At 35.0% G+C, this 60948-nt stretch overlaps 6 protein-coding genes and 1 pseudogene across 8 annotated transcripts; 4 read left to right on the top strand and 3 right to left on the bottom strand.

Annotated features, from left to right (window-relative positions):
- The window catches only part of LOC132190979 (subtilisin-like protease SBT3), a 7173-nt pseudogene extending 7093 nt beyond the window's left edge, over nt 1–80 (top strand).
- Nucleotides 81–5190: 5110 nt separating this feature from the next.
- On the bottom strand, nt 5191–6129 carry LOC132190981 (uncharacterized). Its single transcript, XM_059606004.1, has one exon. The coding sequence runs from the start codon at nt 6127–6129 to the stop codon at nt 5191–5193; it is 939 nt and encodes a 312-aa protein (XP_059461987.1).
- Nucleotides 6130–11277: 5148 nt separating this feature from the next.
- Nucleotides 11278–12035, bottom strand: LOC132190317 (RING-H2 finger protein ATL56-like). The gene has a single exon (XM_059605269.1). It carries the CDS (start codon nt 11948–11950, stop codon nt 11414–11416), a length of 537 nt encoding a protein of 178 aa, XP_059461252.1. The 5' UTR covers nt 11951–12035; the 3' UTR covers nt 11278–11413.
- A 2491-nt stretch (nt 12036–14526) lies between these two features.
- LOC132191127 (putative EG45-like domain containing protein 1) lies at nt 14527–15659 on the top strand. The gene is made up of 2 exons (XM_059606144.1): nt 14527–14626; nt 15388–15659. The coding sequence occupies exons 1-2, from the start codon at nt 14527–14529 to the stop codon at nt 15657–15659; spliced, it is 372 nt and encodes a 123-aa protein (XP_059462127.1).
- Nucleotides 15660–31977: 16318 nt separating this feature from the next.
- On the top strand, nt 31978–33341 carry LOC132191141 (putative EG45-like domain containing protein 1). Its single transcript, XM_059606159.1, has 2 exons — nt 31978–32077; nt 33070–33341. Exons 1-2 carry the CDS (start codon nt 31978–31980, stop codon nt 33339–33341), a joined length of 372 nt encoding a protein of 123 aa, XP_059462142.1.
- A 4326-nt stretch (nt 33342–37667) lies between these two features.
- On the bottom strand, nt 37668–39608 carry LOC132190446 (RING-H2 finger protein ATL13). The gene has a single exon (XM_059605436.1). The coding sequence runs from the start codon at nt 39363–39365 to the stop codon at nt 37890–37892; it is 1476 nt and encodes a 491-aa protein (XP_059461419.1). The 5' UTR covers nt 39366–39608; the 3' UTR covers nt 37668–37889.
- A 13202-nt stretch (nt 39609–52810) lies between these two features.
- LOC132189625 (probable E3 ubiquitin-protein ligase XBOS32) lies at nt 52811–60744 on the top strand. 3 transcript variants are annotated; one of them, XM_059604373.1, is made up of 11 exons: nt 52811–52988; nt 53061–54078; nt 54241–54300; nt 54511–54582; nt 54682–54857; nt 54947–55107; nt 55973–56031; nt 56113–56159; nt 58175–58315; nt 59099–59190; nt 59969–60744. In XM_059604373.1, the coding sequence occupies exons 2-11, from the start codon at nt 53884–53886 to the stop codon at nt 60481–60483; spliced, it is 1518 nt and encodes a 505-aa protein (XP_059460356.1). In that variant the 5' UTR covers nt 52811–52988; nt 53061–53883; the 3' UTR covers nt 60484–60744. The 3 variants fall into 3 exon arrangements, with proteins under 3 accessions (XP_059460356.1, XP_059460358.1, XP_059460355.1); XM_059604375.1 differs by having other exon boundaries at nt 52811–52982; XM_059604372.1 differs by having other exon boundaries at nt 52811–54078.
- Nucleotides 60745–60948: the final 204 nt, after the last annotated feature.

The raw sequence follows: 60948 nt of genomic DNA on the forward strand, positions 1-60948 counted from the left end.
GTCAGCTAATATGGGCTGAAGAAAATAGAAAACATCTCGTGAGGAGCCTCATCGTCGTGATTCTTGAGGGTTTCTTTTGAGTATATGGGCCACTTCTAGGATTTCAATCCCTATATGTGTTCTGTTCTTTTTGTGTCTTTTTGTTTTTATTGTCTCTAGCCATTTGTTTTGTTGTTTTTTTCTGTTTTGGTTTATGCGTCATGTTATTTGGTAAGGAAAAAAAGAAAAGAAAAGTATATTGGATGTTGTCTTCTAATGCATTTGAAAAATAATTACAGTGACCATGATGAGTTGATTGAACAAAAACCATCTTGATGGGCCCAAAAAGCGCATGAACTAAATATTGAACTCCTTTATATATAGTTTTTGCCCCCATAATTTAATGCTGAATATTAATTGTAAGTTTTCAATTTTCAGTTAACTTTAAAATAGAGATCATATAATTAAGGGCTACATTGACATTTTCTCAATAAAATTAACATACCGTAGTTCATATGTATAACATTAACTTGTTAGTGTTAAATTATCAGTTGTCCATAAAACTTAAGTTAATAAGAAATAATGAATTTAATCATTCAATTAATATTGTAACATTCCTCTTACTTATGGAACAGGATCCTCTCCCGTCCATTTTGAACTGAAGAATATTCAGTTAATGGTTAGGATCTCTCTATAAAGATCCTAAGGCCATAAATGGGACACTTGTCTCATTAATAAAAAATAATAAAATAATATATAAATTTTAAAAATAATTATAAAAGAAAATAATAAAAAACCAAGGGGTGGGCGGCCACCAATGGGGAGATGGCGGGACCACCCAGTTGGGGCTGGGGGCCAACCCCGACCACCCATCTGGGGGTGGTCTGAGGGCAAATCTTTTTTTTAATCGTTTGGCCCTTGAGGGGTGGCTTCAACCACCCACAGACCCGGCCCGTCGGGTGGCGAAGCCACCCGGTCTTGATAAGTGTTCGTGGCGAGGCCCGAGCAAAAAAAATAAAAAAAAATAAAATTTATTTGGCCTTGAGGGTGGTCCGGTAGAAGGCCAAACTATTTTTTTTAATTTTATTTTATTTTAGATTTGACCCCTTGGGGTTGGCCGGACCACCCTAAGTGCCATGGGGTGACCGACCACCCAGACCGGCGTTTAGGGTGCGAAGCCACCTAACCTAAATGGGGGTGAAGTGCATCCACCCTCAATGGAGTCTGGCCACCCACCTAGTTTTTCCCATTATTTTTCCTTTTTTTTAATATATATATATATATATATATATATATATATATATATATATAATTTTATTATTTTTTTAATTAATGTCATCTATCTCCTTAGGATCTCTATAGATAGATCTTCACCATTAAGATATTCTCCACTCCATGTTGGACTGGAGAGGATTATGTTCCCTTACTTATTGACTCAAACTCTCCTTTAATAATTGATCGGGCCCAACACCCGAAATGAGGATAAACTAGATACTCAAGTTTGAACTCATGACATACAAGTTAAATCGACAATTATTTTAAAAGCTTAAGTCAATAAAAATTATGAATTTAATTATTTGATTAATATTCTAACAAGAACACAAAGACACTTAAGAGAGACTAGTGTTAAAGGAATCAATGACCCGTGGAAGAAGATAGAAATATCGCAACCTACTCTAAATTGTAAAATATATATGGACTATAATACCAAAAAAAAGAAGAAAAATGCGAAGAACTTGTATGCAAAATCATTTAAAGCTTGATAGAAAGGGTGAGATTGAATTGTCTAATATTGTATAACATCCTATTGTGGTTAGAGTGATGCTAAGATGTGCCAAATAAGGTAAGGTGTCTAAAACAACGTAAGATGACGTGGGTTAAACAAGGTGACACCCAACATTGAAAAATGCTAGAACTGAAAAATAAGAGATTTATAGCTACAAAATTAGAATAATATTTAGTGGTTGGATAAATTATTTTAAGGAAAAGTCTACATACCCCCTCAAACTATCACCCAATTGACAATGTCCCTCCAAACTTTCAATTGTGACGATGTCCCCTCCTAAACTACCAAAAATTGTCAATGTTCCTCAATGATGAAATTACCCTTTGTAAAATAAAAACAAAAATACGAAAACTTCTAGAAAAAACCTAAAATTAACAAACAAAAAAAAAATCCGAACAGTGGCCAAATTTAAAAATAATAAAGCATTTTCCTTTTTATAAGAAAAAAAATTAAAAAGTTTCGATAAAAATTGATTTTTTTTTAAAAAATTTTAAAATAAAAGTTTCCATTTAAAAAAAAATATAAAATTTTCGTTTTAAAAAAAAATTTTAAAAAATTAATAAACATTTCTGTTTAAAAAAAAAATTAAAAATTCTTGTTTTAAAAAAATTTCGTTTTTCAAAAAAATATATAAAAAAAATTTATTAATTTTTTTTTAATTACAAATTTTCGTTTTTTAAAAAAATCATTTTTTTTTTAATTTATAGGGGTATTGTTGTCTTATTGAGAAATTTATAGGGGCATTTTTGTCTTATTGCTAGTCTTGAGGAGACATTGATAATGTTTTAATAATTTTTTTTTTTTTTTAGGGATGAACATTGTCAATTGGGTGGTAGTTTGAGGGGAGTATATGAACTTTACCCATTATTTTAATTAAAATTAAAGAAAGTGTTCGTTATTTAGTTTAAGGTTAGTGGCTAGTATTTAGAATTAGTAATAAATAATATTTTGGGGGAATTAGAAGTTTAATAAAACAAAAATGTGATAAATAATAGTTTGGAGTAAGTTTATAAATTATTATAAGTGTTAGATTACTAAGCTTTTAATTGGAAGAACCTCAAGAGTTGTAGACGGGATGAAACTCAGTGATCGGCGCCGTGCAGATAACACTGACGAGAACCTCTGTGCTGGACAACCTGAACCAAGCGAGGAATTGCAGGTTACAACTCGCTGTATTGCCATAATGGGATATGGAGGAACGTTGATTTTGGAAACTAACCTCATAACCGTTTTTGGTAGGCTGTTATAAATCATTTACTTTATCTTTTGTGTTTTGTTTTGTTTTGTTTTTTTTTTTTAAGCTTCATCTAGGTTGCGGAGCTAAAAAAAAAAAATTTACCAGCACCACCCAGCCTGGACCGCACTACAACCACCTAGGTCGAACCACGCCACCACCACTTAGGCTAAACCCTACCACCACCCGGACTTTGAGAAAACCCACCAAAACCGTCAGGCAAGGTTGGAGCCCCACCGCCACTACCTAGGCCGAGCGCCAGAGAACGCCACCTAGGCTAAACTCCATGCCGGAAAGAAAATGTCCCCCAACTTGAACCCCATGCCGGAGAAAACCCATATATCTATAAAAAATAAAATTCGCGGTGGAGCAAAGTCGTAACCATGTAGGAGTAGCACTGGGGTGGGTTTTTTTTCAGGCATGCGGTTCAAGTTAGGCGGCGCTCAGCCTGGGCGGTGGGCATGGGGTCCCATCTGGTGGTTTTGTACATGATTATTTTCATATTTTTTGGCTTTAGATTTGGTATGATGAGGTATTTTGTGTTTTTTTTTTTTTTTTCTTAAGTGGTTCCAAACTTAGGTGTCTAAACACAAAATAGTAAGGGTGTCAATGCGAGCGGTTAAAAACTGCTCGCTAACCGCTTAACCGTATTAACCGCTAACTGCCTAACCGCTATTACCGCCTAGTGGTTAGCGGTTATTGGGTTTACTAACCGTAACCGCTAACCGCTAACCGCTTTTTTATATAATATATTTTTATAATTTTAATTATAAAAATATTTATACATATAACATAATCACTTGATCATTAAATCACAATTTTTTAAAAAAAATAATTAAATCACAATTTGAGTCTTAATATATTATCACTATAATTTATATGATTATATTATATAATCATTTGATCATTAAATCACAATTTTTTTAAAAAATAATTAAATCACAATTTGAGTATTAATATATTATCACTGTAATTTATATGATTATATCACATGATCAATTGACCATTAAATCATTTGATTATATAATAACAAATTATACATATATAATATGACATAACTCATAAGTATACAAATTCATGCTAATACAACAATTAAATATCTAGAGACTTATTTTCAATGTATGTTATAAACATATAAGTCTATATATTTTCTAAGTCTATATAAGTCTACATATGCATATGAATAATATAAATGTATAATATCAATACTTAATCATATGATTCAATGACAATTCAAATACTTTATTCAAGGTTTCAAGTGAATCATATTATTAATGTACAATGATGATATGATTCGTATAATATCAAATTAAGTAATTGACATTGGATTAGACAATGACCAATTAATGTGTTACTTATAAACACAATTTAAGTATTAATGTATTATCATTATATGTTGTGACAGTTGTCTAAATTCTAAACTTTTTTTTATATGTTGTGTTGAATATATTTTTTTTTATATGTTGTTTTTAAATTTTTTTTTTAAAAAAAAGTTAACCGATTATGATTTAATATTTAAGGAAATTTTTTTAAAATACAAGTAAATGTAAATTTTGGGTCAAATATTTTTGATTTTTCAATATGAGCTCTTTTTATAACAATTGGGCCCAAGAAGACACTAAAAAAAAAAAAAAAAAAAGATAAAAAAGAAGCCCAAAAAGGCCCGAAAGCCTTAAAGAAAGCCCAAATACGCCTAAAAAGCTAAAAAAAAAGCCTAATTTTAAAAAAGCGGTTAGCACACGATTATCTATTTCATTAACCACTAACCGGCGGTTAGCGGTTGCGGTTAATGAAATCTACTAACCGCTAAGGTGATTACGATTAGCGGTTATTGCTAATAACCGTTAACCATAACCGCCTTGACACCCTTACAAAATAGTGAGTTAATGCCACAATCCCATAAAAGTTATTTTTCTTTTTTAAATGATTACCATTATAAGCTATTTAAAATGCCTCATGTCAGAATCTGAGTGAAGAGCTGCTTAAAAACAAAAGCCAGCTTTGTAGCCCACAGAATCCAGTTTCCGTAGAACTATGCAAACTAGGCCCATAATACATTAAAATATCAAACCCCAAAGAAAATAACGAAAATGTCATTGCAAGCAACAAAATGCTCCATTGGCTTAAAAAGAATTGAAAAAAGTAACTTCACCACCTGCCCAAAACAAATTAAAAATAAAAAATTACATGTCTAAACTGTTACGCTCTCATCTTCACCCCTACCTACGTGTCGCTTTCTACACTCGCAGTAAAAAACTGTGGTAACAATGTAACTCCAAAGCACAACTATCCCATACAAAAAGATTAACCCCACTTTATCTTTAAACCCCGTCGCTACCATCATCACCGTCGATGTCGTTGACTCTAAAGGCGAATCCAGACCGTCCATCATCCTCTGCAGATCTCTCGAGATCACGCCCGATACCAACACGAACAAACCCGACAGCGCCCACCCGGACAATCTCCTGCCCGCCATTATTTCCGACCCGACACGAATGGCATCCCAGCCGAGCCTCTCCTCCACGATCGACACCACGAGACCGAGGCTCAGAACCGCCATCAAGTAAATCTCGAAACACGACCCGATTACAAGCACCAGAAACTCGGACCCTGGCGATCCGGTTAGAGGGGCTAACACGCGCGGGACCGGGGCGTACAAGAGCGAGAGGGCGTAGATGAGGATGGTGGTGACGAAGGGCCGCTTCCATGTCAGCTTGACGGCGGTGAACGCCGTGAGGAGGGTGGGGCGGGCCGCGTGGCAGGAGGAGGCGGTGGAGTTGACGGCGGTGACGGCGGCGAGGAGGGAGAGGAAATAGGAGGGGAGGAAGAAGAGGACCTTGAGTTTGAGGAGGGAGAGGGCGTGGGCGCGTGAGTCCTTCCAGACGTGGCGGGCCTCGAAGCGCGTGGAGGAGAGGTGGGCGACGGCTTCCAGGTGGAGGACGTGGGACTTGAAGGGGAGTGAGGAATGGGAGAGGGAGACGAGGAGGAAGGAGAGGGGGAGTGTGGTGAGGGCAAATAGGGAAAGGAAAAGTAGTTTGTTTCTGAGGAAAATTTTGAGGGAAATAAGGAGGGTGGAGAGAGGGGGAGAACAGGTGGGGGGTTGGGAGAGAAGATCGTCCCTTTCGGACATTGTTCTCTTTTCTCGGCTCTCTCCGTGGTGGTTGGGTCAATGGGCATTCAAGGGTTTACCCAAATGCCTCCCTCCATCGGAGCTTTCTTTTGCTGAAAATGTATTATAACCCAACTACGGCTGAGAGTGCTAGAGAGACAGGGAGGTCTGGTGACAGCCAAGAGACTCAAATGTTTCCTAAAAGGATAAATAATAATATTAAGAAATGTCGTTTAGTTTTCCAAAATGTAGATTTAATTACATATTTAGTGTTGTTTACAGAGAGTAGAGTAGATAAAATACGAGAAAATATCATCAGATTACAATGCATGCTTAGATCCAAAATGAGAGCTTATAAAATGACTCAAGATTCAAGGCAGACGACATTTAACGAATGAATGAAGTTTTCAAACACTCCTTCACTTTTTGATAGGTTATTGTATTGGAAAATTTGAATGACACAACTATTCAACCAACCCAAATCTCACAAACGGGTAAAGCAAATTCGTAGGCAAAACTCTAAGCAGCTAGGATGTAGGGGCAACAATATCTGCTCCGCTCGCATGTTAAGTTTGAATTGTGTCAATGCATGTGTATAAGATTATATAGGTTGACTTTAACCTGACTTATTTAATTAAACAAATCAAAACTCTTCAACTATAACTCTATAATTTTATATTGAATTTGTGTCAGATTTATGGGTCATGTCAACAACTGCCAGCCATTATATTCGGTTCAGGTCATGTTGAGGCATTGATATAAAATTATATAGGTCAACTTTAATCTGACTCATTTAATTAAAAAGGTCAAACTCTTCAACCTGAAGCCTTTAATTTTATGTCGAATTCGCAAATCGTATAAAAAATTAGTAATCCTACTTAAAAGTGCTACTACGTATAGAAGAAGAATTTTTTATTTTGAGCTATTTAGTGAGCATGGAAGGAGCAAGGTTAAAAGAAAATAATAATAATAATAATAATAATAAAGCTAGATTATTCGAGGGGCTGTCACTTTTATGAAGAGTTAGCTTTTTGGTTATTAGCCTTTTTTTAAAAAACAATTTTCTTAGGCCTCGGTTTTAAAAAGGAAAATATGAAAAATTAGTAGATTGGCCTTTTAGTCTACGTTTCCAAAGAGGACAAGTTCTTCATATAGCCTCTTATTCAAAGGCTATATGAACAAAGAGGGTCAACATTTTAGCAGTTGGGGGTCCATTTCATATGAATGTACTACTTTATAGCTTTTTTTTTTTTTTTTTTTTTATTTTCTTTAAAAAAATGTAAGGGTTGCCATGGACAACCAAATGGTCACTATTCAAAATTGTCCTTCAATTGACACATTCCTGCCATGTGTCACTCATGAAGCGATTAGTACATAAATTAGTGTGACCTTTGGCATGACTAAAGCAAAGCAATCATATTGCCATTAGTCACGTTGGTTCTCGAGATTAAGTATCATGACATATCACCCTTCAATGTTTCGTAAGATCATGCATTTATGATATAATCTCTTCAAAGCCAAGCTGCTATCACTTTGAAGCACGAGCACCCAATTTGTCGCTTCTGAAGATCAACCGACAAGCTTTGAAAGAACAATAGGCTCGAAATACTCGTTTCAAATTCTAATGAATTGATTGACACACCAATTATCCAAGAGAATTAAGGGCTCCTGAAGAGCTTGGATACTGGCAGGCCCTAGAAAAGCCTACTAACGAGCCCAAAGCTCTCATTTCAAATTTTCATGGACACAAAAATCATTGAGAGGCTATTAGAGAACTTAAAAATTGACGAGGCTTGAGAGAGTCCATCCACAAAAAAGCCTAGCCAACCTCTAAAGGTACGAAGAATCACATGTCTTTAAGGACCCAACAATGAAATAGTTTGACAGCCCACAAGCCCAACCAACTACTAGGATCCAAGTGCACCTTCACCAATAATGTGTCACCAAAGCAACCGATTCTACCCTCCTGCCAACTCAACTAACTATACGCCCACCATGATGCCCCTCCTAAGAGATTGAGGAAAAGAATCTCCACGTTAGGTAACAATATTTTGGCAGGGGACCCTCAAACTCTAAGAGGACGTTAGCCTATATAAAGAGGCTAGGTGAACCTCTCAAGTATGCAATTTGACCCTTGGCTAAATTCTCCCAAAATACCCTTTTACCGTTCTCTAGCTAACTTGGGCTTGAGAGTGGTTTCACTTAATCCCACCGGTGAGCCCCTCTACCCCTTTCCCTTTCTTGCAAAACACTTCTCTAGAAGGTAGCCATGAAGTCATTGTAGATCCTTTTGCCAACAGCAGTATCCTAAAGAGTAAAGACCAAGTAATCTCTTGGAGCTTGGTGTGTTGCTTCTTTGTGCAATGATGGCCGCTCTTGACATCCGGAACGAATCTTGATTTCCTTTCACTGACTCGTTTGTGTGCCCCGCTGATATCACTCTGGTTGCCGACCTTTTTCATCCCCAATCCAAAAGCTGGAATGACAATCTGGTCTGTTCTCTGTTCGACCCTGCCTTTGCTGAGGGTATTGTTACCTTAACATTTATCTCACTACCCCTAATCTACCCATCTCATCTTGCAGACCACTTTCTCAATCAACACGGCAGTCTTAATTCAATAAAATTTTATTGAATCCAGGATCAGCTCAAGCTCTTGTTTTGGAAGATTGCTTGGTGCATCCTTCCCTAGTAAATACCCTTCTTGTGTCTCCCTAAAAATGATGTAACTTTAAAAATTACCATTGAATCAAAATTCAATAGTAATTTATCACAAAGCCACATCATTTTTTAGGGCCACAAGTTCCACCTTGGTCTCCATCACCTCCTGGGTTCCACAAAATTAATTTTGATACAGCTATTGTCGCAACGATCTGTTGGGACTCTGTGCAGATATGATGCAGACATGCACAACGCTAACCGTCCATGCTACCAAAGCTCAAACATTCCACAAGCACAAAAACTTGACCGGTTCAGCATAAGCCATCATCTTCGACCTTAGAAAGAGTATCAATATTTTCACTCAGAAAATAGAAATCAGCATTCTTAAAAGATAAGGAGCCATTTAATGCAAATAAAACATTTTCTCAATTTCTACAATCCTTGGACAACCAAATCTTTCCAGCTTGAAAAATATCGAACATAAAGAAAGAAAATATTGTCCAGTATTTGTTCTTGTGCCAGAAGACAGTTTAAAAACAAGTACCACTGGTCGTCTGTGATTCAATGGAATAAAAAATTCAGCCAGTTAAGAGAAGCAATTAGAAAAGAGAAATCAAAAGATACCATCAACAAATACAAAGATCACACAGAGCTTAGTAATCCTTAATAAACTGGACTTGGTCCATCAATCTGGTCCTAATTCAACCCATTTACATATCTAAAACAACTACCATACATTCTATCCACACTAATGATCCAATATTCCTGCATTATAGAGCAACAAATGTTATGGCATTTCAAATCATTAGCAGTCTAGGAAAAGAAACTATCTAGGAACAGTACATTCTCTCTACTTAATGACACTGCATAATAACCAAAATTCCCACATCCAATATAGTTGGCTATTGTCTCATAACTTACCAAAAACAAACACAGAGTTCAGTATGTATTACTTATATACTGAATTCTTGAGAAAATACCAGAGTTCAGTATCCCATCAAAGAATCTGTGGACTTAATCAAATGAAAGCATTACAAAGAAAAACATGCTTAAACTACATATTCACAGATTCAATAAAATTCCAATGGCACGGAAAAATCACAAACTTTATCCACGTTTCAAATTGGCAGTCGAGAAAGAAAGTTTGGCAAGTTAATCTCTTCAGCCAGAGTTCCTAATCCTCACAAACTCCATGAACACATATATTCACTACTAACACCATATAAAGCCAGAAAACTACCAGGATAAATATTGGTTACTAGAATATCCTTAACTAAGCTCTTATCACATACACAACAAAAGAACAACATTGCAATTCAAATATATATTAGCTTTTGCAGACTAGTGTTTCTTTCAATCAATAGCAGGAGTAATGCACTATGCTTCTGTAGAAGAACGTTTTGCAAAGTTTATTTAGAAGAATAACTCATCATGCACAACGCTACTCCAAAAAAGGATCCCTACACTACACTGGACTAGCTTTATCTCATGGACAATGATATTGACTGTTTGTTAGCCATTCTTATTAAAAACCAGACTTACACTTGCAGAGATAAGTAAGTCAAATATATAAATACATGGATCAAAATTGCAATAACCTAAACTATAGGCTTTCAAAGTTTCTATTTTGGACAGTAAACTTCTCAAGTTAAGTTTCCTACTTCTGAGCAAATTACCCTCAGTCAAACCCATTACCCTGCCCAATGTGCCCATCTATTTTTGTCAACCTTAGTCATCGTACTTTAATTGGAACACACCAATCATTTCCCCAGAAATGCTCAAGGAAAGACCTATGATGCTTGCACCTGGTTCACAGAAAACATGTAAGAACACCTTGAAGCCAATATCCGTAATCAAGCCAAGTAATTAATGTAACCGATCGACAAAGAACTTATTCTCCTTCTTTATTCTTTCCCTCAGCAAAATCTCATATATAAATGTAATTCCTATATAAATACTATGCAAAGCTTAAACATGTTTGATTAAACTTTGCCTTCCCTTTTCTTTTGTTTTCTTTAATAGTGAACCGAATATAAACGTAAAATGCCTCAATGTGGAAACAACAGTTTCAAAAAAGAACAAAAAAAATTCAGAGAAACAGACACTGGCAGTCATCAAACCAATTGCCCTCCGTTTGAATCCTCGTGACACGACGGAATAGAAAGAAAAATTGCAAACTTGCCCAAGAAAGGCACCCGATTTCTTAAGCCATACAAAACTTTCTTTTCACCTATTCTTTTCCTTGTGCTTTCCTAGATCCAAATACAGCTTTAAAGGCTCCAACGTGCAGCACCCAAGTTTTCCCCATGCATTCTACATGACAAAGGACTTGAGGAACATATGGCAAAAAGGAGTTCTTTCACCCTAATAGAGCTTTATAGCTTAACTTGGTGCTAAACAACGACAATCTAGTGATAAGAACTTAACTTTCTAATCTCAATTTGCATTTTCTCAGCAACCAAAGAAAACCCATCATAGGAAAAATTAAAAGAATCGAGCACAAAAGCAAATAAAAATCAAAACAAACATATCAACAAATTATATCTGAAACTATACATTAAGCGGAGGAAAAAAAAAAAAGCGAAAAAGAAATCACATTTGGTACAAAATCTCTTAAGTTTCCAGAACTTATAATAATTACAAGCCCTACCAAACCCCCCACGACTGCTTATCCTCGTCCTCCATACCCAACATCAAACCCTTAGTTGCCGCATTTAATCGAACACGAGCCCGGCAAATCGGGCAGGCGGCGACCTTGAGGAGCCACGAGTCCACGCACCTCTTGTGGAAGACGTGACCGCACGCGGCGAGCTGCCTGCAGCACTGGCCGTCCCTGAAGGCGTCGAGGCAGACCACGCATTCGTCTCCTTCTAGGGCGCCGTACTTCCGGACGTCCTTCTTCAATCTGAAGTGGGGGAGCGCGTTAAGGTCCTTGGGGGGGAGCCCAGAAGATGGGGTGGTGGAGGGAAGAGAAGAGCGGCGGTGGTTCTGGCGGTGGGAGGAGAGGGAGAGGTGGAGGAGGAGCAAGGCGGCGGAGGCGAGCCCTAGGAAGAGGAAGAAGAGGGAGGTGAGGAGGATCATGATGATGGCCTTCAGGAGGAGCGACAGGACCTTTGGATTCGCTTTTAATGGTGGTGGTACCACCGCCGGCGTTTGGTTGTTGTAGTCGTGATGAGGAGGCATTGAGATTCTCGGACGGTTAGAGATCAGAGAAAAATTAAGGAGAAAAAACAGGGGGCTGTCTGTGATATTTGTGAGAGAAGAGAGAGAGAAAGCATAGAGATGTGGACCAGATAGGAAAATATCTATCTCTTTAGACGCTATCGTCACCTTGATTTTTTCTGACCACTTCTTAATTACAGAATTTTGCTAATCAAAGCTTTAAAATGGAGTAATACTATTTAATGGGTTTTTTTTTTTTTTTTTTTTATTATAAAGAAATAGAGGGATTATTATTGATAGCAAATCAACACTAAGCACAACCTTCTATAGAGGTAATATCCGAGATAATTTCTAAAATACGATCAAAAATTTTCTCAATAGAACCTTTTTTCATGGTGAGAGATTACTATTTAATGATTATGATTTAAAGTTTAGGTACTTAATTAATGATGTATATAAATTTGATATTAATATGTTTTTAGAAATATTTAAATCATATATACGGTTAAATACATTAAATTTATATCTACAATAAAATGAACGTAATTGTATATCTTAAAAACGTGATGTCGTTTGAGAATTTGAATTTTGAAGAATGTAAATAATTAGAAATTCGATAGAATTTTTGGGTTTGGTTTATTTAAGGTATTTTGTAAAAATTATTGATTCTTTTCGAAAATATTCTTATATCTTTTCTGTTTTTTTTTTTAAAAAAAAGAAAAAAGAAAAGAAAGGAAAACTCTCCATTTTATAGGTAGAGCTAGATTTTGAATGGTTTGTATAACCATGAGGAAATTCACCTTTGAAGATTACATCAATAAATGTTTACGTTAAAAATTAGCTTGAAATAAATAATTCAACATATCATTCCTACTTAGCAACCACGTCAAATTTAGGAGGACTTTAAAAAGATTCTAGTTTTCCTTATAATATTACTTTTTGAGTAAAAAAAAGACAATCATGCTATATCTAGGAATTAATGACTTTGACCACCACTTTCAACAATATCTCATTTATGTAAAATGACAAAATTGCCCCCTTAAAAGTAACTAAATGGATCCCCTCCATTTCATTTGAAATGGAAGAGGTTCCGTTTCCCTCATTTTTAGCCTCTTCCACACCTGGTCTTTTATATACTTTTTTTTTTTATAAAAAAAAAAAAAAAAAAAAAAAAAATTGACATGTCCACACAAAAAAGGGAGAGGGATTCGAATTAGTGACCTCTGCTTCAAAAGGCATGATCCTCAATCGATTGAACTACCCCTTGAGAACATGTCTTTTGTACTCTTGAATGCCTTTGATTTTGATTTACCAACTAAAGCTAACAGTTCCAAATACTTACCATATCTTTGCCTTGTCGAGATACCAAAAATTTTGAATATTCGATCTCTATCCTCCCAATTTGTACTTTTGTTAAAAATCATTGAGGTTTTTGCTCTATTAAGTTTTTGTCAGGAACGGAGGAAGGTGGGGACTGGCTGGGGCCAGGGCCTCCCAAATGACAATTTTTTTTTTTTTTTTAAGGTAAAAACAATTTTTTTATGGTTAATTTTTTTTTTTTTTTTTGCTAATGGGCCCCTGCCCATTAAATTTTTTTCAGCCATGGCCCCTGCCCATTCTCAAGGCTGGCTCCGTCCCTGGTTTCTGTCCTGACGCATTTTCATACATCTTCAGCAACCCCCTAAGGACGAAGGATAGAGAGTCTGCCTCATTGTAATATATTTGCGTTGAAAAAAAAAAAAAAAAAAAAAAACTATGTAACTAACTATCATCAACGGAAGAAAAAAATGTGATCAAGTCTGGCCCCTTTTTGGAAGTAGGGACACCCATTGATTTTCATTTCCTATCTGCATGCTCAAGAAGAGAGCCCAAAGCTAGCTCATTGCCCACTAGTCCGCCATTTACAATAACAACATTGGGCACAATTCATAATAAGGCAAATCCATCTATAAGCAAACTCTATCATTCTCTTCAAATCCTCTAGAAAATCTCGCTCCACCCTATCGTAAGCTTTACTCATATTCTAGTTTACATAGAGTGAAGTGTCTCATATTTTCTCTTACATGTGATCATTAACATGTAAGATCATAGAACTTTATATATGTGCAATATGTGCATGGGTCATGTTGAACCTAGGTCTAGTTTGCCATATAAAACCTTGTCCAAAGACTAACGGTCAAAACAGTTAAAGAATTAAAACCCATGAAATTGTTAATGACTAACGGAGACAAACGGAAGAGTCTACTTTTCCATTATAACTCATGAAGATAGTTGAATTTCAAGTCATAAAATTTGATAATGATCCAACGGTAAAAAAAATGTAAAGCTCGTGAATGTCTATAACAAATAGTAAGAAAGTTTTGAAGATTAGAAACCATAAAAATAGTATGACCATTAGTTAAAAAATAGAAGTATGTTGGTAACATCACAACAATTTTTCTAAAGCTAAATTAGTATGACCACCACTTATGATTTTTAAACATGTTATATATATAGGAGTTGCATATCACAAGTTCTATCAATATATTAACAGTAATATTCTAAAAGAAAGAGTAGAAATTAAGTAGTAGTTTTTGGTGCCACAAGATAGTGCGCTCATGGAGATGCATAGCTTCATTTTGGTAGGCATCATTGCAAGCTTTCTCTCGGCAGCTTCAGCAGTCCCTGGAATTGCCACCTTCTACACAAGCTATGTTCGTAAGTATTTTTAAATAGATTTGGTTAAGTTGCCCTACAAAACATTATACGAGATTTATATACGTCATAATATAGTGATAAAGAAATGCATGTGTACATGTATTTAGCGAATTATCTAGTGTTTTTTTTTGGTAATTACCATATAATGGAGGAGGGGACATTGCAAAAAATTGTTTGGATTGTTTAGTTGATCAATAGTTGTTTTATTGGTTTACCATTTTCTTATATGTCCATATAAGATGAGGAGAGCAGATTCGAACTAGTGACTTCTATTTTATAAGGCATAGTTTCCAGCCGATTGGACTATCATTTTGGGACTTTATTGGTTTACTATTGTAGTGTGGGTAAAATCATATCTTTTTAACCATTGTTCATGTTAGATTATGTTTATCTCTTTTACGTTGTTATTTGGGTAGGATTAAGTTTATCTCTTTTAGGAGTCTTCTTGACCTCGACAGCAAGTTAGGTTGTTGAGTCATGAGTTAGACCGATGTAAGTCCTATTCATGTGGGTTTCATTGTATTACGTTCTTTAAATATTGTATTACTATGTAATAAAATAAATCAGTCAAAAAATTATTCAACCCTTGTGTTTGTAAGTGTTAAGAGCACATCTAATTGCTCATACAACAATAAATCAATATTGTAAGATAATTATAAAATAAAAATATAATTTAAAACCTTTTCCTTACTCAAATATGTAGAACATACGATTATTGCCACGCTAACCCAATTGTCATTATCATGTGTCTTTTTTGCCAGCTTCTGCGTGCTACGGCAACCAGTATAATGGGGTGATGATCGCGGCAGCCGGAGACGCCATATGGAATGGTGGGGCTGCATGTGGCAAATTTTACACCGTTAGATGCACGGGAGCCCGGAACGCAGTACCGCATCCTTGCAAGGGTGGCAGCGTGACTGTGAAGATTGTGGATCACTGTCCCGGATGCCCATCAACCCTCGATTTGTCACGAGAAGCGTTTTCCAAGATTGCTGATCCTGTGGCTGGAATTATCAACATTGATTATCGTTGATGTGCCTAACTTTCACTCTAGTGCTACCATAGCACAAAAGTGTGTACTTTTTTGCTATTCTATTAATGAAAATAAAATAAAAGCAGTGGTTTGACAATGAATAAAAGAAATTGAAGGGACTTTTGGATTATTTTTAGTTATACAAAATACGTTTTTTTTTTTAAATTAAAAAAGGTTATTGTTAGCTGAATCTATGCAATGCTAAATATAATTCAAAAAACATTTTTTTGACATTTGGCTCGTAAAAGGTCGTCAAACATTTCTTATATTTTTATGTAATTTGAGGGAAGATAAAGATAAACGATGAAGATGAGCCGCAAAGAAAGAAAGGAAGTGTGTAAAAATAAACGGCTTTCAAGGGCAAGATTGAGATTTAGTATAATTGTTTATTCGGATTGCTTGTAATTTGGACATACAATTGTGAGAGGACCCAAATTATGAGTTCCACTAATTATCGGGTCTACCTACTTGGGGAAAATGTCCGGACAACCTAGATCTGTTAGGGCAAGTAAGAGCATGTTTGAGATTGTATTTGAGAAATAAAACTTCTAAATCAAAAAGACGTGTTTTGGCAAAAGTTTTTATTTTTAAGTTTTTGCCAAAAGTGCGTGTTGACTTCTTTTTTTTTTTTTTGACCCTTAAAAGCGCTTTCAATTTTTTTTACCAAACAAGTACTATTTTCTTCAAGCAAAGTTTATGGGTGTTAAACACATTTTCAGATCCCTTAAACGCACACTCAAACATGCCCTAAGTCTCATAAGAAGTTTTTCCATAATTGACAATTTAGAAGTACAGGAGAGCGGCAAAAAATGATTTACACAAATGAAAGACGTAAATTACTTTACAACTCGTTAAAGTTATTTTTCTTAGTCAATGAAAAATATTTTAGGTATGACTAATATTTTAGGGTTAATTATACTTTACCCCCTCAAAGTTTGAGCCGATTTTCAATTCGATCTCCAAAGTTTTAATTTTTACAATGCACCCCACCAAAGTTTAAACTTTTTTCAATTCAACCTATCCGTTAGTTACAGTCGTCTTCTCTGATGAAAATGTGATCACGTGACCCGCACATGATCACTTATGCTTATTCCTTCCCAAAATGCCCCTAGTGGAGAAGCCACACGTGTGCAGCCTAAGATGCAGTTTATTGAGACTTATTATCTTCATAGGTGGAGAGACTCAAAGCCGTAGTCCCGTGTTACAGGATCGCCGGCCTATTGCCGTTGCTAGCCGACCGTTGCTTCAACAATATGAAGAATAATGGTGGGAGTTAATTAAAAGCTGTTTGCTTATAGCGATTTTGAGAGAGTTGATAAGTAATTGTGAATTGTGATGGTCTTTTGGCAGTCTCTGCATGTTTCAGATACCAAGACGATGGTATCTTTGTAGATATGGCAAGCAATGCCATATGGAACAAAAGTGAAGTATGTGGGAAACAGATTATGTTGAAATGCTTTGGGTGTTTGAGAATATGTAAGTGGGATTGTCCCACATTACTTAAAGTGTGAAGAGGGTATGGTCATTGACTCATTGGCGTATAAATAAGATTTTTATATAATTCTCAAATTAATTAAGAAAATATGAACGTATTAAGGCTTTAATGTGTAGATGTAAGTTATAAGCCGAACCAACTTAATCTTTATGATTATTTCCGTTATTTCTTATTATTCCGTTTTATATTATGTGTTCTTACGTTGGGGCTACAGACCTTGTGCCAAATCTGTGTAACTGATCTTCAAGCCTTTTCTGCTACAATCGTTGATTGTGCCAAATCTATGTAAATGGATGCTCCCTTGAATATTTTGGAGGTCCATGTTGTCTTATTTATAATATACGATTATAGTGTTGGTCTTACATTATAAACGACAAGTGCTCATACATGGGAACTAGTTATGACCGTATATACATATGAAAAGAACGGATATATGTACATATGAATAGATATTGTGATGCGCATTGTGCAATATATGGAAGGAGCCATTAGGTAGAGCTCACAAGGAAATAAGTTCCATATAGCCGTTGGAGGAGAATCTCCTTATAGCTATTGGAGAAGAGTAACACCTTGAACATTATACAGTTGTCGTGGGATCCCGTGATTGGTGTTGTGTGTCTGGACCAGGAGTTGGTATCATAGACTCATAGTGTACTTGCTTACAGCCCCCCGCAAGCTGATGGGGGAGCTAAGCACCATAAGCTTGTCACGGAGAAAAAGGAAACGAGAGGAGGTGAGACCTTTGGTGAAGATATCAGCGAGTTGGTCATGAGTGGACAAGTAGCGCACTGAGATATCTTTATTGAGAACTTTCTTGCGGATAAAATGGTAATCCACTTCAATATGCTTTGTCTGGGCATGATAAACGGGATTGGAGGCAAGAGCTAAGGCACCGAGATTGTCACACCATATTTTAGGAACAGTTGGAAAGGGAACATGGAGTTCCTTAAAGAGCATACGGCGCCAATAAAGTTCGGCAGTGAGCATGGCCAAAGCTCTATATTCGGCTTCAGTAGAGGAACGAGACACGACAAGTTGCTTCTTTGCACACCAAGAGATCAAACACGAGCCAAAGAAAACACCAAACCGGTTGTGGATCAGCAATCATCTTGGTTACCAGCCCAATCAGAGTCACAAAAAGCAGCTAAACAATGTGGGCCTTTTGAAAAACGAAGCCCATGATTGGGCGTACCCTTCAGATAGCAAAGGACCTGCTTTGCAACTGTCCAATGTAGAGTGGTCGGGAAGTGTAAATGTTGACAGAGTTGATTAACAAAGTAGGCGATGTCAAGTTGAGTAAGAGTACAGTATTGTAAGGCACCGACTACCTGATGATAGATGCTGGGGTCGGGTAGGGGGTCGCCAGCTGAGGAAGAAAGTTGTGAGCCTGACACACATGGAGCTGAGTAAGGCTTTGCTCAAACCATTCCAATTTTGTGAAGGAGATCTGTGATGTACTTGGTCTGTCGTAGATGGATCTGAGTGGGAGTGCGAGCAGCCTTAATACCCAAGAAAAACGTTAAGTCACCAAGGTCCTTTAGAGGAAATTCTTGCTGTAGAGCATGGATGAGGGATGAAATGGCAGCCTTGTTATTTCCTGTGACTAAGATATCATCAACATAAACAAGTAACAAAGTTACAACATTATGTGAGTGAAAAATAAAAAGCGAGGAATCAACCAAGGAGCCCACAAAACCAAGATGCTGCAAAGAAAGAGATAGTCTATTGAACCATGCCCGAGGTGTTTGCTTAAGGCCATATAAAGCCTTATGGAGTTTACAAATAAGGTAGGGTGATGGGGATCCACAAATCCTGGAGGTTGCTCCATAAAGACATCTTCATTGAGAGTACCATGCAAAAAGCCATTTAAGACATCGAGTTGCTTGATGTTCCAGTCAAATTGAACAGCAAGAGTGAGTACAAGTCAGATAGTAGTTGGTTTAATCACTGGACTAAATGTCTCAGTGTAGTCAATGCCACTTCTCTAATCAAATCCTTTAGCCACAAGACGGGCTTTAAATCTGCCAATAGTGCTATCGGGGTTTCTTTTAATTTTATAAACCCATTTATTGCGGATCAGGTTTTGGTGTAGAGGTTTTGGACATAAAGTCCAAGTGCCATTTTTTATAAGGGCCTCATACTCTTGCTGCATAGCCAAACGCCATTCAGGTGCTAAGTTGGCTTGGTTGAAACGGGTGGGCTCATCTCAAGAAAGACAACACTCAAGGCTTTGAGAGGATGTTTGGTACAATAATGAAGGGTATAATCGGGGAAGGTCTTGGGTTTAATGGAGCTTGTGCGGGACCTAGTAGTCATGGGATGTAGGGGTTGAATTGAAGTAGGAGGAGGTATAAATGGTTGGGAGGGAGGTGTCTGATGTGGGGGTGGAATGTGAGTGGACGAGAGGTGGTATGGGATGGGGTCAACTGATGGGGAGCTTGAGGAAAAAGGATATGATGGGGACCTAGTAGGTGTGGATTGGTGTATAGGAGTAATTGTGGCAGGTGGATTGGGTGGGGACCTAGTAGGTGAATTTGGAGGATTTTGGGGAGATGATGTTTCGGGTTGGTGGATGGGAATATGTGTGTCTGAGTGTGGTGAGGTGTTGAAATTTAAATTAAAGTCAAGGAGAGAGATCAGAGAAGGTACCTAGGTCGGAGCAATCCTGGAAGGAGACGGAGAAGTTGGTCGTGTATCCTTGGCTGAAAAAAATCCTTCATCAAACACAACATGTAATGACACATACACTCTTTTTGAAATAGGATCAAGGCACCTATAACCACGTTGGTTGGAGCTGTAGCCAAGAAAGATGCACATTTTGCTACGAAAGCTAAGTTTATGCGTGGAATATGGTCTTAGCAAGGGATAACAAGCACACCCAAATACTCGTAAAATGGAATAATTAGGTTCCTTTTGAAACAATTTAAAATATGGAGACATGTGTTTAAGGATGGATGATGGTAACCGATTAATTAAATAAATGGCAGTTTGAAAAGCATCTATCCAAAAATGAGTATTTAGGTGGGCTTGTGCTAAAAGAGAAAGACCAACTTGCATAATATGCATATGCTTGCATTCTAAAATACCATTTTGTTCAGGAGTGTGTGGACATGTCACCCTATGATAAATACCATGTGTGGTTAAAAAAGATGTAAATTGACGTGACATGTATTCACCACCCCCATCACTTTGAAATTGTTTGATTGTGCATGAAAATAAATTCTCAACAAGATTTTTAAATTGACCAAAATAATTAAAGACATCTGATTTCTGATGGAGAGGGTACATCCAACTAAATCGTGAATAATTATCAATAAAAATGACATAATATCGATAACCATTAGTGGATATAATTGGTGAGGACCATACATCAGAGTAAATGAGTTGAAGGGGTGAAATAGACTCACGGGTAGACTCAGCAAAAGGTAATTTCTTGCCTTTTCCTAATTGACATGAAAAGCAAATGTGAGTTTTAGCTAAAGTGCTAGAAATAGGGAGACTTTGAGATGTGACTAGGCGATGAGCAATAGGATCAGCCGGATGTCCAAGACGCGAGTACCACACATCAAATGTGGCATTTATTCCTAGAAAAGCGGTGAGACCACGACATTTATTCAATGCGGTTCTTTTCAATTAGATTGGATGCAAACCAGCTTCACTTGGTCCTTCCAAGAGTGTTGCTCCCGTTAGAATGTCCTTAATAAAATAAGAAGACCCAGCTAGTATGAAATAACAATAATTATCAATGCAAAAACGATTAATTGATAATTGGCTGAGACTTTTGGGCAATGTAAAATATTTTTCAAGACAATATTTGAAAAAGGAGTTTGAAAAGTGGATGAACCTATGTTTTGGATTTGCAATCCATTACCCTTACCTACTGCCACAGTTTCATCATCTTGGAAAGGTTGTTGGATAGAAAGATTTTCAAGCTCAGAGGTAATGTGAGCATTAGCCCCACTATCTGCGAACCAAGGTTGCTCATCTTGATAAATATTGGACTGTGCCACCATAGCAGTTAATTGTGAAGGTGGATGCCTGCCTTGATAGGCATAGTCTATCCTATGGTAACAATCCCAGGCACGATGATTGGATTTGCCACAAATTTGACAAGGTGACCTTGGAGAAGTAACATGGAAAAATTGTCGTTGGCTGGAAAATTGTTGTGGAGGTTTAATCTGCTACTGTGAAAATGGTGCTGCTGGTTCAAGACTTGTGAATGAGGGAAATTGATGGACTGCTACATATTTGAAGGATAGTGTCGTTGTGGATATCTTGGTCCATGAAATTGACTTTGAAAATTCCCTCTTGGAGGTTTTGGGCGGTATTGGGTGAACTTTGGGGCCCACCATATTTCTTTTTCCCATGGGATGAGATTGCTAGTTGTTTTTGAGTGAAGAAAGCAAACTTGCTAGCGTCGAATGTTATGGCTGAATTTTGATTTTCAATCAAAATTTCATGGGTCAACAACTCAGCCTGAAAATCTTCAAAAGTTAAGCTTTTATCCCTTGTAGCAAGGGAATGAAATGCGACAAAAGTATTATATGAAGAATTTAAACCATTAAGAATAAAAGAAATAAGATCCTCATCATCAATTTTATTTCCTATGATTGCCAATTGATCAGCCAAGGATTTGGCTGCACGAAGATATTCTGTGCAAGTTCGTGCACCCTGCTGCAAAGTTTGAAGTTCTCACTTCAGCTGGTTACCTCTTGATCGAGATTTAGAAGCAAAGTTGTTGGCAAGATGAGTCCACACTTGGCACGCAGTGGCCAACCCATAGATTGTTGCCAACATGTTTTCTGCCAAGGTGGTGTTGATCAAACTGAGAATAAATTGATCCTTCTTTTCCCACAGAGCATGAGCTGGGTTGGCAATTTTCTTTTCCTTGTTTGTTGGGTCAGTGACAAAGGGAGGGGGTGATAGTTCTGAGCCATCAATTATTCCCATTAACTCATGGAATTTGAGCAAAGGAACAATTTGAGAAAGCCAACTCATATAATTGTTGGGACCTTCCACTTTGACTTGAACCATATGCATAATATTTGGTAGTGTAAAACTAGGAGCACTAGTGGAAGCCATAAAAAATAAATAAATAAATAAATTTGCGTGAGCTTAATATGGCTCTGATACTATGAAAAATAAATGGATGCTCCCTTTAATATTTTGGAGGTCCATGTTGTCTTATTTATAATATACGATTACAATGTTGGTCTTACATTATACATGACAAGTGCTCATATATGAGAACTAGTTATGATCGTATATACATATGAAAAGAATGGATATCTATACATATGAATAGATATTGTGATACGCGTTGTGCAATATATGGAAGGAGCCGATAGGTAGAGCTCACAAGGAAATAAGTTCCATATATATAGCCGTTGGAGGAGAATCTCCTTATAGCTGTTGGAGAAGAGTAACACCTTGAACATTATACAGTTGTCGTGGGATCCCGTGATTGGTGTTGTGTGTCTGGACCATGAGCTGGAATCATAGTGTACTTGCTTACACAACCATCAATCTTTCTCGAGGGGCTTTCTTTATAATTGCCGATCCAAATACTGGGGAAATCAAGATCCATTATTAGATTATGGTTATTGTTGGGTATTTTGGGAGACTTTGGCGAAACAACATGTGTCATATCAGTTTTACTCTTAAGCACTAATATTGCTCTTTGATTTCAAATCACCTATTATGGGTCACATTGCTTGCATTCTTCGGGCTCATTTTCTTCTTGTGCAGTGTAATATGTAAGTTATATGCCCAAAACAATAGTAAAGACAGCTCAGAATCATCACCAATGGGCTATTCGTTTAGTAGTCTCAAGAAAATCTTCTTGAGATTGCGCACATACTAAGACATGGGTTTAATTCTCCGTGAAGAATAACTAACAAAAATCCAATTAATATTAGTTACCTTGAGAACCACTAATGTACTAGTGGAATTAGGTCAAGTTATAGTTCAATTGATTTTTAAAAAACGTCTACAATTTTCGCCGTCTAAATCCTCCTAATCAGTTCTCAGCGAACTAGTATTATTATGGTCATACTCAGACAGAGTAGTTAGAGTTGGCTTCTCCCCTTCCCCGATTAAAAAATTAAAAAAATTAAAAAAAAAAAAAAAAAGGTATAGCTTATGCTCACTTTCACTTTCACCTATAATTATATTATTACAATTTTTGATTTGTAATACTATGAAGAACAAAATTTTGACGTATCCAAAGTTTTTCCCATTGATCGAAGAGTAAAGTGCATTTAAACCCCAAGGGGTTGGCCCAAGTGGTGAAGGCCTTGGTCTTGAAGGTTTGCTCCCTTCAAGGTCTAAGGTTCAACACCTCTTCGGTGCAAACAATCTCTTAGGGTCACATCCCCTGATGAAAACCAACGATTTACTCAATTCTGTGTAGAGAAACTTCTGAAGGTGCGGTTCATAAAACCGAGGTTTACTCTTCAGGAATGTGTCCAAAAGGTCATGCCTTGTAAAGCTTCCCCGACATATATTAAAATAATAATAATAATAATAATAATAATAAAAAGAAGAGTAAAGTGCATTTGAATTTTTTTTAGGAAAAAATCAGTAGAACATAATGATGATTTGTAGAACATAGACCATACTCACCATACAGCTTTTGTTTGAAAGATCTGTCTCTTCTCTTCGGGTTGCTTTTGCTTTGGTTGGTCAATGATGGCCACCATCTTACAAAATTCACTGGAAACCTAAAAGCAAAATAGACCCACTTTGCCAGAAACCAACTTGTGGAAGAAAATCAGTGGTCCTAAACTGACATGTCCCTTTCAAAAGCACCCTGCAAAATGTTGAACATAAATGCTATGAAATTTATTTGAATAAGAGCCACCAGTAGTAGGCTGCTTCTTTTATTGAATTTGTTTGAAGGTGGCCTATTGAAGAGATTTGTTATTTGGACGGTATTTGAAACCATCAATCAATCATCTTGTTCCAGTATGTGAATGCATCATATATTGCAAAAAGTATTTTTAAAGCACCAAAAAGATAAAATGTTGGACATTAGTTCAAAGTATGAAATTAAATCACTATAAATTGAAAGAAAAAAAAATATATATATATATTAATGCTTTGATATCAAAAGGTTAATAAGCTCCACTTGTTTCGGCATCAAATATATCCTAAAAACCGTGTTGTCTTTTTTAAGTGTATGACGAAGCATAAAATATTGGTCAACTGAAATTTGACCCTTTGCGAGGTGTAATATGGTTTACGCTTTTCATCTGCATAAACAATATATTGTCAAGCAACTACATTGAATCTCAATCCCATCCACAAAGGCTTTTTATTTTAACACACTTTCTTCCTTAGCAAGGCGGAACTAGCCTATGCCTTGAGGCCACTAGCCTACAACTCTTTTTCATAGAAAACTTGAAATTAGAGTAATGCTACATACTCATCTCCTATTTCACTCCCATGTCACTTGACCAATGTGGCATTCCTCATCAGCCCTTGGTTTAGCCTTTATTAAAAAATGAAAAAAAAAAAAAAAAAAAATCAAGGACTAATGAGCATTGCCACAACGGTCCAATGATATGGGAGTGACATCGAAAATTAGTATTTATAATTTCTCTTAAAATTAAATCTGAATTTTTAAAAAAGTACTATTTAAAAAAAAAAAAAAAATTAAGCCAAATCCAACATGTGTAATGCATAACCCTTAGACTTTATATTAACTCATATTAAATTTGGGATTTTAGATGAAATAGAGAGGATCCTTGTGCAACGAAATGGGACAACAAAGGGGTGTGGCATAAATACTCCCATTTTGTTGGCATTTTGGGGTAATATTAGGATTAGGGTGTTATGTACCAACCAATTAAGGAAATTAATAACCTTAAACTTTATCAAAAGCAGATATAACGACAGTTTGACATGACCTGGATTTTTTGGGTTTAGCCCTATTTATAAGGAAAGATGAGCATGTAAAATTATAAATAACAGTAATATTCTGAAAGATTAAGAGTAGAAATTAAGTAGTATTTTTTGGTGCCACAAGATAGTATGCTCATGGAGATGCAGAGCTTCATTTTGGTAGGCATCATTGCAAGCTTTATCTCGGCAGCTTCAGCTGTCCCTGGAATTGCCACCTTCCACACAAGCTATGTTCGTAAGTATACGAGAAAATTTTACTTTGGCTCCCTGAACTTTCACTCGATTTTACAAACCCCCCATGAACTTCCAAATTTCTCATGTTGGACCCCTGAACTTTTAATTATTCTCAATATGGACCCTTCTGTCAGATTCTAAACGTTACATGACATTTATACCCTCCGTCGATTTTACAAACCCCTCCTAAACTTCCAAATCTCTCATTTTGGACCCCTGAACTTTTAATTATTCTCAATATGGACCCCTCCGTCAGATTTCAAACGTTACATGACATTTATACCCCTGACTTTTGTATAAAATTTCAACTTTCAAAATGTTTTTTTATTTTAAAAAAAAATGAAAATCAATGACATTTTGGTCTTTTTCTGTATTTTTAATGGCTAAAATCGACGGAAGAGTTCTAATTGAGAGTAATTGAAAGTTCAGGGGTCCAAAATGAGAGATTTAGAAGTTCATGAGGGGTTTGTAAAATCGGATAGAAGTTCAAGGGGCCAAAGTGAAGTTTCCCCTAAGTATTTTTTAATAGATTTGGTTTAGTTGCCCTATAAGAAATTATACGACATCCTCTATATTTTTTTTTAACGGTCCATATTCAAATACGTCATAATATAGTGATAATGAACTGAAAATACGTGGCATTGGCGTACTTACCAGAATTATGTGAAGTTTTTTTGGTAATTGCCATATAATGGAGAAGGAGATAATTGTTTGCGTCTTTAGTGTTATTTGTTGGGTTGTATAATTCATTAGTGTTTCATTATATTAGTAGTTGTTTAGTTCAATAGTTGTTTTATTGGTTTACTATTTTTTACTTTTTATTTTTGTCATGTCCATACAAGAGGAGGAGCAGACATAAGCGTGATTTTTAGCCAATTAAGCTACTCCTTGGAAACATTATTGATTTACTATTGTAGTGCAGGTAAAAACATATCTTATTGACCATAGGTCATGTTATTTGGGTAGGATTAGGTTTACCTCTTTTAGGAGTCTTCTTAGCCGCTTGTCGACAACAAGTTAAGTTTCACTCTAGTTCTACCATATAGCACAAAAGCGTGTGCTTTTTTGTTATTCTATTAATTAAAAATAAAAAAATAAAATAAAAAATTGGAGGGTCTTTTAATTGGAGGGACTTTTGGATTATTTTTAGTTATACAAAATCCGTACGTTTTTTCTTTTCTTTCCTTTTTCTAAACAATACACGGGAGATGATTTTTAGTTATACAAAATACCTACATTTTTTAAAAAATCGTCAAATATTTTTTATATTTTCATCTAATTTAAGGGACGAGAAAGAGAAACGGTGAAGATGAGCCACAAAGAAAGAAAGAAACTGTGTAAAAATATAAAAAGGCTTTCAAGAGTAAGATTGAGATTTAGTATAATTGCTTATTGGGATTACTTGTAATTTGGACAAATAATTGTGAGAGAACAATAATTATGAGTTCCACTAATTATCGCTGTTTGGGCAGATGTTCAACTCGTATTATCATCATTTGAACGAAGAGTAATCTTTTTTCTGAAAAAAAAAAAAAAAAAAAATAGGCTGTGAAACATTGTCTAAAGACTAACGGTCAAAACAGTTAAAGAATTAAAACCCATGAATTTGTTAATGACTAACGAATACAAACGGAAAATGAATGTTAAAGATGATATTTCTTTTCCATTAAAACTCATTTAAATGCTTGAATTTTAAGTCATAAAATTTGATAATGATCAAACAGTAAAAAAATGTAAAGTTGTTCCCAAGAGCTAGCTCAATCAGCTGGGACCAAGCCTCATAAAGCGGAAGTCACTAGCTCGAATCCCCCTCCCCCTCTTGTGCGGACATGTAAAAAAAAAAAAAAAAAAAAGGTAAAGCTCATGACTGTCTATAACAAATAGTAATAAAGTTTTGAAGATTATATGACCATTAATTAAAAAATAAAAGTATGTTTCTAATATCACAACAATTCTCCACGTGTTACAAACATTAGAACAAGAGGAGATTGAAAGCATGCATCGATGTGGTACCAAAAGATTTTAACCGCATCTAGGATAAATAAGTAGGAACTTAATGAATCGTGATAGAGTTAAACTCTTTTAACCAAATTCACAAGTTGACCAAACCTATCTCCCAAGTAACTTTCTCAAAAATAAAAAAATAAAATAAAATAAAATAAAATTGGGTTGTTCTATAGCTGGTTGGCGCCTTATACATGTCATGCGCCTCTGGGTGTCATGAGTACGCTAGAGACTTGCCAAAGTCTCATAGGAGGCGTCACCACCTCTACACTCACATATGTGGCGTCCATAAAAAATGTGTGCATACAACACCACATCCAAACAAGTAAGGATAATGAAACCAATAAGAGTTTTAAACTCATCCTCACTTATTCTGTATCTTTTGTTGTTATACCATAAAATGACTTTCATGAGCGCTCTAAAGACCTACCCAAGTCTCATAGGAGATAGCACATCCACGCTCATATATGGTATCCATCAAAAGTGTGTGCAAGGAACACCCCATCCCAACAGGTAGGGACTATGGACCCATTAAGAGCTTTAAGCTCACCCTTAATCACTCTGCATTTTGTACTGTCTTACAGCATAAGGATGGACTCATTACTAATCTTCTCAACAAGATAGTTAATAAACATAAATTGATAGTACCATAACGTGATCACATGTGACTTCGTTTCCCATTAAGCCTCATTTATGGGATCTCCAATCATAGATGTTGGGTATTAATCACAGTGTCATAATTTAGGTATCAGTCATATCCCCCTCGATGCTTCTCTCACTAGCCTTCTTGCTAGTAACTTGGTCAAATAATCTGCATAATTCTTTTATAACCTCACAAAGTCCATGGACATTACACTGGTCTCAACAAGTTGCCTCACAATATTGTACATTTTCTTATTATAAATTATTTGCACTTTGCTCGATCTATGGTAGCCTGAAAATCACAAAAACATATAGGTGGAACTGTATTAGCATTTAAAGGAAAATAAATTAAGCAATAAGCTCTTTAGCCATTCATCTTTAGTTCCTTCCTTTTCTAAGACAATTAACTCTCACTGCATAGTAAACCTTGCTATGGAAGTCTTTTTTGAGGACTTCCAAGAGATAGTTCCTCTAGCAATAGTAAACATATAACCACTAGTAGGCTTTGCTCATTTGAATCAAAAATCCAATTAGCATTAATATAATATCCTTTAAATATAGCAGGATAATTACAACATAAAAAACCAAAACTAATTATGCCCTTTAAGTATTTCAACAATTTAGAGATGGCATCATAATGCTCAATGCCATGATTATGAGTATATCTACTCAATCTACTAACAATATATGTATTATGTAATACCAAGGTATATACATTTTGTCAAAACATCACGCTACCAATAATTTGTGCATATTTTTCTTCCAAAACACCATCACCATAATTCTTAATCAAGTATGAATCATATGGTGTATACATAGACAGATAATCAAAGTGCTCAAATCTTTTAAGCATCTTGGCAAATTAATATATCCAATATAAAATAATGTAATCATTATCTCTAAAAACTTTAATGTCCAAGATGACATTAACTTTACATATGTCTTACATATCAAAGTTAGATGCGAGAAATTTTTTAACTCCATGCACAACATCAATGTTAGTTTAAAAAAAAAAAAAAAAAGTAATTCGTCAATATATATAAACAAATAATGACAAATTCATTATTGTAAAACTTGCTATGTATTTACCATTAATCAAATATGCATTAGAAAACATCACCTTGTCAAACTTGTTATGCCATTTTTTAGGAGCTTGCTTTAATCTATACAAGGATTTCACTATTTTGCACACTTCATGTTCTTGACCGGGGATTACTAGTCCCTCGAGCTGCTCCATATAAATCTCTTCATCATTTAGAAAAGCAACTCTGACATCCATTTAATGTACAACACATTTATAAATATAAGCAATGGCAAATAACATTCTAATAGATGCAATTTTAGTAGCCGAAAAATAATTATCAAATAATCAACATTTTGCCTTTGCTTGTAGCTTTTAGCTACCAAGTCTGCCATGTACTTATATACTGTATCATCCAGTTTAAGCTTCTTCTTAAACACTTATATATAACCAATTGATTTGGTCTTAGGAGATAACTCAACAAGTTCTCAAGCATGGTTAGACATAATTTATTCCAATTCATTATTTATAGCTTCTAACCAAAAAATGCATCAAATAGAGATTTAATTGCTTCATCATAATATATTAGATCATCATCAACAAATTATTAGAAGTAACAGAAAATTCATGAAATAATATTTTCCTTATTTTTCAAGGGAAACACATGTTCAAGGAAAATAGCATTCCCCTTTTTAGATTCAATAATAATACTGCAATCTAAAACATCACTATTGATAATAAGGAATTTATAACATGAACTATTACAAGCAAAACCAATAAAATCACAATCACAAGTTCTAAAACCAAGTTTTTTCCTTTTAGGTTCCGATAATATAACATTTGTCAAATATCTTCACACTTCGAGGTATTCTAAACAATGCTTATAAATGTGACAAACAAAATAATGGCTTCTCCCCACACTTCGAGGTATTCCAAACAAATGTGAAAACAAAATAATGGCTTTCCCCCACACTTTGGCAGATATCCCAAAATTGACAATCATAGCATTCATCGATAATTTCTTCCAATATTCTAATTTCTTTTCATTCCATTGATGTAGTCAAGATTTACATGTATAAATCTATTATGTGAAACATTAATGGAATAAATCAATTAATCACAATAAGATATATTTCCAATAATAGCACACAAGTGCTTTAAGAAATGACTTCAATGAGCTCATCTTTCTCTAAGTCTGATATGCCATTTTTCACTTATTTCTTTTCTCTCAATTGACAATTTTCTTTCAAGATAGTAAAGAAATATTTTTCAACTAGAACTCCAATAAATATGCAAAGTATTAAGCTCAACCAAATAATAATGAACTATTATTGACTTACTGTCATAAATATGCCATTAGTATCATTATTACGATTATAATTATTACGATACAATAAATGTCTCAGATAAGAAGTGAGCCTCAATAAGAACATCAATAATGACATCCATGTCATCCTCCATGAAGAACAAAATTTTGATGTATCCAAAGCTTTTCCCACTGATCGAAGAGTAAAGTGCATTTGAATTTTTCCTAAAAAATCAGTAGAACGTAATGATGATTTGTAGAACATATAGCTTTTGTTTCCATTTGATTTCAAAGATTTGTCTCTTCTCTTCTGGTTGCTTTTGCTTTGGTTGGTCAATGCTGGCCACCATCTTACAAAATTCACTGGAAACCTAAAAGCAAAATAGACCCACTTTGCCAGAAACCCAAATAATTTGTGGAAGAAAATCAGTTGTCCTAATCTGACGTGTCCCTTTCAAAAGCACCCTGCAAAATGTTGAACATAAATGCTATGAAATTTATTTGAATAAGAGCCACCAGTAGTAGGCTGCTTCTTTTATTGAATTTGTTTGAAGGTGGCCTATTGAAGAGATTTGTTATTATGGACGGTATTTGAAGCCATCAATCAATTATCTTGTTTCAATATGTGAATGCATCATATATTGTAAAAAGTATTTTTAAAGCACCCAAAAAGATAAAATGTTGGACATTAGTTCAAAGTAAGAAATTAAATCATTATAAATTGAAAGAAAGAAAAAATATTAATGCTTTGATGTCAAAAAGTTATTAGGCTCCACTTGTTGCGGCATATTCTAAAAAATGTGTTTTATTTTTTAAGTGTTTGACGAGGCATAAAATATTGGTCAACTGAAATTTGACTGAAGAAAATAAAACGAGGCGTAATATGGTTTACTCTTCTCATATGTGTAAACAATATATTGTTAGGCAAAGGCATTTGAATCTCAATCTCATCCACAAAGGCTTTCTATTTTCAAACACTTTCTTTTTCCACAAGGCGGTACTAGGCTATGCCTTGAGGCCACTAGCCTAGGCCTATGACTCTTTTCCATAGAAAACTTGAAATTAGAGTTACGCTACATACTCATCTCCTATTTTACTCCCATGTCACTTGACTCATGTGGCATTGCTCATCAACCCTTGGTTTAGCCTTTATTAAAAAAATAAAAATAAATAAAAAATAAACTCAAGGGCTAATGAGCATTGCCACAACAGTCCAATAATATGGGAGTAGTGTGGGAAATTAGAATTTAGAATTACTCTTAAAATTAAATCTGAATTGTTGAAAAAAGTACTAGTTTTTTATTATTTTTTTTTAAAAAAAAAATTAAGCCAAACCGAATCTGTGTAATGCATGACCCTTAGACTTTATATTAACTCATTAAATTTGGGATTTTAGATGAAATAGAGAGGATCTTTGTGCATCGAAATGGGACACAAAGGGGTGTGACATAAATACTCCTTCCATTTTTTTGGCATTTTGGGGTAGTATTAGGATTAGGGTTTTATGTACCAACCAATTAAGGAAATTAATAACCTTAAAATTTATCAAAAACAGATATAACAACGACAGTTTGACATGACCTGGATTTTTTGGGTTTAGTCCTATTTATAGGGGAAAATGAGCATGTAAAATTATAATTAACTGTAATATTCTGAAAGATTAAGAGTAGAAATTAAGTAGTATTTTTTGGTGCCACAAGATAGTGTGCTCATGGAGCTGCATACCTTCATTTTGGTAGGCATCATTGCAAGCTTTCTCTCAGCAGCTTCAGCTGTCCCTGGAATTGCCACCTTCTACACAAGCTATGTTCGTAAGTATTTTTAAATAGATTTAGTTTAGCTGCCCTATAAAAAATTATACGACATCTTCTGTATTTTTTTTAACAGTCCATATTTAAATACGTCATAATATAGTGATAATCAAATAAAAGTATATGCCATTGGCGTACTTACCAGAATTATGGGAGAATGCTTTTTTGCATTCTACCCACCATCTCCCCAGAATTATGATGAAGTGAAGATGGTGAGGAGATGGTGGGTAGAATGAAGTGAAGCATGCATTCCTCCAAAATTATGTGGTGTTTTTTTGGTAATTGCCGTATAATGGAGGATGGGACAGTGCAAAAAATTGTCTGCGCGCATTGTCTTAGGGATGTGTATATATATATATAATATATCAATTCATTATTTGTTTTAGTGTTATTTGTTGGGTTGTATAATTCATTAGTGTTTCATTGTTTTAGTAGTTGTTCAGTTGATCAATAGTTGTTTTATTGATTTACTATTTTTTATTTTTAACATGCCCATACAAGTAGAAAAACTGGAGATTCGAACTAGTGATTTTTATTTTATAAGGCGTAATCTCCAACAAATTGAACTACGCATTAAAACTTTATTAGTTTACTATATATTGTAGTGTAGGTAAAAGCATATTTTATTGACCATAGGTCATGTTAGATCATGTCAATCTCTTTTACGTTGTTATTTGGGTAGGATTAGGTTTATCTCTTTTAGGAGTTTCTTGACCGCTTGTCAACAGCAGGTGAGGTTGTTGAGTCATGAGTCAGACAAAATGTAAGTCCTAATCATGTGGATTTCATTGTATTCTTTAAATACTATATTACTATGGAATAAAACAAATCAGTCAAAAAAAATTATTCAAACCTTGTACTTCTAAGAATTAAGAGCACATCTAAGATAATTATAAAATAAAAATATAATTTAAAACCTTTCTCATACTCAAATGTGTAGAACATACCGATATTGCGGCGCTAACCCAATTGTCATGTGTCTTTTCAACTAGCTTCTGCATGCTACGGCAGCAAAAATAATGGGGTGATGATTGCGGCAGCCGGAGATGCCATATGGAATGGTGGGGCTGCATGTGGCAAATTTTACACCGTTAGATGCACGGGAGCCCGGAACGCCGTACCGCATCCTTGCAAGGGTGGCAGCGTGACTGTGAAGATTGTGGATCACTGTCCCGGATGCCCATCGACCCTCGATTTGTCACGAGAAGCGTTTTCCAAGATTGCTAATCCTGTGGCAGGAATTATCAACATTGATTACCGTTGATGTGCCTAACTTTCACTCTAGTTCTACCATATAGCACAAAAGCGTGTGCTTTTTTGCTATTCTATTAATGAAAATAAAATAAAAGCAGTGGTCTGACAATGAAAAAAAGAAATTGAAGGCACTTCTGGATGATTTTTAGTTATACAAAATATGTTTTTTGAAAGAACAAAAAAAAAAAAAAGGTTGTTCTTTGCTATTTCTATGCAATCCTAAAAATGGTTCAAAAAATATACGTTTGACTTATAAAAAAACCGTCAAATATTTCTTATATTTTTATGTAATTTGAGCTGTAGAGGAAGAAATAAATTGTCCACGAATAAAAGGCTTTTTGGATAGAATTACTTATCCGGATTGCTTGCAATTTAGACAAACAATTAATTGTAAGAGGACCATAATTATATGGTCCACTTGCTCGGGCATGTGTTCGGATAGTCATATATCTGTTAGGGCAAGTAAGTCTCATTAGGAGCTTTCTTATAATTAAATGTCCGGAGGTATGTTAAAGTTATTTTTCTTGGTCAACGAAAAATATTTTTGATATGACCAATATTTTACGTAGCTCCAAACTCTTGAAAATGGAAAACCCTTTACTAGAAAATATTTTACGCGGAAACAAACAGAATCTTATTTAGAATTTAATGTGGAAAGTGAAAACCATAAACCGGGGCAATTGTATTGACTTTTAGCCTTAGCTCCCCGTTTAAATCAGGCAACTCCACCTCTAAAGATCTAAATATTAACAGAACTTTTAAGAACTATAAGCTCTTTTTTTTTTTCTTTTTTTTTTTACACCTCCACACAAAGGGAAGGGGGAGGGGAGATTCGAACTAGTGACCTCCACTTCATGAGGCTTGGTTCACAGCCGATTGAGCTACCTATTGGGGACAAAACTATAAGCCTTTCAAACTGTCAAGGATCCTTGAAAGAGAAGATATATTTTTATAGTTCATATTTTATTTTGTTTTTAACAAAATGCATAGTGTCACTCCATTTAAATATAGTGTCGCTGGCAACATATAAACCATAAAATACGCGAAATCTTAACTCTTAACTCCTGCTTGAATTGTGCAAGCTTTAATACAAAATAAAAACTCAGACTGATGATGATTTGATATGTAAATCAAGTTAGGTTAAGTGGATAATAAATGAGATTAAATTGCCTTCAGAAACTGCAGGCAATGAATGAGATTAAACTGAAGGCAATGATTTGATATGTAAATCGAGTTAGGTTAAGTGGATAATGAATGAGATTAAATTGCAGTTGCTGCAGCAGTGATCAATGATGAGAATGGAACCATTTGTGCAGTTGCTACTCAGAAACTAGGGTCCACGGATGGTTTGCAGGGTGAAGCTCATACAACCCTTTTGGTGGTTCGTTTGGCTGCTTATATGAGCTTGGGTCCTATCTTGGTGGAAGAGGATTCTCTCATTGTTATTTTAGCTATTAATAGTTCTGCTCTTTTTTCTTCTTGGTATTTTTCTAACTGTATTTTTTATATTAGTTTAGCTCTTTCTTCCTTTCAAAGTTGAAATACTTTGAAAGTGTCTCGATGCGCCAATTTTAGGGTGCATACTTTAACTAAATGGGCTGCTTCCAATCATGTTTTTGGAAGCATTCCCACATAATCTTTTCTCTTTTCCATTTGGATCATAAATTGAAAAAATCCTCCCTTGCAACCTTTTTCCTTATTCAATTATATATATATATATATATTGCCTTCAAAAGTATAATTCTACATATGGCAATAAGGCCCGGCCTGGGAAGGTATATATTGCTTCACGTACACCTGAATTAAACCTGCTAATCAACTTTCGTCCTTGAAATGACTTCTTACCTAGTATTTATTTTTTTAATTTTTTTTTTTTTTTATCTAATTATCAGCCTAGATGATGAGAACCGCAACCGCTTACTTAATTTCGATTGAGCCATACCTTGACCAAGTCCTATTAGAACGTAAGTGAAACTCAAAGTAGTTTACACTACTCATGCATGACGATTCTCATTACTGGAGTTGAATCTATACTCTAATGTTTACCTAACTACATAAAAATTGCCTTAATACCACTTAGCCATCACCCTTGATGGTTTCTTACCTAATTAGTACATCTAATACATACTTAGCTTCAAGGGTTTGTTTAGTTTTCCAACCACAGAATTGGCTTTGTACGAACAAACTCATAATGGAATTAAAAATAAAGACAATAGTAAAATAAAATAAAATACAGACAAAAAAAAATTTGATGGTTCAATGTTAAACACCTATTCCTTAATGATATTTTAAATACAAAAGATTCTTATTGATATAAGAATTGAGATATCTGAAGATAATATTAAACTAGATTTAAATACTGGGAGATTATTTTTACTCTTGATCTGTATAAAAGAGAGAATAAAAAATCATATAAGAATACTTCAAAACATGAGGTAAGAAGCCGCTCACTTAGCTAATGCATGTACATTATAATTGGCACATCAAGAAACTTTTAAGGCATTCCATTTCCTTCATCAATTAGAAAAGAAATAAAAAATTAAATTTAATTACATAAAAACTAAAAGATTACAATAATATATTCTAACATTATCTTCTCTATATTGTTATTTGTAATTTACTCCCAGTCCCAGCAATTGTCAATTTCACATATATATCCTAGATCAGTGGCGAAATTTACCATTATACCCTAGTGGTGCTAAAGTGACCTGGCATTTCTTTAGATAACAAGATATTTGTCAGGCCTTCATTGTCCATTAAATGGTATCCACAAGAAAATTTTTAAAAAAGTATTGGCCATGATACTGGAATAGAGGCTTTTTCAGTCCAGTTGTTTTGAACCCAGGAATGGTGATAATACAAAAAATAATAATAATAATAATAATAATAAATAAATAAATTATCCAAGGGAATAGGATATAATTCTAAAATAAATATATTTTTTTCTAGCCATTGATTTTTGACTAAAATTTCAAGTTTTTATATAAAAACATGATTTTATCAGTTTATGTAGTACTATTCATGTCCAAAAATTATATTGCAACTCAAAATTAGAAATTCATATGTAAAAAGAAAAAAATAATGTCGGTTATGCTAATCGAATCAGACCTTCATTCAACGAATAAGGTAGCTCAATCGGTTCGGGACTACGCCTCATGAAGCGGAGGTCACTAGTTCGAATTTCCTTCCCACTCTTGTGCGGATATGTAAAAAAAAAACAGTCATCAATTATCGTGTCAGTACTAAACATTTGAGCGATATCCTTTTCAATGTCATTTTATTTTAAAGTATTGTCTTGTCAATGTTCATAGCTAAAAAAGCTTGCGTAATAGTTTTTATTGAAATCGGAAGAATCAATATTAGACGAATCAATTCATTGATCCTCAATGTATAAATCTAGATAATGAAATACATTGTGCAAAGAGTGTTGAATAAAAGAAAATTATTAAAAAAAAAAAAAAAAAAACTAGGGCACCTAATTTTTTTTTTTAATTTTTTATAAATATTTTGTTTTATTCTTTAAAGAGTAGGGCACGATTAGGTGGCACAAATTACACAAGACAGCAGCGTCCAACCGTTCCCCGTGACCTTATTAACATCAGCCATTAATGTTTTAGTCCCTCAATACGTTACCATCTTTGCAGATGAAAAAATTTGCCTACATTTAATGCCAACAACAGCCTGTAACCAAAATGACCTCTCTTCCCTATTCAACATAAATTCATAGAAACTTGTGTTCAATTCCAATTTGAATTCCTCATTTTTTACATTTATTATATGCTTCTGCATGATTCCAACTTCTTTCTATCATAATCAATCACATGTGTATATCTTGCTTTTAAGTTTCAAATTATCTTTCTGATCTCCATTTGTTCTGCTTTGAATTGAAATTCACAGTAATTATCTGATCAAATTGTTAGTAATTTAGGTCGGTAATTTAAGAAACCCCATATGAAATCGACAAAAATTCAACAAAATCTTGTGTTCAATTCCAATTTGAATTCCTCATTTTTACATTTATTATATGCTTCTTCATAATTCCAACTCCTTTCTATCACAATCAATCACATGTGTCTACTTGCTTTAAGTTTCAAATTATCTTTTTGATCTCCATTTGTTCTGCTTTGAATTGGGATTCACAATAATTATCTGATCAAATTGTTAGTAAAGGTCGGTAATTTAAGAGACCCAATATGAAATCGACCTAACTGGGCTGGTGACCAAACAACCCAAAACTTATTTAGGGGAGTAAAAAATTTGTTGTAAAGACACAAACAACAACACACAATTCTAGAGAAAGAAAAAGAAAAGTTATTTGGATACTTTTCTTAGGGCAATCATTAAGGAATATGAAGTTGTAACACATGAATATCTGCTATAATAAAATTTTGCAGTGAAATGCAGAAACTTTTGTATTCAGATCTCTTTCACACTTGAAATATTTTGTTTCTATTCTCTACTGCAGATCTTCCAATGTTGGCTTCCATAATAAGGAATCAAATTGAAAGTTGATCTAAGAAAGAAAATCAAAGAAAAAAAAAAAGAAAAGAAAGAAACACTAAACAGTTGGAGCTTCAGATGAGTGAACAACCTTGTTCTGTTTTCCCATAAGCCAAAGCAATGTCCGCCTTGCAAAAGATGGTGTGTTTGATATTTGAGAGTCCAAACTGTTACTGCTCTGCCTTTCCCCATCACAACCCAATTCACTCCCTCCATTCTCCCACATCCCAATGTCAATCTCAGAAATACTTCTCCTCCCACAACAATCCCCATTCTTGGCCTTCAAATCTTCAGCATCAACAACACTCTGCTGCACCGGAAACCGGAATGAAACCGCCCGCCTCGACGTGTCTGCGGCGGCGGCAGCTGCATTCGACTTCTCCTTCTTCCCTCTTAGCCAAATCTTTGATACAGAGAAGCTCTCTCTTTTGTTCCCCCTCACAGCATCGCCCTTGCCAATGCTTGCACCTTCACAATGTTCAACATCCCTAATTGCTTCAAAAGCATTGAACTTGAATTCTCTTCTGGATTCACAGTCACATTCAGATATTGCAGTCCTGTGGCCTGGTGTTAATGGCAGAGCACGCTTCTTACTTGGCTGCTTCTTGATTTTGGTACTAATGGGTACTTGCAACGAAGAATTCTCATCCATTACATACTCAAATGATCCCATAGAGAAGCACCTTCTTGCATCCACTTTGTTGTTGCTACTACCTTCACCACCAACACCACCATCCACATTCCTCAACTTCCCAAGCTTAACAGTCACTACTTTTTCATCTGAACCCACCATTTCTTTTGGACTGGCTTCATCTTCTTTTGCAGCAAACTCGCAGGATTTATGTAATAAATCGATCCGGGTAGACCCCAATTCACTGAAATGATGAGAACCCAGAACTGAGCTGGTTCTGCCAAGAGCAGCCTCTGAAACAATCTCTCTAGAGCTTTCACTTCCAGATTCAAGAACAAACACAATGGGTGAGCAGTTGTGGTTTGGGGAGAAATCAGGGAGCAAGCTAGCTCTACAAAGAGGGCAAGTGGAGTGGGATAAAAGCCATGTGTCTATGCACTCCATGTGAAAGGCATGGCTGCATTTTGGCAACAATCTGAGCTTGTCTTCAGGCTCAAATTCACAAAGACAGACAGCGCAGTCAAAGGGGTTCTTCAATCCTATAATTGCTTTGTAATTGAAGACAGGGAGGGTGTCTATGAAGGATTGGTCCACCCCAGCATCATGGAGGTGGAAGAGTTGCTGCAGTTGCCCTTGAAGAGCAGTCACACTCTCCAAATCATCTGGGTCTCTATTTTGGGGTCTCATAAGAAATCTAATAAGCAGGTGAAGCAAACCAGAAACAAAGAAAATGATGGCAAGAATTATAATGATGAGCAATATGCTTGGACTCACCCTGTTGTTCAAATTGAAGATATCTGACTGAATATTGGGTGGTGGAGGTGGGATTGGCTGAGAAAGGAAATATGGTTGTGAGGAAGGAAGAGAGTTTCTTTGTTTGAATCCCAGGAAAAGGGAGCCCATCTTTTCGAAGGAAAAATATGAGAAAAACTCACCCCAAGATTGCAGCTTTCAGAATGAATCAATCATATAGTATGAAGAATTCCATGTGGTTCCAACAAACCCAAGACCAAATGGAGAAGCCCATCAAGAAAATTTACCTGTTTTTTTCTTTTTTCTGTGGAAATGAATCTGCAGAGTCAAATGGGGAGAGGGAAGTCGATTTTCAATGTGAGTTTTAAATGGTGGAAATAAATGGTGACAGAAGGTGAGATTTCAAAAAGAGCAACCAATAAATATACCCACAATGGAAAAAATAAATGAGAATACCATGTGATTAGATTAGCTAAATAAACATTAGTAAAACAATAAAAGGAAAAGACAAAAATAATTGAGATGACTTTGCAGTGATGATTTCATCAAATGCAAGACTCTTCTATTTTGACTTCAAAGGAACCCCTGCATCAACTTCAATGCCCATTTAATATCCCAACTACAAAAAAATAAATACTAAATTACTCTTCAGAAGAAAATTGCCCAATCTTTTTCATTTGATTTTGAAATGTGAACCCATTGGGTTTCCCTTTTTCCCCTTTTCTAAAGTTTCTTTTCTTTCTGATCACATTCTTTTCAGCTCTTCTATTCCACTTCTACTAATCTTGTGGGTAGGACAAACTAAGTCAAAAGTATGGAGAGTGGGAGAGCAGAATATTTGGAAAGAATGGAAGCTGAAGCATAGGATACGGAGTTCTTTGAATATTTAAAAAGAGAGCCAGTTCTCTGGACCCCATAGCCTGGGAAGTGGAACTCTTTCTGCCCCCTTTCTCACGGATTTTTGGTACGGGGGTTTTCTTGCTGCTTAAAGAGGACTCAGTAATTGAACCAAACCACCCACATAGAAGAAATGGGGGGTCTCCAAATTACACTTTCTATGGTTATATCTTTGTGAAGAGTCTGCAACTTTCCGTTGGGTTTTGTTTCCACCTTTTTTTCAGGTAACTGTGCAGGAGTTAAATATTGCATTGTCAATGAAGGGGGCTCCTTGGAGTAGATGTTAGTGGAGCAAAAGTATATGTGTATGGATTAATAAAATGTAACATTAATGTGGGAGAAGAGGAACTCAATCACTCAAAACTCCAGCTCCTACATCTTTAACCCAAAGACAACCTCAACTTTCTAGCTATTTTATTGTCTTGTTGGTCTAGCAAATCCCAACCTGCCTGTCTCCTTTGAAGGACCATGCAATATTGGGATTCATGAGGCCTATATATGCCTAACCAATATATATATATAACCTCTGGATTCCCAATTTCTTTCATGTGAATCTGGGGAATACAACAATGTTTATTAAAGAGCAAGAAAAACATATAAGGATTCACCGTAATTACTTACCTGAATTACGATTTGAGCAGATAATATGACATACTGCATATAGAATCTACTTGTCCAAATAGATAGTTTGGACAAGTAAATCCTATATTAAGGTTTTTTACTTTATTTATTTAAATTGTTAATAATTCGGACGGATAAGTACTGTGAACCCATTTCAACAAAAACTACCTTTGATTCTACGCATAAAATTAGGATGTTTTTTTTCAACAATAATTCCACACGTACCATCAATAATTGTGAATAGATGTTTTCACAGAACCCCTCTCATAGCTAGGTAGATTCCTATGCATCTCTTAAAACTTCTGTGGGAACACAACGCCTCTGGCCCTCTACTACCGTTTATAATTTTTAGTGCTCAGGCCATTAATAAGGTGTTGGAGCTTCACGTTACAATATCATGTGCAGTGGAATCTCAATGGAATGATAATAATAATAATAATAATATTAATAATATAAAAAATAGTAATTAATATGATATTATTAATCGAAATCTATAAAATTAAACTTTTAGATTAAATAGTATTATATCTTAATATGTTATAACAAAATACTATTTAAAGACTCTCACATATTAATCTCTTCAAGCAGTATAAAACCTGATGATCATAGAATTAGTTCCTTCAAAGAATTAATTTTTAAAAAATAAAATAAAAATAAAAATTGAATAGTTCCCTTTCCAACAATCCTAAATATATAGCTATGTCACTATTAGGGGTGGGCAGATTAACCATTCACCACCTATCGACTGCTTACTGACTGTCACCGACCAAGTTCCGGCAGTCAGTAGACGGAATAAAAGTACAATTTCGACATCGATTCGATTCGGTATGTGGTAGAAATTTTTTATTTGTCTGTTAACCGACTTAACCGAATTTTCAAGTGAATTTGAATTTTATTTGGTAACTTTTCTTATTGTGTATGTCGAGTTGTCATTTTGGTCCATATTCCATAAATTTACTTTTTCTTTTTATTTATAAAATATATTCCTTATTGATTATGTAGTTATAAGGAAGTTGATAAATCTTAACATAAAAACTTGTGACCGACAATTAATCAACTACCTATTAATTAACCAACTAATTGATTAACTGAAAAAGTCGAAACTATTAATTGTCGGTATGAAGTCGGTTAATTAATTGACTTAACCCACTTTTATGAATCAGTAGGCGAAAATGCCCTTAGCGACACCGACCAAATCGATACCCACCCATAGTCACTGTAATGGCTTTATCAATGTTAAAACCTCTCTTGCAAAAAGGCGCACGATGGTGGAAAGGGATGAAGAGAATGTACCTTATCAAACATGTGAACTTTGTTCCCAATAATTCCATTAAATTTTATAATAAAATATGAAATGAAAGAGAATATTGTGAGGAAAAAAAAAAGGGACAAGAGAATTTAGGATAGTTTGATTTTAAAGGCATACGTTCACAACCCAGCTTACATACAGCTCAATGTACCTACAAACACTTTAATGCTTAAGTTAGAGAATTTAGTTGGACGATTTAGCAAAGAGTTAATAGCTAGGAGATAAAATGGTACAAGGTAAGTAGGTTAGATCTAGAAGGTATCAGAGGTTAAGGGTTTGATATGAAAGTTGGTGGATCGATCACGTTGGGTGAAGATATTTCCTCCTCGGTCTTCCTTACTGATTTCGTTCTTTATGGTGTAGATCTTTCCTTCTTAGGGTCCCAAGTCCATGGTAAAGAAAGATAATCAAAGAGATTCATGTAATGATACTTTTTCTTATACGGTCGACTTTTCGTGTTTGTTCTCCGTCAGTCAAGGTGGCAACTGGTTACACTACAGTCGGCCAAAACACCTTCAAATGAGCAACCCTCGAATATGCCACCCTCGGGCTCCACGGACCCGAAGGCAAATAGGCCTCAATAGGCTCCCATAGACCCCAATAAATCTAATGTGTGGGTGATATTTCTCGGAAAATGATTCTCTACATTTTAAATCCCTTCTATTTCTTTTATTTAGTGCATTTTGAAGAGTAATGTTGTCTAAAAGTTAAATGCACTATCCTTAAAAATGCACTAAATAGAGGAAATAGAGAGAATTTGAAATGAAGAAGATTTTTTTGTTCTCAAATTGCACTAAATAGAAGAAATAGCGAGAATTTGAAATGGAGAGATGCTTTTCCGATATTTCTCACTACCAACTACTAAAGAGTACCCAAAAGGCTACATTACTTTTATATATATATATATATATATATATATATATATATATTATCCTTATTTATACGATAGTTTTTGTCCTACTGAATTGGCCCTTCATTAATTCTGGAGAGAGAGAGAGAGAAGTGAGAAAGAGTTGTAGCGCACTAGCTTGTGCATGAAAGAAGTCAACTGAACACAACACACAAAAAATGGTCACGATTTAGGAAATTGAAAAGCAAAAAGTGTCGTGATGTGTTTTGCTGACATAATTTTGTCGATGACATTGTTGGCATGCACCCACCACCTTGAGACTGAAATGCATAAAACAACAAAATACACAAACGCATGCAAATGGAATTTTAGTCCACTTTGAGATTTGGAGTTGTCGTACTTTATAGCCTGCCTGCCTCCTACTTTCCCTTGGGCGGAGGATAAGGGGATCTCATCACACGTTGACCTTCCCAGCCTACACAGGCCACTTCATGTGATAAACAAAAGGCAATCCACACATTTTTTGCATCATGTTTTCTCACCTCCTTCTGTGTGTATTTTTATTTGAGATCATAAGATAAGATATTGACACATCAACATGTTCTACAAGAATCAAGATTGGACAACTCGAAAAACAAAATGAAAGGATGAGACAATTTTTCGCTCTCGTATTTCTCGACCTAACTTTTAAAATTACTGTCGCGCTCATTTGCTAATGCTTTCGGCCGTTAAAAATATTAACAAACAACTAAAACTACTTTTATATCTACATTACATCAATCAAAAAATAAAAATTACTTTCTAAACAGCATTAGAAACGAGTTTGATCGTCTTTTATTGTTGTATGAAAATTTGTATACGGCATTGAAGGATTGTGAAAATTCGTATACGGCATCTAGCTGTCCAAATTGTTACCAATTTAGGCTACAATTGTGAGATAATCTATATAAGATTTACATGTCCAAATAAATTTTAAGTTATCCAACCGTTAATCGAGACATATAAGTCTCCTATAGTATAGACTATATATCTCACATGTAAATTTTATCTCCTGGTCAAACCCCACTAAAGCACCATAGCCGTCCGATTTGGACTTGTTATGCTCCAAGGGAGTCCAAACAATTTAGTTGTTTTCAACCTGGCCCCATTATATAAAAAATAAAAGTAGGACTAAGTACTAATTAAATAAGCCAAACACTAAGTTTTGAATTAGTCATCAACTATCCAAAAGGGTGATTTTAAAACATTTTTTTAAAGGAAAATCGTGGTACATGCAAATTAATATGCAATGCTTCCTACTACTTTTTGTCGGTGCATGGGAAAATTAATACAACAATTTTCAGAAAAGTGAAAAATTAGGTAGACATCTTCTTAATCCCCAACTAATCAAACTCACATGAGTCTTTGTTAACAACTCTTTTGTCCCGTTTGGCTTACAATTTCAAACGTTAGTTCTTGTAGCTCACCAAAACAAAGAAAAATAAAATGTCAAACCTTTGAAACAAATTAATAACAATTAATTGAAAAGCAGGAAATATATATATAACAATTGAAGAGGAGGACAATACATTATACATATATCTATATATCACCATATGGGCTTCCTGCAGCTAGCTGAAACACAAAAAAATATTTCATGATATAATGTGCAAGATGTGGACATTACAGAATTTACGGAGAAAATGGGAAACCCCCATGTGCTTTGAGGCCTATTTATGTCCCCACCCATTGGCTATATATATATATATATATAAAGACAGGAAGGTTAGCTACGTTTGTGTTTATGGTATTTGTCAATATCTTAATGTTAGGGAGAATGCCCAAAAATCTAATTTGGTGTCATGTATGATAGGCTTATCTCACAAACCTAGCCAGGGCATAGTCTTATATATGGTTTTGTAACATTCAAATCATCTTCCAATTCGTCGTCTTATTTTGTAAGATGTATCCACTCTTTACTTAGCTTGATTGTCTCTTCAAAATGTACGAATCAAGAATTATTTTTATATCAAGCAAATTAAAAACTTTCAAAGCATGGTAACACAAAATTCGAATTGTTTCGAACTTCCTATAATTGCATGAGATTATCTTATTAATAGGGTTACAAAGTACTTTATACTCTTTATGCTCGTATTTATGTACTAATTGACTCTAATTGTAATAACGCATAGTCATACTCAATGTAGGCAATTTTGGCCTAGCATTTTCAATTTCTTATGATGCTTTTGCGCTACCACCCTCTCAAAATATTGAAACAATTGGACTATATCCAAATATAATTTTAAGTACTCCCAAAGTAAATGCATTTTTCATGTGACACCTTGTCCATTTTGTTTTCAATATGTATAGTAACATCCAACCAACTGAGGTCCTCAAGGTTATATGTTTGAATCATTTTCTCCCAAGCATTTTCAAATTCAATCTCATCCCCATATTCAAACATACAAGTTTTGAAGTCTTGAATAAAAAAAGAAGTATCTTTCATCAAATTCCTTAAATGTTTCCCATTTTCTATTTTGTGCTAAGTACATAATCATTGTCAGGTGTCTGATATCACCACAGCTAATGCTTTTTCCATTGTAGCGTTTTGATTTATAAAGATCCATCGAAGTTTCTTATTAGAATGTGCATCTAAGAAACTTTTAAAAAACCATTTAAATGATTATGTCGTTTCATCATAAAGAAGTGTACTCCCAAAAATAAATAGGGGCCTCAACTCTATATTAGCATTGTAGTAGTGGCAAAAGTCATCGATCATGTCACCAAAATAAACATAGTCAACAAACATTCTAGTATCAGCCCAAAATATATTAATTATTTGTTATTCATTATCTAATTGTACTACAAAGTAGAATGGTGGATTTTTAGTCAATTATTCTCAAAAGTACCTCAATAAACAACTAGCTTCATCATACATTAATTCTCCAATCATCTCGTTTGAAGATGGTTATTTTGATCAAGTTCAATGTATCCAAGATTTTCCCTCTCACGTCCTCTCTACTCATAAGCTCATAGGGGTTATGATGCAGCATGACTTACTGAGTTGCAGTGAATAACAACAATAAAGAACAGATAGGTATTTCAAGATCTTGATTCTATCAAAGAATCTAAAAAATCTTCTCTAAAACGTTAGATACTCTCTAGGTTTTGAAGGAAAACAGAAGAATGCTCAACTCTGCGGCTTCTTATTGAACAAAACTCATATATAATCAACAACTGTGTTCTAGGGTCTGTAAAACATGTATTTATAGGCCTACAAACCCTAAACCTAATAATAATATGAAATAAAGTTGAAATTTTAATTCTATGAGGCACGACCGGACGGGACATACCCCCATCCGGACGAGAACTAAATAAAAGTGTATAAATTAAACATAGCATCGTCTAGATTTCCAATCTACCCTTTGTTGCCCCTTATGACCTAGTAAACATCGGAATTAGCCAAACCTCGTGAACCATGACTTTGTAGATCTTTGAGCTAGCTTTCCAACGCCGCGAAACTTGCTCTAATCAGAGGTCAAAAACTATATATTTGACATTTTTAGTAAAATTCGTCAGACAAAAATAACATAGGTGTTCGGACGGTCTATGGACAAGCTTGCAGATGAGGCTCTGATCTGCATCATTCTCCCTCGGTTGGAGAGAATTCGATCTCAAATTCGGACGGATCTTTCCACGGTCCTTCGGGTGCCCTGTTAACTCGTTCCATTCTCCCGTTCTCAATGTCAAGACAAGGCAACACCCCACTAGAGACGTGATGCGCTTAATTAGCGGGAGACTGTGATGATTGTTTTGAATGCCCCGCACACAACTTTGCAATACAGTAGCGTTGTCGTGCTCTCCTTGTACCCTTGCCCTTCCACACACCAAGTAAATACTCTTGAATGGGTCAATCGCCGCTTCCTTTGTGAAAATAAAATGCTTACCAACCGCACAAAACTCATCATTGTTATTAGAATTGAAAAGGATGTTATCTACCCCAAGGAAATCAACATACCCACCCTCTTCATCATTAAAATCGAGCACTTTACCTAGAAGGTCTTTATCAAGCTCATGAAATATGGACACCACATCACAATATGCAATACTATCTGCAGGTTCTATCTCTTTCGATTGTTCATCTTCTTCTGGATAGATGTCCCAATGTATGATAGATCCTTTCCCATGAGTGTATTGTGTACTACATGCCCCCGTCTGAACGGGAACTAAATAAAAGTGCATAAATTAAACATAGCGTCGTCCAGCTTTCCAATCTTCCATTTGTTGCCCATTTTGACCTAGTAAAAATTGAAATTAACCAAACTTTGTGAAACATGACTTTGTAGATTTTTGAGTAACTTTCCAACGCTGCAAAGGTTGCTCCAATCAGATGCTGGAAACTATAGATATGACCTGTTTGGTAAAAGTCGTCAGACGAAAATAGCATAAGCTTCCGAACAATCTCCGAACGAGCTTGCAGATGAGGCGCTCGGGTTGAGGCTCGTCCGGATGGGCTGCAGACGAGCTTGTAGATGAGGCTCTGATCTGCATCAGGTTACTATAGGAAGGATTTTAGAAGCACATGCTAAATCAATTGCAAATAACAGAACTTCATATACTTTTTTTTGTTGCGATTAGATCATGCAAGTAGTTTCTAAAAATGAAGAAATTGATTATGTTCAACCACAAAATTAAAACCCATATACTTCTCGGTCTCTCGCATTACTAAAACAAACAATTGTATATGACATTTAGTCCTTGTTTCATCTCGATGACGACTGTAAAGATTATCACACTTGTCTGCTTTTCGAACACCATCTTCCTTCCATTGTTACTTTTCCATTTGACTTACTTTTATTCATGAAATGTTTCCTAACATCAAAAAACCATTTGCTTTAAATAATTTTTCCAATGCTTTCATGTTTCCTATAGTGTATTAAATTTCATACCAACTCACGGTGTCCAATCAATGTGGGTATCCATGCTTTTCGGTGCAAAAATATTTTATCTGTCACTAACAAACAATAAATAAAAATCTCAGCATTGTACCCATTTAAAAACACAAATAATAAAAATAAGGATTTAAATAACTAATTGTACCCATTTAGCCACCCTAAAAATCTCTTTTTCTTTTTTTCTTTTTTGGTGGCAGCCTCATCTCACGGTCTGGATCATGATTTTTTTCTTTTTCTTTTTTTTTAGCCTCAATTTTGTTCATGGCAACTCATGGTTTTCTGGCCCAAAAAAATCATGGGCTGAAAATGTTTCTTCAACTCCAACAGAGATTGTACGAGGTTCTCAACCCAAGCCCACATTAAAAAAACCATGAGCTTGAATTTTGGCCCAACGCACATGCGGTTTGTTTTTTGAGAAGCCCACGTGTATACAGGAAACAACACTTTGTTAGTCTTCATTACAGAAACAAGAAAGCATAACAATTTAACTTAATTTCCTTTTGTTTTACTGCCTTTTTGTGTGGGTTCTTGGAGGTTACATCTATTGCAACCCCTCCACCACCACCATTCACGCGGATCTCCACCACTTTCGCCCTTGAGTGTATTGTGTATCACATCACATGCATCGCCTCAAAATAATTTGATATTGCAAAATTTCTGCCTCACAGGCCTTGAAGGAGTATGTTTGATATTGTGTTTGAGAAATAGAGCTTTTAAGTCAAAAGGTGTTTTTTGACGCAAAAGCTTCATTTTTAAGCTTTTCCAAAATTGCATTTCGGCCATTTTTTGGACCCTTAAAAGCGCTTTCAATTTTTTTTACCCAACGTGTACATTTTTCTTCAAAAAAACTTTTTGAGTGTTAAACACTTTAGACCCCTCAAACGCACACTCAAACAATTCCTTAGTCTATCTAGTTCCCTTAGGGCCTGTTTAAATGTGCTTTTGAAGGACCTAAAAATGCGTTTAACACCTAAAAAAATTTGTTTCATACCCGTTTGGTAAAAAAAAATTAAAAGCACTTTTAAGGGTTTAAAAAACCTAAAAATGGCCAAAACGCACTTTGAGCAAAAGCTTAAAAATGAAGCTTTTGCCAAAAAACGTATTTTTGACTTAAAAGCTCTATTTTTCAAATACAATTTCAAACATGTGCTTAGTCTCTCTGGTCACCTATTTCTAACACTGAAAAAACTCCTTCCTAGTTCCATGTAATGTTTATAATTACACATGCACGTAAAAATACCAACTTTTTTATGTATATCATATAGAAATTCCTTAGATCATGATAGTGTAGAATTCCTAGAGTATTTTACCACATAGATTTCCTCAATTTCTTATAATTTCTATTAAATTAAATAGTTAGGATCTGGCTATATTAACATTTATGACTTCTAAAATATAGTAAGATATGATAACTATTAAATTAATAAAGTTGACAAATAATGATATGACAAAATCTCAATTATATATAACTGAAATAATAGTTAGACTTTGAGGAAGTAAACCTGGTAGAATACATTAGAAATTAACATGAGATTTTACCATATCAACATTTACCATTCTTTTTTATAAAAAAAATGAATAAATATCATAACTGTTGAGGTTAGGTGATAACTGTTGACTTATTCATAAAAACAGATTTTTTTTTTTCTTTCTTTTAATTTGAAGAGTTAAAGAATTGAAATAAAATCTACTCAATATTGACCGAAAGGCACAAGTCACGCAAGATCTAGATCAAGCCTATCTGTTTTTCTTTATCTTTGTTTCTTTGTCCCCCTCCTCCTTGCCTCCATTATTCTTTCAATGAAAAGATGATAATTTTTTACGCACTCTACCAATTCGACACTCATTTAATTGGAAATTAGTGAATTATGATCGACAAGTTTTACCTATTTAATTAAATGGGTCGAGTTAAAATTGACTTATATAGTCTTACACCTATGCATCGACACAACTCAAACTCGACACGCGATATAAGAGCAAACAATTTTTTACACAACTTACGAACCTGACATAAAATTAGCGAATTAGAGTTTAAAGTTCTGACTCGTTTACTTAAATAAATCGAATTAAGATTAACATATCAATACACAAATACGAATTGTCATGCTTACGGAGAAGCCTTATTGGCCAAGTAAAAGAAGCGGCTAGTTGCTTGGCCTCATTATCATGTGAAGTTGACCTTTTCTTGTGAGGATGATTGATGTGTTAAGCAATTTGCAAGTTGGCCTCACCAAAAACCACGTACAAGAAACCTTTTACTGTGAACAAATTTTGCTAATTTATTCATAGAAGTAATTATCCATCGCTTTCCTTCTTCTTTTTTTCTTCTTCTTTTCTTATTTTCTTTTCCCACTAATCACTTGCAAAATATAGTTCTTAATTATCTGTTGCCTTCAAAAATGCGTAAGAGTGGGAGGATGACAACTACTGGTACTATATAATTTATGTGTGACACCATCACAAATTGCATTGTGAATGTTCATTAATTAATAATTAATTTCCAGTTTAGAGGATATTTATAGCGAACAAATTTTTCTTATTAATCCAACTCATTTTCTTCTCTTAATTTCTATTTTCTTAAACAGTCATTTTCAAAATGCAGTTTCTTAATTGTCTGTTGCCTTCTCGCAACCATAGGAGGATGACAACTTCTAATATATATAATTTGTCTGAAAGGTGTCGGTGAAGGCAACATGCATTGTGCAATGTCCCTCTCATATTAATAATTTAAGCAATGTTCCATTCAAATTATCAAAAATTGCAATATATTCTCTTCATTCTAAAAATAACAAAAATATCTTCAATGAAAAATAAGAAATTAACCCTAAGTAGTTGGGCCTAGTGGTTTAGGTTTGTGGTCTTAGAGAGTATTACCCTATAGATCTCAAGTTGGAGACCTGCTAGGTGCAAACTCTCCCTAGTGTACAAAATCAGCAATTTACCTTGATCCGTGTAGGGAAACTTTCGTGGGTACAGTGCAAAAGTCGTAGGTTTACTTTGCAGATATGAGTCCGGAAGGGCCTTGCCTTATTGATGTTCCCCGTCATTAAAAAATTAAAATTTTAAAATTTTAAAAATGGTTACCTGCCATGGATCTTTGGTAGGTCACAAGACCCACGATGACCGTGTCTCTTGCACCAAACCCACCGCCACCGTAAGTTGCTTTTTTTGTTTTTTTTGTTTTTGGAAAAAAAAAATTAAAAGTACTTTTTCTTTTCCGTCGACAAAAAGAGTACATTACAATTTTCTAATAGTTTAAGAAAATATTGTTTCAATTGAAAGTTTAAGAAAAACATTACAAATTGCATGAGAGTTTGAGGAAAGTTTGTTTACTTTTTCCATAAAATAAATATACAAGTGGCAAAGATTCTTAGTCCCCACCACAAACATATACAAAACATAATTTAGGTCATCATCATAGTTTAACATGGGTTGACATATAATTCGAGTTTTTGCTACTTTATTGAGGACAACCCTTCTTATTTATTCTTCTTGTTCATGCTGGCGTGAAACAATTATTAGGAACATGATAAAAGTGGGAAGGATTATTAGAGGTTGCCTGGCTTTTTTGTTGTTGTCTAATATACACTATAATGTCAAATTAAAGCTTAAAATTTGTCATTCCATTAGGCTATAATTAGATTTAAAATATCATGGGTCAGGTTTGGTCGGAAGAAATTCCTGGATGTATCCCTAATATTATTTTGTTTAGAGAGAATAATTTCAATTAGGTCGTAGTATAAATTTGATATTTTGTACAATCCAATAGAAAACATACACATGAACTTGAAATACAAAAAAATAATATAATCACTCACAACAAATAATTTTAGTTCTCTTTGACAAAATACCTATTAATAAAATCACTGGAATTACCGTCTTAGTTCATTTCGGAGGGATTTGGATCCCCTACAATTTCAAAATAAGTGTAGATCCTCAAATCATTCAATTCAGCCTATTTATATGCATCGAAACGCTTGAAAATTACCACATATTAAAAAGATAGCATGTTATAGTTGAGACTATAATATATTTTCCTTAAGTTCTTACTCTTTATGTTATAAAAAAGTGTTGGGCAAAACATCGTCTTTTAATCTTATGAAAAAGAACTGTCTCTACAAAAGTGAAGAAGAAGTCATTTTAGGAGGATAATTCTTTCCAGTTAGCTCGATAAAATGCAATTTTTTTAATATGTGATATTTTTCAATTGTATCGATGCTTAAAAATGGCCTAAATTATATAATTTAAAAATCCCTAATCCCCACTTTATTATCTTTGTTAGATTTAAAAATTAAAAGACCCCATCATAATTCTTTTTATAGATGTGGTTAAGGGTTTGGTAGAGGAAGATGAAACGGAGGTGGTTCGTGTAACTATTTTCAACCAACTTCTACCTTTTTTTCTAAAAAAGAAAAAGAAAAATTGCTAGTATATGATTCACATGTTAATTGCAAAAATAGTTTTTAATGGTAGTTACGATTATGTTTGTTAAAATATTTATTTGTTTATTTTTGTCTTTTGTTTTATGTTTTTAAAATAAAAATATTAAGAAACGATTTAAAATATAACTATTTATCAAAACATAAATTTTTTTTTAAAAAAATCATTATATTGTACTAAGGACAGAAATTTCCTCCAAGTCAGTACGGAGAAAATATTTTCTAATCCATGTAAAATAGTGTTAAGCGTCTATAAATATTTAAAAGACACATTAAATTTAGTCTAAATTAATAAACTACTATTAATGAGATTAAAAATTTAATGTACCTTCTAAATATTTATAAATACTTGACATTATTTTACATGAGATCGAAAAATATTTCCTCCGAACGGATTTGAAGGAAATTTCTATAATTGTAATAATCAGACACTTAAAATTAAAACAAGTCAAAAAAGACGTTACTTTCAGTTAGAACCAAGTTTGAAGTCAATCTAAGCTGGTGAAAAGAAGTAAAAGAATCAAGTGTTGGCGGATGAGCCGTGAGGATGAACGAGTCAGCTTAGCTTGCGGTGTGTACTAGGGAATTTTCCCACCGCATAGCGCGGGAGAGAGAGAAAGGAACAACACGAGAAAGGAACAGGAACACACATGATTGGCTAATATTCTCCAAGCGGAAGAGACAAGCTTTTGTTACCGGACTTTGTTGGTTGAGGAGGTTGCTGTAAGAAGTTCTGTACTCAATAAAATATCTCCCATTTCTGATATTTATTTATTTCTTTCTTTCCCATTTTAGGTAAATTTCAGTCAGACGATATATCGAATCCAGAAGTTTGATTAATCTCTTCAACATTGTAGATTTTGATTCCTTGAGGTATATGTGGATATGGGTATTGGGAAATTCTTACTTTTTTGAAAAGTAACCAGAATTTTGGAGGTGGGTGTTGGATATTTTGATTCCCATGGGTATTTGAAAAAGGAATTTTACTTTTGAGGGAAAATTTGGAAGTGGGGATAATAGATTTTGACTCTTTTGGGATTATGCAGAGGTGGGTATCAGAGATTAGGATTCTTTGGGAGATATCGCTATTGGTGGTTGACATTTGGGATGAAAAAATATAGAATATCTTTGAGATTGGTTAAGAAAATGGGATTTTGTTGAAAAGGAATTTAATGTGGTTTGTTGCAACATGTATGTTTGTTGGGTTTCTCGACGTTCACGAGGACTTGTAAGTAATCTATAAACAATCACATCATGGCCAATTTTTTCCAATGGGTAGTTTCAGAGTGGGTTGTTCTTCATTTGTCCGAAATAGAGTGTGTATGCATAACAAAATAAGAACAGTAGCTCTCTCTTTCTCTCTCTCTAGGAACAAAGATTTACAACCAATTCTTCTGCATGTATTTGAGAGACTTTGTTTTGGGTTGTTATTAGTTTGGTAGGTCTAAGTAATTTTGCTTGGAGATTGAAGTATTGCTTTTCACTTTTCCTTCAAATTCTTTATGTAAGTTCTCGGATAGATTATGATCAATGTACTTTGTATAGTCCATTTTTAATGATTAAGGGAGGTGAGCTAGGAAGAAATCTGGTTTGTTTTATTCAATAATCTTCGAGCGCCATGAGGTTTCTTAGCATTGTGGGGAATTCATTCGGATGTTCGGCATCCGGGGAGCGCTTAGTTTCAGCAGCAAGAGATGGGGACCTTCAAGAAGCCAAGGCATTATTGGAATATAATCCTCGTCTTGCAAGATATTCGACTTTTGGTGTTCGTAATTCCCCTCTCCATTACTCTGCAGCTCAGGGCCACCATGAGGTATTCTGTTACTTAATTTAGGACAGAAACTATTCTTAAAGAGAGGTTGAAGTTGAGCCTTTCTTTTTTTTTTTTGAATCAAGTTGAGCCTTTTCTTTTTCCTTTTTAATGTAACAGTTTTAATCCTAATATTAATGTGATTGTATTTTTCCTTCTGTTTAGATAGTCTCTCTCTTGGTTGAGTCTGGAGTTGATATTAATCTCAGGAACTATCGTGGTCAGGTAATATTGATCCTCTAATTTGATTGATTTGTTTTCATCTTTGAATATAGACAGTCATTTAAGTTTCTTTGTCCATTTTGACACTCGGATGGAAAAGGAGACTTTTTTTTTCCAAATTTTTATTCGAGCACTTGCATTATTTTGATATCAAAATTTATTTTTTATTCCTTTGGGAACTAATTGATTTGTATTCTATATATTTGTGAACAGACTGCTTTGATGCAAGCCTGTCAGTCTGGTCATTGGGAAGTCGTTCAGATTCTGGTTGTTTTTGGAGCCAATGTGAGATTTTTACTCCTAGCCATTTTCCCAAATTTCATTACCTTGAGTGGATTAGAACATTTATGGGATAAAAGTATGACAAATTTGTGGGGAATTTAGATTCACAGAGCGGATTATCTGAATGGGGGTACTGCTCTCCACTTAGCTGCTTTGAATGGTCATTCTCGGTGCATTCGTCTCGTCCTTGGAGATTACATACCTAGCATCCCCAATATCTGGAATATATTACAGAAAAGATCAGGCGGTGAAGAATCGACCTTAGAATTTGATGAGGGGTACCTTAATCTCAAAGTTCTCTAGCACTTTTAAGTTCTCTTACAAGTATGATTCTTTATTTACTTCCTTGTTCCATCACTTCCACCAGTGCTCTCTGTCAGGTAATTAATAAGCCTGCTGATGGAGGCATCACTGCTCTCCACATGGCGGCACTGAATGGGCATGTTGACAGCGTGCAATTGCTCTTGGACTTAGGGGCTTCTTTTTCTGAGGTCACTGAGGAAGATGGAACCACTATTGATCTAATAGGTAACTCCTTTAGCTTATGCCTTTTTGGTCGATAATCATTGCTGACTATTTGCTTCAGCAAATGTGGACTTGTTTCTAATTGGATGGTAAGAGTATAATATCTTTGTAGTTTGCAACTTCCGTTGTGTGTTTCTGTTTGCTGTTGGCCATAGGTTCCTCCATCCAACCCCCATGGTGGTCTCCTTTTCTTTTATCCACTCGGACTAAGACATAACTTCTACTTGTTCAAATAACAATTAAAATTAAGCAGGATTTCATTTTTCATGGTCTAAGGCTTACCCGATTGACACAATTCTTCTAAATGAGATGAGTTATAGTTAGTACTTTCAGTTCCTGCTGCTTACAGTTATCCTGTTTACTCCTGCCCTGTTCTTCTATAGAGGCTTTTAAACCGAAAAACTACTCTATTTATATTTGAATTAGAACCCTGTTGATAATTGGAATCAAATTTTGAAATAATGTTTTTGGTCTATTTTAATTGAAACCATTATTTTTATGGAAAATTTTGGTGCATTTCATTCAAATTTTGTTTTTCCATTTTTATTTTTTAATAGCATTGTACTGAAGATAATATATACATGTGTCATATAATGGTTCTGTGAATTAGATTGAATGGTGAAAGGAATTCAAGCTCGATTTTAAGTTTTTGGATGAACTTTTGTTGTTGTCTTCCTGCTATATTGCAGAGAGCAATAGCATAATTGTTATAGCGTGATATCGTAAATCTCTAGTGTCTAAAATCAATATATTAACCTTACAGAACAGACTGTACAAGAATTAAACTGAAAAAGAGGGGGGAAAGGCTACCTCCTAAACTTAAAAGTGAAGATGTTCTCAAAAGTGTTTGATTTTTTGTCACTTGTAGGTGCTGGAAGCACAGCTCTTCATTATGCTGCATGCGGTGGAAATGCACAATGTTGTCAAGTACGTTCTTAATAACTCCGAGTATGAATATGTCATCAGTATTTATGCTGAAATTTTCTACTTTCATTGTTTTTGGTTCAGATTTTAATTGCCAAGGGTGCGAGTTTGACTTCTGAAAATGCAAATGGGTATGCATTTACATCTTATGATTTTATTCTAGTTTCAAATGGGAATTGTTCTGTTTCTTATGGCTGTAAGCTTTATTCATCTGTTATTTAATTAGGCTTTAAAATCCCCTATTCATTTGAAATTCTTAAAATAAAGGCATGTTTGGCATGTCCTGTAAGGCCTCATTAGTAGTTTGTAAACCATGTGAGACGCAAATCCATCAGACAATTTTCTAGTAATTAGCTATTAAAAAATAGAAAACATGTAGAAAGACATCTCATAAACTTCTAAAATATTTTTACCCTTTCATTATGCTGGTGATTAGATTATTCCACCTTTTTATAGTAGACCTATTCAAGATAATGAATTTTTGCATTATGTGCTACCTAAAATATTAATGGGGGTTATAAACCTCATGGTATGACCAAAAGAGGCTCTAATTGTTTTCTTTTTTTATTTCTGCTTTAGATTACCTTGGATATGTGTCCATGTTTATGCTTATGTGTATGTATTGGTGGGATATATCATGGAGATTTATGTACGTTTAGCGGGAATTTTTGTCCTTTTGGAAATCAGGTTTGTTTAGACGGATACTCCACAGCTTTGACAGTAAGCTTATGTGCTCAGGAAACTTTACTATTAATAATGTTAATGTTGATTTTGGCATTACCACTACAAATAGTGGAAAGAAAAATCACTTGCTAATAAGCATTCAGATGTGGCGGATCAATGTAGAAGGTGCCAATTGGTTTGGTTTGTAACATCTCTTAGTGTCTTACTGGAGGCCTAGGATCAGACCCTGCATCCATGTAGGAGATGTCAGGGGTTTAAGGAATAGGGAGAGATCCCCAATTATGTACCCTACCATTGCCATTTGATCAAATAAATACAGATATGTTTATACAAAAATAGCTATGACGTGATTACTTGAATTATGCTATATTGGCTATAGAGATGGACTGAAGTTCTACTAGATACTTTGACTTGTAGGGAATTATAAGTGGGATCAATTTGTAATAGTGTGCTAATGACAACCCACACAGGAAAGGACAAAAGGTCCCACAAGAAGACGATGGAAGGGTGCTCCTCCCTTTATACAAGTCTAAAGTCCCACATTGAAAAGGCTAAGAGAATCCCACAATTTAAAATTCTTTAAATTGGGAAGGAAGGTGCTCCTCCCTTCATACATTTCCCACATCAAAAAGGGATAATTAATCCCACAACTGAGCTTCTATAAAAAGAGAAGCTCAGGTCTGTTTTTTATTAGAAGAACTTGAGTCGTGCCTTTTCACGCCGAGTGTCTTCTCTTGTGAGTTAATAAGTTAATTTTTTTTTTCTCTTTCTTCTAAACATTCAGATTCTTTAATCTCTTGGTTAAGAATCAGAACTAATCAAAAAATTTGGTCGGCCTCGGCTCGGGTTTTATAAATTCTTGCTGAGTGTGAACCAAGTTCGAACAAGAAGAAAAAAAATGATCCGAGTTCGAACATGGGTGGTTTAAGCTCGAACCTAGCTCAAGCCCATATAAATATTCAATGAACCGAGTTTGAACAAGTCAAGCTTGGCTCGGCTCAGTTACAGCCCTAGTTGTTGTGATTGTTCTTTGGAATATGCTTGTGGATTAAAAATTGCACCTCTTAACCCCTTTTCTGTGGTAATATTTGCATTCATGCAAGTCCTACTGATGACAACGATAAGGTTTGTGGTGGTCTTATAGTAGTCAGTTTACAAATTCAATTGTGAGTCTAGAATTTTTGTGTTAAAACTGTGCTTGGATCATTCAGTGTGTTGGTGACATATCAAATGCATCAATTTTCAATGAATCCAATCTAAATGATGGATCTATGCCGCCATTTATAATGAAAGAAACAATTGCAACATAACGATGGATGCCCAGGTGCTCTATGTCCTATGCTGCATCATGAAGACCCAGTTCAGGACAGCCTATGTGTTTCTTTGGTTTAAGCAGTATTTATGTTATTTTCTCTTCATGATTAGAATTGTCTAGTTATGCCTGTTTGTTTTCTGTTCGAAGATGGACTCCCTTGATGGTTGCACGTTCATGGCATAGAACTTGGCTTGAGGAATTCCTTAGCACAGAGCCAGAAGGGCGGGTACAAGTTCTTCCTTCACCTCATCTATCTCTTCCCCTCATGAGCATTTTCAGAATTGCTAGGTGAGTAAAGCTTGTACTGTTCTTCTATTTGCTATTTTGGGTTACCTTATTGAACGATGGTACTAGGCCATGAACTCTGACGTTTCAAAATTGCAAGTCGGCCCGCACCAGTTCAAAAGAATGTATTAGAATAACTGATCATGAATAAAAACTCCCACAGCCCCCTAGGCTCGCACGAATTCAGCTTGACTTTTCTTACTCCCTAGGCTCCAAGAATAATAATTGCTTTCCTTTTTTTTCTTTTTTTTTTTTCATTTCACCTTAATTAAATGTTTTGAGTTGAAATTGTTTCCCACCATTAACTCTTAACTAATTTTTACTGCCTTTGTTGGTTCAAGTCCTTTCCATTTTTATTGTCATTTTGATGTTGGAGCCGGTATGACCTCTTTTAACAAAAAAGATCAAACTAGGCTTTTTTGGCCATTCAGACATGGCTTTCGTTAGCTTCTTCTAGCCGCTGAATTTAAAGAGATATGGTTTTAAGGCCAATTTACCTGTTGTGCGAATCAAAGACATGCATGGGGTTAAAGCAAAATCTACCATTTAATTGAAATACTATGATAGTTCCATAGTTGAGTTATTAATGACTCAGCCTGCTCATTGTAGCAGTTAAGAAACCCAGTCAAATTTCATATGCTTTCTTATGTTTTTATTCTGTTTCTTCTTTTTCTTTTGATTGTGGAGAATGCACTTATGCCATCCAGTTGTGATGTGGGAAAGGATAGCAACACGTCAATAAGTTGAACCTTATTCTCATTTTTTCCTTTTTGGCACCATTTACAGAGAATGTGGATGGAGGACTAGTGAATCTTTACCCACATGTCAAGATCCATGTGTCGTCTGTTTGGAAAGAAAGTGCACAGTCGCTGCAGAAGGTAGATAACCTTTAAATCTAGCAAAATTTCCCTAGATATATTTTTTTTCTTTCTCTCTGTTTCCTTGTTTATGTACTTAACATATCCAAGCTGCTAGATATATAGAATTATGGGAAAAGAATGTGTTACTAAACCTTGTTTGTTGACTATTGATAAATGGTTTTACCTGAATCTTGCTATTATGGTTCATCTGGCTGCCAGAATTTTACAGTGGAAAAGAGATGCATAATCTTTGACCAACCTCTTTTCCAACATACCAGATGAATATATGTTCTTGCGACCACATAAGTGGATGAGGCTCCCTGGCTGTGCTGGTGGTAGAACTAGTTATTGAAATTATATTGGAAATCTTAACAGAAATAGTAGATATTGTCGACCAAAATCACATCTATCACCCACACAGAGAGCATGTGAGAGCTCAGTATGTGAAATATGGGACCTCCAGCATGCAACAATGAAAACAAACTCAGTTAAAGCAGCTACAGAGTAGCATGTGATTTTTATTAGTTACAGGAGAAGTCTGAAATTTAAAGTCATCAAATGCACGTTAACCATGCATAGCATGCTCTTTAAGGTACATATATTCAATGCTTTGTTGATTTATCCACATATAACAGGAATCCTCTAGTCCTGAGCAGATTTCTGAATACTAAATCAGTTTAAATTCTCCTTCATTGTCGTGCCAATCTCTGAGTCCTTAACATCTCCACTTTGTATTCTACTGATCTATGCTATAAATCCATTAAGCACTGACAGAATAACATGTCTCATGGTACAGGTTGTGATCATGAGTTCTGCACACGGTGTGCCTTGTACCTTTGTTCTACAAATTGCACCTCAACTGTTGCGAAAGGTCCCCCGGGCTCAATAGCATGTCCTCTCTGCCGGCATGGCATAGTTTCATTTGTCAAGCTTCCTGCAACGAGACCAGTTGTCAAGGAGATCGCCAGAACAAGTTTGTCTCTATCATTTTGCACGTGTTCAGGGGAAGAACTAGCGGCCTCTTCACTAGAAACCCCGTTTTGCAAGCCCAAGCTTCGTTGCTCCCGAATTTCCCCTCTAGGATCCTCTTTCCGCTCCCTGAGCTTCCGTAGGTTCCCGTCGATGAAAATCAACTATAACATTTGCAAGGAAGCTCCAGACATTTGTTGTTCTTTAGTTCCCTGTACCGTAAACCGAAACTTGCGGAGTCACATGACTAGGTGCTCAAAATCAGGCTTTCGGCGATCGGCCTCTGCAGGCAGAAGGTTTTGGCACTCTGCTCTAAATCAATATGAGACTTCTGGTGGCTGATGCTGAAAGTTATAGAATTTTATGTTATTCCACATTTTTGTCTCCCCCTTTCTGCTTGTCCATGCTTAAGAATGAAGTTCCCTTTTGATAATGATTATTGGGTTTGTAAATATTAATAAACGCCAGTTACCAGCCATGGAAGGAATGTTGAAACTCTCATAATGTGTCAAACCCATGTACATATCATTTCCCTGTTTTGTTGGCAGGATGATGGAATACAAAAATGAACTTGGGAATCTCAGAAACTGTTTTGTGGAGGAATTTTGTCTTGTAATTGCCAAATTAGTCTCTGATTGTGGAGATTCACTGAAATACTCGGCCCTCTTTTCTATGGTACCAATTACCAAAGCCTCAAGTGATTCTCCTTGGTTTCTTTTTTTTTTTTTTTTTTCTTTTCACTTTTCTTGAGAATTTACTGTACTTTTGAACATGGTTTTGAAAAAAACATTAGGAGCATGCACAAAA

The sequence above is a fragment of the Corylus avellana genome, chromosome ca8, assembly GCF_901000735.1.
Source record: "Corylus avellana chromosome ca8, CavTom2PMs-1.0".
NCBI lineage: Eukaryota > Viridiplantae > Streptophyta > Magnoliopsida > Fagales > Betulaceae > Corylus > Corylus avellana.

Excerpts from the sequence above, each read along its gene's own strand:
- LOC132190317 (XM_059605269.1), bottom strand. The coding sequence starts at position 11,950 with ATGCCTCCTCATCACGACTACAACAACCAAACGCCGGCGGTGGTACCA.
- LOC132191141 (XM_059606159.1), top strand. The coding sequence starts at position 31,978 with ATGGAGCTGCATACCTTCATTTTGGTAGGCATCATTGCAAGCTTTCTC. Across the intron at positions 32,078-33,069 it reads CTTCTACACAAGCTATGTTC|CTTCTGCATGCTACGGCAGC; the intron begins GTAAGTATTTTT and ends CTTTTCAACTAG.
- LOC132191127 (XM_059606144.1), top strand. The coding sequence starts at position 14,527 with ATGGAGATGCATAGCTTCATTTTGGTAGGCATCATTGCAAGCTTTCTC. Across the intron at positions 14,627-15,387 it reads CTTCTACACAAGCTATGTTC|CTTCTGCGTGCTACGGCAAC; the intron begins GTAAGTATTTTT and ends CTTTTTTGCCAG.
- LOC132189625 (XM_059604372.1), top strand. The coding sequence starts at position 53,884 with ATGAGGTTTCTTAGCATTGTGGGGAATTCATTCGGATGTTCGGCATCC. Across the intron at positions 54,079-54,240 it reads CAGCTCAGGGCCACCATGAG|ATAGTCTCTCTCTTGGTTGA; the intron begins GTATTCTGTTAC and ends CCTTCTGTTTAG. Across the intron at positions 56,160-58,174 it reads ACTTCTGAAAATGCAAATGG|ATGGACTCCCTTGATGGTTG; the intron begins GTATGCATTTAC and ends TTCTGTTCGAAG.
- LOC132190446 (XM_059605436.1), bottom strand. The coding sequence starts at position 39,365 with ATGGGCTCCCTTTTCCTGGGATTCAAACAAAGAAACTCTCTTCCTTCC.
- LOC132190981 (XM_059606004.1), bottom strand. The coding sequence starts at position 6,129 with ATGTCCGAAAGGGACGATCTTCTCTCCCAACCCCCCACCTGTTCTCCC.